The sequence below is a fragment of the Aspergillus heteromorphus genome (assembly GCF_003184545.1).
Source record: "Aspergillus heteromorphus CBS 117.55 chromosome Unknown BO70scaffold_61, whole genome shotgun sequence".
In the NCBI taxonomy this organism is placed as follows: Eukaryota; Fungi; Ascomycota; class Eurotiomycetes; order Eurotiales; family Aspergillaceae; genus Aspergillus; species Aspergillus heteromorphus.
The window spans coordinates 1-71,727 of record NW_020290466.1 but is presented as its reverse complement, the minus strand read 5'-3'; the positions used below and the strand labels follow the sequence as shown (position 1 = coordinate 71,727).

At 32.8% G+C, this 71,727-nt stretch overlaps 11 protein-coding genes across 11 annotated transcripts; 6 read left to right on the top strand and 5 right to left on the bottom strand.

Annotated features, from left to right (window-relative positions):
- Positions 1–23,165: 23,165 nt before the first annotated feature.
- Positions 23,166–25,938, top strand: BO70DRAFT_347002 (transcription factor IIF subunit TFG1). The gene is made up of 4 exons (XM_025541569.1): positions 23,166–24,686; positions 24,779–25,075; positions 25,127–25,370; positions 25,430–25,938. The coding sequence occupies exons 1-4, from the start codon at positions 23,331–23,333 to the stop codon at positions 25,669–25,671; spliced, it is 2,139 nt and encodes a 712-aa protein (XP_025394300.1). The 5' UTR covers positions 23,166–23,330; the 3' UTR covers positions 25,672–25,938.
- Positions 25,939–26,023: 85 nt separating this feature from the next.
- BO70DRAFT_433565 (tetrafunctional fatty acid synthase subunit FAS1) lies at positions 26,024–32,906 on the bottom strand. Its single transcript, XM_025548419.1, has 3 exons — positions 32,833–32,906; positions 26,762–32,745; positions 26,024–26,702 (listed from the first exon to the last, which is right to left on the bottom strand). The coding sequence occupies exons 2-3, from the start codon at positions 32,552–32,554 to the stop codon at positions 26,217–26,219; spliced, it is 6,279 nt and encodes a 2,092-aa protein (XP_025394299.1). The 5' UTR covers positions 32,555–32,745; positions 32,833–32,906; the 3' UTR covers positions 26,024–26,216.
- A 2,083-nt stretch (positions 32,907–34,989) lies between these two features.
- On the top strand, positions 34,990–40,686 carry BO70DRAFT_302891 (trifunctional fatty acid synthase subunit FAS2; the record flags this gene model as incomplete). The annotated part of the gene is made up of 3 exons (XM_025539768.1): positions 34,990–35,509; positions 35,573–40,518; positions 40,576–40,686. The coding sequence occupies 3 exons, from the start codon at positions 34,990–34,992 to the stop codon at positions 40,684–40,686; spliced, it is 5,577 nt and encodes a 1,858-aa protein (XP_025394298.1).
- A 491-nt stretch (positions 40,687–41,177) lies between these two features.
- Positions 41,178–44,918, bottom strand: BO70DRAFT_391022 (tRNA (guanine26-N2)-dimethyltransferase; the record flags this gene model as incomplete). The annotated part of the gene is made up of 3 exons (XM_025546204.1): positions 44,595–44,918; positions 43,866–44,524; positions 41,178–43,223 (listed from the first exon to the last, which is right to left on the bottom strand). Exons 1-3 carry the CDS (start codon positions 44,827–44,829, stop codon positions 41,178–41,180), a joined length of 2,940 nt encoding a protein of 979 aa, XP_025394297.1. The 5' UTR covers positions 44,830–44,918.
- Positions 44,919–45,180: 262 nt separating this feature from the next.
- BO70DRAFT_366961 (putative C2H2 finger domain protein) lies at positions 45,181–46,419 on the top strand. The gene is made up of 3 exons (XM_025544472.1): positions 45,181–45,247; positions 45,321–45,347; positions 45,420–46,419. Exons 1-3 carry the CDS (start codon positions 45,239–45,241, stop codon positions 46,032–46,034), a joined length of 651 nt encoding a protein of 216 aa, XP_025394296.1. The 5' UTR covers positions 45,181–45,238; the 3' UTR covers positions 46,035–46,419.
- A 116-nt stretch (positions 46,420–46,535) lies between these two features.
- On the bottom strand, positions 46,536–48,372 carry BO70DRAFT_421837 (pyruvate dehydrogenase (acetyl-transferring) subunit E1 beta; the record flags this gene model as incomplete). Its single annotated transcript, XM_025547541.1, has 4 exons — positions 47,658–48,372; positions 47,460–47,583; positions 47,066–47,352; positions 46,536–47,007 (listed from the first exon to the last, which is right to left on the bottom strand). The coding sequence occupies exons 1-4, from the start codon at positions 47,906–47,908 to the stop codon at positions 46,536–46,538; spliced, it is 1,134 nt and encodes a 377-aa protein (XP_025394295.1). The 5' UTR covers positions 47,909–48,372.
- A 369-nt stretch (positions 48,373–48,741) lies between these two features.
- Positions 48,742–50,690, top strand: BO70DRAFT_366958 (uncharacterized protein). Its single transcript, XM_025544471.1, has 2 exons — positions 48,742–50,509; positions 50,573–50,690. The coding sequence occupies exon 1, from the start codon at positions 49,154–49,156 to the stop codon at positions 50,417–50,419; it is 1,266 nt and encodes a 421-aa protein (XP_025394294.1). The 5' UTR covers positions 48,742–49,153; the 3' UTR covers positions 50,420–50,509; positions 50,573–50,690.
- A 126-nt stretch (positions 50,691–50,816) lies between these two features.
- BO70DRAFT_346980 (enoyl-[acyl-carrier-protein] reductase) lies at positions 50,817–52,234 on the bottom strand (the record flags this gene model as incomplete). The annotated part of the gene is made up of 2 exons (XM_025541568.1): positions 51,928–52,234; positions 50,817–51,858 (listed from the first exon to the last, which is right to left on the bottom strand). Exons 1-2 carry the CDS (start codon positions 52,155–52,157, stop codon positions 50,817–50,819), a joined length of 1,272 nt encoding a protein of 423 aa, XP_025394293.1. The 5' UTR covers positions 52,158–52,234.
- A 447-nt stretch (positions 52,235–52,681) lies between these two features.
- Positions 52,682–54,485, top strand: BO70DRAFT_433557 (glutamyl-tRNA(Gln) amidotransferase subunit HER2; the record flags this gene model as incomplete). Its single annotated transcript, XM_025548418.1, has 4 exons — positions 52,682–52,820; positions 52,898–53,222; positions 53,301–53,476; positions 53,545–54,485. 4 exons carry the CDS (start codon positions 52,682–52,684, stop codon positions 54,417–54,419), a joined length of 1,515 nt encoding a protein of 504 aa, XP_025394292.1. The 3' UTR covers positions 54,420–54,485.
- Positions 54,486–54,589: 104 nt separating this feature from the next.
- On the bottom strand, positions 54,590–56,916 carry BO70DRAFT_203600 (SPRY domain-containing protein). The gene has a single exon (XM_025538617.1). It carries the CDS (start codon positions 56,619–56,621, stop codon positions 54,759–54,761), a length of 1,863 nt encoding a protein of 620 aa, XP_025394291.1. The 5' UTR covers positions 56,622–56,916; the 3' UTR covers positions 54,590–54,758.
- A 584-nt stretch (positions 56,917–57,500) lies between these two features.
- On the top strand, positions 57,501–59,519 carry BO70DRAFT_325285 (snoRNA-binding rRNA-processing protein ENP1). The gene is made up of 3 exons (XM_025540640.1): positions 57,501–58,021; positions 58,082–58,329; positions 58,388–59,519. Exons 1-3 carry the CDS (start codon positions 57,653–57,655, stop codon positions 59,256–59,258), a joined length of 1,488 nt encoding a protein of 495 aa, XP_025394290.1. The 5' UTR covers positions 57,501–57,652; the 3' UTR covers positions 59,259–59,519.
- The last annotated feature ends 12,208 nt before the right edge of the window (positions 59,520–71,727 follow it).

Genomic DNA, 71,727 nt, shown 5'->3' with positions numbered 1-71,727 from the left:
TTATTATCGAGCTAGATATTTTTTTAAATTTTTTTAATTTTAATATAAGATCTAGAATAGTTATAATTATATAAATATAATTTTTAATTCAATAAATTTAATAATAATATTTATAAAACTTGTGATATATATTTTTTAGATTTTAAAAAATCTTTGTTTTTAAAAATATTTATTTTTATATTAGCTAATTACTAAACTGATTAAGATAATTAAGAAGATTATTATAGATATCATAAATTTTATAAATTATAAATTTATTATTCTTTAATAAATAAAAAATAAAAAGATTTAAATAGATATTCTAACTATTTTTATTCTTTTAAAATAAAATAAAAATAATTAATATTATTATAATTTTAATATTATATAAAACTCTTTACAGCTAGTTATAGTTTGATTATATATTAAATTATAAGATAAATTCAGTTTTATTAAATTTTATAATTAAAAAAAATATACTAAGACAGACTTTAATTATTAAATCAATTAAAACTTATTTTTAATATTAAAAACTTATATTTATAAATTATAAAATCTTCTAAGTTTATTAGTAAAAATTAAAATAATAAATAAAAAATATTAAATAGATATATAAAAATTATTTATAAAAATTATTTCTAAATTGTTTTTAGAAAATTCTATAAAAGATTTTTATAAATAATTTTTAAAGAATCTTATAAAAGTCTCTTATAGATAATTTTTATTATATATTTCTTTAATTATTTAAAGAATATTAGTAAAAATCTCAAATCTTTTATTATTATTTTTTTATATATATTTAACAGCTTTATTAATAGTCTTAATTTAAAGTTTTTAAAAAAGGATATTAATAAACTAAATAATATAAATAAAACAGAAAATATAATACTGACTTTTAATAATTTTTATAAGATTAGAATTTACTACAATATTATAAAAATAAATATTTTAATTAAATTAAACTTAAAGTTTTAATATAATAATATTAAATATAATATTAATATTATTAATAATTATATTTAATAATTAATAAATAAGTTTTTATCATTATCAAGTTTCTAAGATAATCTTATCTAGATTTGTATTAATATAAAATTTAGATATTAATCAAAAATTTAATAAAATCTTATAATAATCTGTATTTTTTATTATAAAATATTTAATTAAAGTTAGAAATATTTTCTAATCTAAACTAGTCTAATAATTAACTATAATTAATATATATTTACTATCTAAAAGTTTTAATAATAAATAAATATATATCTTTTTTAATAATTTTAAAAAATACTTTCTAATCTATATTTAATACAAAAAATAAATATTTAAAAGAATACTAAAATAATAAAATTACTTATTTTTTAAATTAAACATATTCAATAGTTCAGAATAGTAGATAATAAAAAACAAAAAATATAATATTTAATTAAAAAGATTTTTTATTATGAATACTAGGAGTCTAGAAATATTATAACAGATATTAATAATAATAATCTACTAAAAAGCCCAGAAATTGTATATAAAAATAAAATTTTAAGATTAGTATCTAATATTTATAGAAACATTACTAATAATTATATATTTATAATAAGTTTTTATTAAGTATCTGTTTAACAGTTTATCTAAAAATATATTAAAATATTTATTTTTTATAATTTTTATAAAGATAATAGCTTATAGAATTAGTCTTAGAATTACTAATTATTAAATATTATAAAATATATAAATATATAGTATAGAAAATATAAGAGATTTTATTAAAAAATATTATATTTTTTTAAAAATAAGTTTATATTATTATTATTTTTTTCTGATTAAATTAAAAGAATAACTTTTAATCTTAAATATAAGTCTGATTAAAAATAGATATTTGCTATTAATTATAAAAAATAAAAGGTTTTTTTTAAAAATATTAAATATAAGATAATTTTCTTATACTTTATTATATATTTAATATTAAGATTAAAAAAAAAGAAATAGTATAAGCTAAAAAGCTATTTTTTATCTAAATATTACTATAATTTATAAAGATTTATAAGATAAAGAAAAAGAATTTAATAATTTTTTTAAAGAATAGATTTAATAATTATAAATAATTTATAATAGTCTATTTATCTGTATAAATAATAGAAAAAATTAAAAAATTAAAGAAATTCTATTAGTATAATATTATTTTATCTTTTAATATATATTGATAAAAATATAATCTATTATATTTATATATATTAAAATAATATAATAATAATAAATTTTTATTAGAGAATAGAGATATTTTCTAATCTTATTTATAAGTAAGATTATCTAATATTTAATAATTATTATATAAAATAAATTTATAGAAATTATTTACAAAAGAGTTTTATGAATAATTTCTAGAGAATTTTATAAAATATTTTTATTAATAGTTTTTAAAGAATTCTAAAAAAAAAGATTCTATAAATAATTTTTATTTTATATTTTTTTAATAATAAAATTTATAAAAGTCTTTTATAAATATTTCTAGAATACTGCTTAAGTCTTTTATTATAATTTTTAAAAAATATAAATTTTTAAAAAGATTAAATAAACAGAATAGTATAGAATATTATAATTAAATAATATAAATAATTTATATTATCTAAATCTATAATAAATAATTAAAAGACTTTTTAAGTTAATAAAATAGATAGTTAATTAAAATATTATTATATAAAAGATTTTTCTAAGAGATTTATTAATTTTAAAAAATTATTTAAAAATATTAATAATTTATAAATAATATATAATTAAAACAGAGCTATAAATATATATATTTATTATTATTTTATATTATAAAAAGACTTTTTATTAAAAGCTTAATTTTTATTATTATTTAAAATAATCTCAAATTAATTAGAATAATATTAAATAAAATATACTATTTTCTTTTTTTTAATTATTTTAAAATTAAGAAAATATATCTTATATAAATTATTAATAAAAGTATAAATAATTAGAATAAATAAAGATTAATCTAAATATATCTTATTTTAATTAAGATCTAAAGTAATATAACAGATTAGTCTTAATATTAAGAATAATTAAAATAATTAATTATTTTATTTTTAACTATGCTGTGATTAGATATAAGATAATCTTATATTTAATTATTAATCTGATAATAGATATAAATCTTTTTATTAATCTATTCTATCCTGGCTGTTAGCCACTCTAAATATTCTTTATTAATTAAAAACTTTATATAAAATCTTTCACAAAAAAAAAAGAATATATTTTAAAATTTCTTTTTTAAAAGAATTTATAATTAGAAACATAAGCTTAAGATTATATAATTAAATATTTAATAAAGGATAATATTATTAATATAAATAATAATATAAAATATTATTATAAATTCTTTAGTTAGATTTTTAGCTAAGTGTTTATTATTTAATATTCTTATTATTATTAATTAAAATAAATTTAATATTCTTATTATTATTAATTAAAATAAATTTAATAATTATTTAAATTTATTTATAAAATATATACTGCTATTATAAGTTTTTAAATAATATTATAATTATTATAAATAATTGAATCAAAAGAATTTATTATTCTTATATATTAAATACTTCTTAATCTTTAAGAAATCTTCTCTTAATAATAATTAATTCTTAATTATTATGGGGTTCTTGTATAAATCCTCCAAATTCTAAAGACTTGACAATATCTATATAAATACTTTGTTTAATATATTATAATTAAATAAATAATTAAATAAAGCAAGAATTAATACTTTATAAAAAAAATAAAAAAGTATAGTTTAAATATTCTTATTTTTTTAACTAATTTCTTTTATATTAATAGTTAATTATTAGATTAGCTTAATTTAATTATTCTTTTAATATTAGAAATTAATTATTATTAAGAGATAATCTCTTAAGAATTAAAAATTATTTAATATAGAAAAATAATAAATTCTTTTAATTTAATAATTTATAATAATTAAAATATTATTTAAGAACTTATATAAGTAATATATATTTTATAAATAAATTTAAATAATTAATAAATATATTTTAATTAATAATAAAAAAATATTAAATAATAAAAACTTAGCTATAAGTCTGACTAAAGAATTTATAATAATATTTTATATTATTACTTATATTAATAATACTATTTTTTATTTAATATTTAATTATATAATTTTAAGCTTACTTTTTAGATCTTAAATTTTTTTAAAAAAAGATTTTAAAATATATTCTTTTTTTATTAAAAGCTTTATATAAAGTGTCTTATTAATAAAGAGTATTTTATAAATAAAACAAAGAGAGTAGAGTGGCTTAACCTGACTGTTATATCTTAATCTTAATCTGGCCATAATCTAGTAGTTAGATTAAGATATAAAAATTTTTTAATTATATAATTAAGATTAGATTAAGATATAATTATTATTATAATTATTTATATTTATTAGTTAGAAAGATTAGATATAGTAGATAGATTAATAATTATAGATTAATTTATAATATATATATTTTCTTTATATAAATAATATATAAAGTATAATATATATTTAATTATAATATAAATATAATAATATTTTTTAAATATAGTCTACTGCTTGATCTGCTTAATTAATTATTTTAAAAAATATATTATATTTTAAAAAAGATATTTATAAAATCTAATATAAAAGAAATAAGAAAAAATATATTATATTTTAAAAAAGATATTTATAAAATCTAATATAAAAGAAATAAGAAAAAATATAAAATATTTATTTTTTATATTTTAAGATAATAATTATAATAATATAAAAATTATAAAGATTAGATTTTATCTTTATTTAAATATATATAATAATTAAAGACTTAGATAAGATTAGTTTCTTTAATTTTAATAATAATTTATTTTCTAAAGTATTTTTAAGATTATTTATATTCTTATTCTTACTAATATAGAAGATAATAATTATTTTATTCTTTTTTTATTTTTTAAATATAAAAATAATTAAATCTAAGATAAGATTATTAAATATATTCTAATATTTTTTATTTATAATAAAATAATTAATATATATTTAAAGTAGAATTACTTTAATTATATTAAAATAAAAACAGCTTCGGCGATAATAATAAATATCTTAAGAATTATTAAAAAATATTTAATATTAATATTATTAATTATAATTAAGAGAAAATCTCTAGTTATTTAATAAAAAATAAAAAATTAATTATAATAAGATTTTTAATAAATAAAAATATCAGTATATTTTATAATATCTAAAATTATATTAATTTAATTAAAAATATTTTAAGAAGCTATATATTTTTAATATTTAGATATATTTTAAGTTTTTTATATATTTTAATTATAGATAAGAGTCTCTGATATTTAAAAATATTATAAAAGATCTTATCTAGATTTAATAATAATTTAAAAATTATTAATAATATATTAATTATTATATTCTAATTATAATAAAAAAAGAATATTTTTTAAAAATAATTTAGTATTTATAATATTAGTTAATATTATTATTTAATTATATATTTTTTTAAATTTTTTAAGCTTTAATATTAGATTCAGAATAATTATAATTATATAGATATAATCTTTTATCTAATAAATATAATAATAATATTTTTAAAGCTTTTAATATATATTATATAAATTATTAAAAATCTTTTTTTTTAGAATATCTGCTTTCTTTCTAGTCTATTAATTAAATAATTTAGATGATTAAAAAAATTATTATAAATATTATAAATCTTATAAATAATAGATCTATTATTTTTAGAGAAATAGAAAATAAAAAAAAAATATAAAAACTTAAGAAAATATTCTATTTATTTTTATTTAATTATAATAAAATAAAAATAATTAATATTATTATATTTATAATACTAAATAAAACTTTTAATTACTTAATAAAAATTAGATATTTAATAAATTATAAAATAGATTAAGTTTTAGTAGACTTTATAATAAAAAAATAATAGATTAAGTTAGATTTAAGTTATTAAATAAATAAGAATTTTTTATAATATTAAAAACTTATATTTATAAATTATATAATCTTTTAAATTTATAATTAAGAATTAGTATAATAAACTAGCTAATAAAAGATTCTTAGAAACTTTTTATAAAAAGAAATTTTATATTAGTTTTTTATAAATAGTTTTTAGAATATATTTTCTTAAAATCTTTGAAAATATTAAAAAGAATTTTAAGATTTTTATGATTTTTTTTTATATATATTTAATAATATTATTTAAGATCTTAATCTAAAGTTTTTATAAAAAAATATTAATTATAAGCTAAATTATATAAGACAGAAATATAATACTAGTTTTAAATAATTTTTAAAAAATTAAAATTAACTATAATATTATAAAGCTAAATATTTTAATTAAATTAAACTTAAAATTTAGCTAAGATTATATTAAATATTATATTATTATTATTAATATTATTAGTTATTATATCTAATAATTAATAAATAAGATTATATTTATATAAGATTAATAGAATAATTATAGCTAGATTTTTATTAATATAAAATTTAAATATTAATTAAAAGTCTAGTAAAGTCTTATAATAATTTATATCTTTTATTAAAAAATATTTAATTAAATTAAGAAATATTTTTTAATTAAAACTAATCTAGTAGTTTATTATAATTAATATTTATTTAATATTTAAGAAATTTAATAGTAGTTATATATATTCTTTTTTAAATAATTTTATAAAATATTCTTTAATTTATATTTAATTAAAAAATCTTAATTTTTAGTAGAAAGATAAAGCAGTAAGATTAATTATTTATTTAAATTAAATATATTTAATAATTTAAAATAATAAATAAAAGATAATTATAAAATATAGAACTTAATTTTAAAAATCTTATTTTTTATAAATTATAAAAATCTAAAGAAAAATAATAATTAAAAAAGATTTATTTTAAAAAAATAAATAAATATTTATAATAATTCTTTACTTAATATCTGATTAATTATTTACTTAGATATAATTAATAATAATTTTTTTTTATAATTATTATAAAAATAATAGCTTATAAAACTAGTTTCTGAGTTTTTAATTCTTAGATATTATAAAATATATAAATATATAATATAATAAATATAAAAGATTTTATTAAAAAATAATATATTTTTTAAAAGCTATTGTATATTATTAATAATTTTTTTTAATTAAAATAAAATAATAATTTTTAAGTTTATATATAGTCTTTAAAAAAGATTATTTTTTATTATTAATTCTAAAAAATAAAAAATAATTTTTAAAAAACTAAATATAAAATAATCTTCTGATTTTTTAATATATATAATCTTAAGATTTAAAAAAAAAGAAAAAATCTGACTTAAAAAACTTATCTTAATTTAGATATTATTATAATTTATAAAAATCTAAAAAATAAAAAAAAGATTTAATAATATTTTTTAAAAATAAATTAAATAATTATAATTAACTTATAATTCTAAAGCTATTTTATAAATAATAAATATAAAAAAATAAAAATAAAAAACTTTATAAAAATAATTTATTTTATTTTAAAATATAATTTTATATAAATATAATCTATTATATTTTAATATATAGCTGAGATATTTACTATATTTTATTTATTTTAATAGATTTAATAAATAAAATTTATATTTAAAGCCTAGAATTATAAAATAATTCTTTTTTTAAAGAAAATTATTTAAAATATAATAAACTAAAATAAAAATAAATATTTATAAAAAATATTTATAAAAGATTTTATAAAATTTTTTATAAGAGTTATAATATTATAATATAAATCTAGTATATTTTATTTATTTTATTTATTTATTTAATTTATTTAATTTATTTAATCTACTTTATTTTAATAATCTGATTATTTATAATCTTCTTAAGTATTTATTTATTTTTAATTTTATTAATAACTCTTTAAGCTATATCTTATTTATAAATCTAAGAATAATCTAATTTAGAAAGAATAATAAAATAAATCAAATATATTTATTTTTAATATTCTAATTAATAATTAATATATAGTTTTTTTAATATTTTATATAATATAATTAAGATATATAGCTAAAATAAAGTAATAATTATATATTTTTATATATATTTTTTATTATAAGAATAATAATTTTATAAAAAGCTGAATTTTATTAATATAACTAGAATTTCTTTATTATTTCTAATAAATAATAATAAAAAAATACTAATTTCTTTTTTAATTTTATTTTTTTAATTTAAAAAGCTTGTTTTTATATATTTTTAAATAGTAATAAAATAATCAAATTAATAATTATTTAATTTAAATATATTTTAATTATACTAAAGCTTAAAAAAATATAGTAAATAAATCTTAATATTAAAAATAATTAAAATAATTAATTATTTGATTTTTAGCTATATTATAATTAGATATAAAAAATTTCTTAATCTAATTATAATCTGGTGATTAGATATAAAAATTCTAATTAATCTAATCTAACCTAGCTGTTAGCCACTCTAAAAGAGAGTTTATTATATTTTTAATTATTTTTATAAAAAAACTAGATAACATATATTTTTCTAGATTATATTTAAATAAGAAGTAGATAAAATTATATAATAAAATAATTTATTATTATTAATAAATTAATTATTTAAAGACTTGAATATAAAAAAAGACTTTTATATAAATTATAATAATAAAATAAAAAAAATCGAAAGTAATTTTTTGAAAAATTTAATAAGATTTCTTTTATTATTGATAATATGACCTGATTAAATAATTAAAAAAAATTAAACTTAATACTACTATTTATTAAATAATTATTAAGAATATAATTAAAATAAAAAAGCTAATTTATTATATTATATAAATACTCTAAAATAAAATTCTTATTATTTAAACTATTTTTTATTTATAATTAAAAAAATAATCTAATTATCTAAGTAAAATAAACTAAGAAATTATATTAGCTAAGAATATAATTCTTTATTTAAAAAAGTTTCTAAAAAAGAAAATCTTTTTTAGAAGAATATTACTCTGTAATAGATTTTTTTTAAAAAAAGCTTTTTTTAAAAAAATAAAAAAAGCTTTATTTTAAATATAAAAATAATAAGTACTTTATATAAAATTATAAAAATAAATAAAATAGAATAATTATAATAAAGTCTATTCAAACTCTTAAATAATAAAAAATTAAAAAAAGAATAAATTCTATATAAGGTTATATATTAGAGAATATTAATAATAAAAAAATATTAACAAATTAGAAATATTTTAAGAAAATATATCTAAATAGTTTTTTTATAAGATAAATATTATTAAATTATAATATTATAATATAAATATTAATAAACAGCAGCTGTCTAAGCTATAAAATAATTAATAAAATATTTATATAATAAAAGAAATTACTAATAATAAAAATTACTTCTTAATTAATAAAGACAATTATTAAATAAATAAAATATCTAATCTAAATTATATAAATCTGTCTAAATATAAATATATATTTTAAAAAAATCTTCTTTTATATTTTATTAAATAGACTTAAATATAATCTTATTTTAGAATTATTTTAAATAAAAAGATTTAATATATAGAAAAGTTTTATAAGAACTTCTGAGTTTTATTAATTTTTATAAATAATTTATCAGAAACTTCTTAGAAATAGTATATCTCTTAAAATAATTAATATAAAAAATATAATTTTTAAATAAATATCAGACTATTAAATAATTTTTTATAAATTAAAGAATATATTCTTTTTTAGTCTAATTTTAATTCTATTTTATTTTGAATATATAATAATTATAAAAACAGATTTATCTAACTATAATATAAAAAACGTTTTTTATAATATAATAATAATATATTATAATTTTATATATATTTTTTAAAATAAAATATATTAATAGAGTATAATTATTTAATTTATAATAAAAGTTTTTTATTATTATATAAAATCTTAAATAATAAGATACTAAATTATAATTAGTATAAAATTTCTAAATAATAATTAATTATAAGAATCTGGAATATTTCTTTTTTTAAGAAAGCTAATTAAATAATATATATAATAATCTTTATTTTTAAGCTAATTTGATTTTAGATTAATTTATAAAAATAAAAATAACAATAAATAAATAAATATTTTATACATAAAATTAATTGTTTTTAAAGCTGTGTAATTTAATTATTTTTTTAATTAAATAAATTAATAAATATAGCAGTTATCTTATCTATTTTAATAACAATTATAAATAAATAAAAATAAATATTATATACTAATACAGAGGGCTGAAGAAAAGCTTGAGATAATAATAAATTATATTAAAAAATAACTAAGATACTAATTTAAGAATAGAGAAAATCTTTATTATAATTAAACTTTAAAATATCTATTATTAAATATATATAAATAAATAAAATATATATTTATTTTTAAAAAAGACAATAAGTTTTAAATTTTAAATCTTTTTATATAAATATTATTTAATATATTTATAACTTAGTACTAATAAAATATTCTGATTATAAAATAATTTATATTCTAGTTAATTAATTATATTTTTGATTTATAATATTAAAGAATATATAAAGATTTATAAGAAACTATAATATCTATAATTATATAAAGATTCAAAGAGAAAAAAAAGAAATTATTAAAATTATTAATTATATCTAATTAAGTATAGAAAGATATTACTATAAATTTTATTATTAATTTATTAAGAAATAAAAACTATTTAAATATTCTAATAATAATAGATTAATTCTTAAAAAATATAATCTTAAAATTTATAGTATAGATTAATTAAGAAATAATTATATAAGCTATTATATAATTATTTATAAAAGAAATATAAAATTTTAAAATCTATTATAGTTAATTAAAAAATATAATTTATAAATAAAATATAGAAATAAGTATATTAATTAATAAAGGTTTAATAAAATCTTTTTATAATCTATTATTCAGAGACAGATAAAGTTATAAAATAAATAAATAATATAATTAAAATATATATTTATATCTATATTTTATATAATTAAATTAATTAAAAATAATTATTATTTTTAGAGAGCTGGCTTTAAATAGTTATATATTTTTATTTATAAAGAAAATTCTTTTTTTCTAAGTCACAGATATTATCTTATATTATTTTTATTAATTAAAGATTAAGAATTCTTAGTAGAAGAATTAATATAAAGCTTAATCTAATAAAAAAGATTATTATATAAATTATTAAAAAGATCCAAGAATAAATACAAGTATTAATAATCTATATATAAAAATAAATAAAAAAGCAACTAAATTAATAAAGAGACTTAATATTTAGATATAAGAAAGAAAATAAAATCTAATTAAATATAAAAAATATTTATATAAATTAATTTAGTAAGAAACTTAACTAAAAGAATATTAAATATATAATTATAAGAATAATTAATTCTTATATTATATAATTAAATATATTTATTAATATTTATCTAATTTTTATATAAATCTTTTTTATTTTATATAATCAGATTTATTATTATTTTAAGCATTAGATAATATGTAATTATCAGAAGTAATAATTAATAATAAAAAAAGATTTATAATAAAAGAGATTCAGAATAAAAAAAATATAAAAAGAATTATAAAATATAATTTTAATATAAGATTAAATAAATTAAATATATTTATATAACTTAAGAGTCTGTTTTTACTTTCTAAGAAACTAAGACTCTTAATAACTAATTAAAGCTTAAAAATAATTATTAGATTTCTGAATAATTATTATTAATATTATCTAACTAATAAAATTCTCTTTTTTTAAAAAAAATAAAAAGAAATTATATAAAAAAAATTATAATAATTTTTTAAAAAGAATAGAAAGATCTTTTTATCTGATTAATTTAATCTTTTAATTTTTTAATAATAATATAGAAAAAATTAATATTTTATCTTATTTTTATTAATATATATATATGAGACTCTGTGCTTTTTTATTTATATTTAGAGTAATATTTATTTTAATATTTAAATAATTATATATTTTTAAAAAAGACAAAGCAGATATTATTATTATATAAGATAGATTATAATAAACTATAGAAGATAATGAAAATAATATTAATATATAATAAATATATTTTTTTTAGTTATAAGAAAAAATTATAATATATATTAATAATATTTATATAAAACTTAAAAATAAAGATTCATTTATATAATAAATAGAAAATTAATATAAATAGTAAATTTAAATAAAAAAAATCTTTATACTTTTTTCTATATTTTAATATAATAAAATTAATATAAAATCTTATTTTTATAAATTATAAATTATATAGCTATATATCTGCTTTTCTCTTAAAAAAACTTATAAATAAATAAAATAAGCTTGTTACTAAATAAATTAATTTATATAGATCTAGTTAGATTATATAAATAATAAGTAAATATTAGAAAAATAGTATTTTTAGTCTTAAGTTTCTTGAGTTTCTTCATTATAATTATAAAAATCAGAAAGAATATATTTAATATATAAAAAAAAGATAAAAAATATCTAATAAAAATAATATAGAAAAATATAGGCTTGTTATTATCTGCTTATCAGCTTAAGATTTACTCAGCCCAGCTTATTAAAAGAATTAGCTTAAGTAAATAAATAAATTTATTAAGCAATTTCTAGATTAGCTTAGCTTGACTTAGTTAATTTATTAAGTCTAAAAATAGATTCTTTAATATTTATATTATCTATTTAATTAAAAATAAGTTATTAATAAAATAAGAAATATCTGCTTTTAGCTTTAAATCTATTTTTATTAAAAAGAATCAATATAATGAAAATATATATAAAATTATAAACTCAAAAGATTTTTAAATTCTTTTTTAATTTATAAGTATATAAAAATATAATTTATAATTATATTATTTTTTTAATTTTTTTAATTTTTTTAATTTTTTAATTTTTTTAATATTTTTGATTTTTTTAATTTTTTTAATATTTTTTTAATTTTTTCAAGAACTTTTTTATATATATTTTAAAAATTAGAAAACGTAAAAGATATATATATATATATAATATATATAACTTTCTTTTATTTTAATATCTTTAATAAAATATATTTAAAAAAAATTAGAAACAATTAAAAAAATAATATGATTTTTAAATTCTATCTTTATATATTTATAAATTTAAGAAAAATTTAAAAATCTCTTAAATTTATAATTTTATTTATAATTTTATTATATATATATTTTTAATAGAGATAGATATATTATAAAAATTATTTAAAAAAATAAATTAAATATAATAGTTTTAAATAACTATATACTTAACTTATATATATAAAGTATTAATTATAATAATTAATAATATAAAAAGACAATATATACAGTATATATATTAAAAATAATAATCTTAATAAAAAAATAAGATATATATATAATTTGTAAAAAATAGAAGATTATATATATATATATATATGTATAGAATACTGAGAAGTATTTACCTATAAACTTAAAAAATATATTAATTATATACTAAAAAAGAAAAATAAAAGAAAGTTATCTAAATAGATAAAAATATATATACATATATATATATGTATATCTTCAAAATAAATATAAATATATTAAATAAAATATATATCTAGAGTGGCTTAACCTGACTGTTATATCTTAATCTTAATCTGGCCATAATCTGATAATTAGATTAAGATATAAAAATTTTTTAATTATATTATTAAGATTAGATTAAGATATAATTATTATTATAACTATTTATATTTATTAATTAGAAAGATTAAATATAGTAGATAGATTAATAATTATAAATTAATTTATAATATATATATTCTTTTTATATAGATAATATATAAAGTATAATATATATTTAATTATAATATAAATATAATAATATTCTTTAGATATAGTCTATTACTTAATCTACTTAATTAATTATCTTAAGAAATATATTATACTCTAAAAAAAACTTTTATAGAATCTAATATAAAAGAAATAAAAAAAGATATAAAATATTTATTCTTTATATTATTTAGAATAATAATTATAATAATATAGAAATTATAAAGACCAGGTCTCTATCTTTATCTGAGTATATATAATAATTAAAGACTTAGATAAGACTAGTTCTTAACTTCTTTTAATTTTAATAATAATCTATTCTCTAAGTTATTTTCAAGATTATTTATATTCTTATTCTTATTAATATAAAAATTAGTAACTATCTTATTCTTCTTTTACTTCTTAAGTATAAAGATAATTAAATCTAGATTAAGATTATTAAGTATATTCTGATACTTCTTATTTATAATAAAATAATTAATATATATTTAAAATATAACTACTTTAATTATATTAGAATAAAAACAGCTTTAATAATAATAACAGATATTTTAAGAATTATTAAAAAGATATTTAATACTAATATTATTAATTATAATTAAAAGAAAATCTCTAACTATCTAATAGAGAATAATCTATTTAAATTAAATATATTTAATAATTTAAAACAGTAGATAACAGATAATTATAAAATATAAAACTTAATTCTAAAAATCTTATTTATTATAAATTATAAAGATCTAAAAAAATAATAATTAGAAAAGATTTATCTTAAAAAATAAATAAATATCTATAATAGCTCTTTTCTTAGTATCTGACTAATTATTTACTTAGATATAATTAATAATAATTTCTTTTTATAATTCTTATAGAGATAGTAATTTATAGAACTAGTTTCTAAATTTCTAATTTAAAAAAATAAAAATAAAAAACTCTATAAAAATAGTTTATTTTATTTTAAAATATAATTTTATATAAATATAATTTATTATATTTTAATATATAATTAATATATCTGCTATATTTTATTTATTTTAATAAATTTAATAAGCAGGAATTTATATCTAAAGCCTAGAATTATAAAATAAATTTTTTTTAAATAAAACTACTTAAGATTCAATAAATTAAAATAAAAAATAGATTTTTATAAAAAAAATATATAAAAGATTTTTATAAAATCTTCTATAAGAGCTGTAGTATTATAATATAGATTTAATATATTTTATTTATTTTATCTATTTATTTTATCTATTTAATCTATTTAATCTATTTAATTTATTTAATTTATTTAATCTATTTTATCTTAATAATTTAACTATTCTTTTTAACTATTTTATATATAATCTATAATCTATTTTTAATTTTATTAATAGCTCTTTAAGCTATATTTTATTTATAAATCTAAGAATAGTCTGATCCAGAAGAAATAATAGAATAAAAATAATATATTTATTCTTAATATTCTAATTAATAATTAATATATAATTTTTCTAGTATTTTATAATATAATTAAAATATATAGCTAAAACAGAACAGTAATTATATATTTATATATATATTTTTTATTATAAGAATAAGAATTTTATAAAAAGCTGAATTTTATTTAGGCTTGTCAAAATACCGAGCCCGAGCGGGTTGGAAAGGATCAACGAGCCGGCTCGGCCGAGCCCAGAACTTATTAAAGCCAGGTTCTGTCTGCTTATAAATTCTATAACTAAAATATAGCTTATTTAATAGATTTATATTAAAATATAATTTAATAAAAATCTTTTTAATTTTAATTAAATTAGATCAAGCTATAGCTTAATAGCTTGTTAAGATTTTTATATAAATAATTTAATATAAATAAAATAGTAATTTTTTTATATTTTATTAATACTACTTTATTATAATATAAAAATATAAATATAATTATATATTTAAGATAATAAATAGATTATTTATTATATTATTATGAAAAAATTATTTAGAATTATAGATAATAAAGTTTTAGTTAAATATTATATTATATATTAAATAATTAATACTTAATTTATAATATATATATATATTTATTATAAAGATCTATTATAAGTTTATTATAAATTATAATAAATTTTTAAAATCTATTTAGAATTAGATTTAAATAAAAAAGAATCTTTATATTATATATAAATAAATCTTTGCTGAGTATAAATAATCTATTTTATTTATTTAATATTCTTTTTAATTATTTAATATTTTTTATTTTTAATGTCTCTTCTATCTCTTTATATTATATTAATTAAGTCTCTCTATTCTCTTTATTAAATTTATTAAAAATACTCTACTATATTAGATAAAAGAATCTAATTTTCTAATTTTAATTAGATTTAGTCTTTTTAATTTTAGATAAATTATATCTACTTCTCTATAAAAATATCTTAAAAAAAATTAAAATTATAATAATTATTATTAAAAAGAATATTATAGAGCTTATTATAATTTTAAATAATAATATTTAAAAAAAACTAGATTATATCTATCTAGATATAACAATTATAAATATTTAATATCTAAATTCTAATTAATCTTTTTTAATTATAATTATATTACTAAGCTGCAGAGTTTAATAATATCTGATATTAAAAAATTAAATTAAAAAATATAGATAATAATAATTTTAAAAAAAAAATTAAAAAGAACTGTTTATTTATATTATAAAATAGATTAAAAAAAGTAATATATTTTATTTTTAATTTTTTTTTAAATTAATATTATATCAGAAGCTCTAATAATACTAGTAAAAGCTAGTAGATTAAATATATATAATTATATATTAAATAATAAAAAAAAGATTTTTAATATAATTATCTTAGTATAATTAGATAATATAGATTATTTTTATCTAGATATTAAATAATATTATAAAAGAGCTTTAAAATTATTATTTTATTAATAAAATAAAAAAACAGCTAAGAAAGTAAGAGCAGATATTTTAAATTTATAATAAAAATCTTTAAAAATTAAGATAAAAAGAAAACTATTTAAAATTAGTTTTTTATTTATATTAATAATCTTAGAACTATTACTAGATAATAGATTTTTTTAATTTTAAAAATCTTATTTAAAAGATATACACTACTCTTTATATAAATTAAAATAAGATTTAAAATCTAAATATAGATAGTATTAACTTATATAAAATAATAATTATATAATATATAAAAAGTTCTGATAAGAAGAATACTCTGATTAAGATAATAATATTATAATAATAATTTAATTAAATTTTTAATATTAATATTAAATAGATTAATTATATTATAGATATTTATTATATTCTATATTATATAGAATTCTAGAATAAATTCTGAAAATATTATTAAATAATATATAAAATAAAATATTTTATTTTTATAATTATAAATAAAATAATTATTATAAAACTTAATAAAATAAATATAATAAAATATTTTTTTCTAATATTAAAAAACTAATTTTAGATAGATTTGATTTAATAAGATTAATAAATTTCTAAGTTATAATTTTAAAATATTTAATAAAATTATTAATTTAATAAGCAGTAAAAATTAAAGCTAAATTCTTATATTAAAAAAAACTAAAGATTTTATTATTTTATAATTATTATTTTTTTTAGTTATAAATAATTATAATAAAGAAAAACTTAAATTATAATTTTTTAGATTATTTATATTATAAAATTATAAAATAGATATTTTTCTATTATTAAAATTATTAATTTTTTTTAATATCATTTTTAAAATATATAAATCTAATTTTTTAAAGAATTTTTTATAGAGTAAATATCTATATATTTTAAATATATTTTTAATTATTTTTTATTAATATATTTATTATAGCAGAAATAGATAACTAAGATTAAAAAAATTAAAAAATTATTTATTTATATTCTAAAAAATATATTTTTATAATATAATTTAAAATAAAAATATCTAAAAAAAGTTTTATATATATTTAAAATATTTATTTAATTTTTAAAATTTACTGATATTCTATTCTATAGTTTAATATTAATAAAAAATAAAAAATAATTATTATTATAAAAAAAGATTTAGCTAAGTAGATTAATCTTATTATTAATTTTATTAATAAGCTTTAAACTTAAATTATAACTAATTTTTAATAAAAAAATATTAAATTAAATAAAGATATAAATAAATCAAAATCTAACTTTAAATAGATTTTATTAATTTATTAATATATTATAGCTAAAAATACTTTCTATAAAGATTATTATAATTTAAAAAAAATTTAAAATAAAATATTTATTTTAAATAATTTAAGTTGAAATTATAATATAATATTATTAAAAAAGTTTTTAATTTATTCTAATCCTGCTCTAGCTAATAATATATTATTTTAAAATAATATTAAAAATATAATATAATCTCTAAATATTTATTTAAAATTAGAAATTTATTAATTCTTAATAAAAGAAAAAATTAATTAATTAGAATTTATTTGAAAATTTAATAATTTAAATTAATTAAAATAAAAATTTAATAATTAGAGAGATTAAATCTTTAATAATAAATATTATAAAATTTTTTTTTAAAAAGTTCTTTATAATTATAGATAGTCTCTAATTATATTTAATAATTAAAAAAATTATATTTAATATTTTAAAAATTAGATTTTATTATTTTTTATCTAATATTTATAAAGTTACTTATTTTATTTATAATATAATATATATATAGTTACTTAAAGTTAGTTTTAAATTATATTAATAATATTATAAAAAGAATAAAATAAAATAATAAGCAGATTTAAGAAATATATAATTATATTTTTTAATTATAAATAAAATATTAATTTTAATAATTATAATAAAGATTTCTTAATATTTTTATTAAATGAACAAATAATAAAAAATATCTCTAAAAAATATAAATAATATCTAGATTTTTATAATAATCTCTTTTATCTTAATTTATAGAATATAAAAAAAGCTTTAAGAATTATTATTCAGCTTATAAAATAATATAAGCTATAAATTAATAAAAAACTATTATTTTATAAATATAAAATAAGAAATATATCTTTAACTTCTAGTAAGAAATTAGATCTGAATAAAATATTAGATTTTAATAAAAATAAAATAAAATTATTAATACTAAGTCTGATTAAAAAAAAATAAGATAAGAAGCAAAAATCTATTAAAAATAAAAAAGAATTAAAAAAGAACATAAAAATAATCAGAAATATAAGATTTAATTTTAATTAAAAGAAAAATCTAATATTAATAAAAAAAAATCGGGCTTCTGCTTTAATAAGAAAAAAATCTAATTTTAATTAAAAAAAATAAATAATAAAAAATAAGATTTTATTTTAAAAATATTTTTTATATAATTTAGAAAATAAGCTAGTATTATAAAATTTTTTATAATTTATTATTAAGTTTTAATAATTATTTTTTTTAATATATATAAATTTATATTATTATAATATTATTTTAATTAATTAGCAAGATCTTCTTTTTAGAATATAATTTATTATTTAATATATCTTTTAAAAATTTATTAGTTCTATTAAACTTTTTTTTTAAATTTATTAAATTAGTCTTATCCGATATAATCTGATTCTAAATTATAGATTATATTTAATAAAAAATATAATAAAATAATATTTTTTAATTAAGTATATATATAAGTTTTTTTATTATAATAATATAATATAAAAGTAATAAGAATAATAATATTTATAAATATAAAATATAAATATTTCTAAGAATTAGTTATTTAAAAATATATATATAAAAAAATTTTCAGAAGATTATTTTATTATATAATAATATATTTAAGATTTATTATATTTATTATAAGTAATATTTATTTTATTTATTTTTTTAAAATTTTTATATTTTTTTAATATAGTATTATTTACAGAGCAGATTATATATTAATAAAAGTTTTAAAAAAATAACTATTTAATTATTTTTTATTAATTAATTAAAAATATATTATAATTCTAACTTAAGTTAATTTTTAAAAAATTAATTTTTTTTTTATTTTTAGACTTAGATTTCTGCTTATATATTAAAAAACTTTATTAATTAAATTCTAAAATTTATTCTTATTATATAATTATTATTTAATATTATTAATTATTTATAATTTTAATAATTATTATAATTAACTACTAATTTAGATTAATTAATTAAGATTTTAGATTATTATATAATTTATAATTAATTAATAAATAAATCTTATACTAAACAGCTAGAGATACTTAATATTATTTTAAATAATATTAAAATCTTAATTATTCTTAATAATTAAACTAGTTTACAGTAAAAATCTTTTATAATAATTATTAATTATTTTATTAATATTAATTAATAATATAAGAAAGTTCTTTTCAAATTTAAGTCTCTGAATAAAAATTATGTAAATAATTAAATAATAAAATTAATTATTAAAATTCTTATTTTTTTTAATCTTAAAAATCAGATTTTATATTTGTAATAAATAATATTATTAATAATAATTTAATAATAAAAATTATTTAAGATTAGTTATATATCTAATTTAAAAATTATAATTTAAATAAGCAGATTCTTAATTTAGCTCTTATTAAACTAATTTAATTATAGATTTATATTTTTTATTTTATTTATATTCTATAACTTGCTTTAAAAAACTTCTTATTTTTTTTAAAATTAAAATAATAAATAATTAAATTAAAATAATATAAAAAAATAATTTATTAAAATATATAATAGATATTTTCTAAATAATTAAAAAATATATATTTTATTAAAAATTAAAATTATATTAATAAATTCTCTTTATATAGATTTATAAAATTATAAAATTTATTAATATTAATTTTTTTTATAAAATATATATTATAAAATATAAAATTAATATTTAAGATCTTAATCTTTTTTAAAATTATAAGACTTAATAAAACTTAATATATCTTATATTTTAATATATAATTATTTTTTGAATATTAATTAATTTATTATAATATAAATATAAGAGAATCTTATATAATTATTTTTTATCTATACTAAATAAAAATAATATAAATGTTTTTTTAATTTTATATTTTTTTTTATAATTTTATCTTAGCTCTTTCTAGCTTTTAAGATTTAATAATAAATAAAATATTTAGTATTTATAATATTTTTTTTAATATTTAAAAAATATTAGTAAGCTTTTTTAAAATAAAAAAGTTTTATAAAAATAATCTTTTTAAAAATATTTAAAAAAATATAAAAAAAACTTTATACTTATTATTCTAAGATTTATTATAATTAAAAATATATTTATATTATTATTATTATTTTTTTTTATAATTAAAAATTTAGATTTTTAGCTCTGCTGACTAGACTGATAAGAATAAGAATTAAAAATATAAATATTAAAAAATTTTAAAAAATTATATAAGTTTTATTTTATTTAATATCTTTTATTTTATATAATTTGTATTATTAATTTATTATTAAATTTATTAAATTAATTTATTTATATAAAAAAATATTCTTTCTTAAATTTAAAATATTTCTTGATTTATTAAATTAATAAAATTAATAAATATTTATAAAACAATATATGTATTATCTCTATAATTTATAATTTTATTTAAATATAAGATTTTAATTTAAATTAATTTTTAGATTCTGTTAAGATATTTCATATTTTTAAATAATAAAAAAATAATATTTTTTAATTTTTAATTCTTACTATTATAGCTTGGGATTTTCTTTTTATTTTAATTAATAATATTAATATTAAATAATTATTTAATTTATTATATAATATTTATTATTATTATTAAAATTATTTATTATCAGAGACTATTTATATTATTATAATTTAAATATATATTAAGAATTTTATTTTAAAATAAAATTTTTATATTATTAAAAATAATAATAATAATAATCTTAATTTAAAATTAAAGAATAATTTAAATAAATAAAATAAGATTTTAGATAAATATATTAAATATATTAATAAAAAGAAGAATTTAGAAAAAAAAATTTAAAAATATTAAATATTTAAAATAATAATATAATAAAATAGAAAATTCAGGCTACTTATTTTATTTTATAATTTTTATTATTAATAATCTTAAGAATATTATCTTACTTAATTTTAGTTTTATTATTATATTTATATTAATTTAAATAATTATAATAAAGATCTGTTTATTTAGACTTTTATTATAATTAAAAAAGATTATTTTATTTTTATATATATTTAATTTATAATTAATTATATATACTTTCTGTATAGTTTATATTTTTTATTTAAAATTAATTTTTTATAAAATATAAAGAATAAATAGATTTATTAATTTTAAAATTTTTATAATTATATATAATTTATTTATATAATATAAATATATTAAATTAAGAGATAAAATCTAAATTTATAAAATCTAGCTTATTTAATCTAAAATAAATTTATTAATTTTATTAAGCCAGATCTAAAAAATTTAAATCTATTTATTAAGTTTATTTACTTTCTCAAGCAGATTCTCTTGGTAAGCCGGGCTGAGCAAACCCTGAGCTGACAAGCAGGTAATGACAAGCCTAATTTTATTAATATAACTAGAATTTTCTTATTATTTTTAATAAATAATAATAAACAAAATACTAATTTCTTTTTTAATTATATTTTTTTAATTTAAAAAGTTTTTTTTTTATATATTTTTTAAATAATTATAAAGATAGTTAGATTAATAATTATTTAATCTAAGTATATCTTAATTATATTAAAACTTAAAAAAATATAGCAGATAGATCTTAATATTAAAAATAATTAAAATAATTAATTACTTAATTTTTATCTATATTATAATTAAATATAAAAATTTTTTTAATCTGATTATAATCTGATAATTAGATATAAAAATTCTAATTAAGCTGATCTGACCTGGCTGTTAGCCACTCTATATATATCTTATTTATTTATTTTATCTTTTATTTTAAAAAGTAGAATAATAAATAATTATATTATTAAATATTTAATATAAAATATAATAGATCTTTATTTTAAATAAATTTTTATAATATATATTTAATATAGAATTAATTAAAATTTAATATAATCTAAATTATTTATTATAATATAGATCTTTTAATTTAGAGAGAGTTTAAATTATACTAACTATATATCAAGAACAGTTCAGTATGATCTAAACCAGATAATAAGATAACTAACAGAATTTTAGATCATGTCAAGTTTTTTTCCAGACTATGATGAGCTGCAACCCGGTATTAATCAAAAGTGAGTGCACTGGAGACTTCTTACATAATCTGATCACAGTCCCCGCCCGTCTAGCCCTCCTGTAGCAACAGCGCCCTACGCGCCGGGTTTCAACTCATCACCAAAGTATCTGTTTTTCCGTCAATTAGTACTGATAGTACTGGCTTCATCAGTCAGTCTGGCTGGCTGACTATCAACTGATATCAAACCTCTCTATATCATTCTCCTCTCTAATCCTTCGAAGGAGGGGGCTTTCAGACCTTCAACTTTCTGGAAACACCGCGTCATGGCTACGCCTAACAACGACCCCAGATCACGAACACCGATAGGTTCAAATGGACCTCCGCCCCTGAGGATTCGTCGCCCCAAGGCAGCGGATCCTCTCGTGCGACCGAAGAGGAAACCGGGAATGAGACCGCTTGTTCCAACATCGGCTTTAAAAGGAGCACCGAAACCGCCTTCCAGACCTGTTGTTGCTAATCCAATGTCCGTACCACGGCCAGAGAAAAGCGCTCCTACATCAGCAAAGAGTGATTTCTCAGTTAACGGATTCAGTGGTCCGTTATTGTGTGACACCTACGTTGACTATCCAATCGTAACGACAAAGCGAGCGTTGCGGGAAGGTTTAAAGCATCACATTGCTAGATTCACGTCGAAGAAGTCGGTTGATCCTCGCGATGAATCTCAGTTTACTCGCCCTGTCAGGCTCCAGCGCCGAGATCCACGAACGCGGCCCCATGATTCCCATGCCGATAGAGGCGGCCAACCCAACTCAAAAACAGGTTCCGAGCAAAGTCCTCAGATGGATGAATTGGAGCGCGACGAACTGGAGGCTAGGAAGGCTGCCAGGGAAAAAGAGCGTGCAGAGAACATGGCCCAAATAGCACCATCTGTTGGATCGGCCCCAAAGAGACACAATGCACCCAAGCAAAAGACCCAGCAGGTTTCCAAAACAGACATGACCCCTGAGGAGATTGCTAGGACTCGGATCAAATATGAAGAAGCCCTACCATGGCACTTGGAAGATTTTGATAACAAGAATATATGGGTGGGAAACTATGAAGCTGCACTCTCCGAGACACATGCAGTATTCATTCTTGAGAATACAGGGAGAATGAGGATGATACCGGTGGAAAAGTGGTACCGGTTTAGCGCGAAAAACCAATTCAAGGCCTTGACAATAGAAGAGGCCGAAAGATTTATGGCTAAAAAGGTCAAAGATCCAAGGTGGTTCATGGAAAAGCAGCAAGAGCTAGCCGATCAAAGGGAACTGGAACAATTTGCCAAAAAGCAAAAAGTGTATGCCGGTAAACAAGGTACTCCATCAGGAGTTGAAGGGTTGGAAGGGGATGATATGGACTTTGAGGAAGATCGGTTTGCTGATGACGAGGAACATGACGACCTTTTCAATGAGGATGAGGATGCGAAAGCTGCCGAGAAACGAATCAAGCAAGATCAGTTGAAAGCAAACGTGTTTGATTTGAAGAATGAGAAGGACTACGAAGAGGAGGAATTAAAAGAGAAGAGAGAGAGAGAAGCACGCCGGGTCCTTGGGAAGAAAGTGCGCAAAGCCCTGCAGAAGAGAGAGAAGAATTATGATTATAGTAGTGGTTCAGATGTGAATCCTTACTCCGATGATGAGGTATGTTACTCTTTATTCTGTTTCCTATTTAATAATATTTCTTCGTCCGTCTATGCGCGTATGGCAGTCATCGCTGATCTGTCTATAAACAGAGCTCGGAAGACAGCGAGGTTGAGCGGCCCAAGGAGGATGAGGAGAGTAAAGCTGAAGAAGAGAAGAACAAGAAAGATCTCTTTTCCAAAGGCAACCTCACACCATCTGGTCGCCCGAAACACAGCGACCCTTCCAAGAAAGGCCCCAGCGTAGCGCCTCGAAAGCGACTAGGATCTCCTTCAGATGCAAGTGGCACAGATACTTCTCGCAAAAAGGGGAAAGCCAAGAATGCATCCTCCCAGCCCAACCTTCAATCATCCCGCCCTAATTCCCCCAGTACATCGTCTTCAATGCCGGTAGGTTAACTTTAACATACTACGTTTGATCAAACTGCTGACTCCACCTAGGTTAGCAAAAAACGCGTTCGCAATATACCGGTGGGTAGCGCGGCGTCTGTCAGCGACGTTGATGGTGGCGCAGGGTCCGCGGGGGAGATGAGTGAAAATGGAAAATCTAAGAAGTTGAAGCTTAATCCTCCTTCGGCGGTCTCCCAAAGTGTGACGCCACAAGGATCCAGGGCTGGAAGCCCAGCTCCCTTGGCTAACAAGAGCTTCTCGGGAAGTCGTGCCAGCAGTCCGGAGTCTTTCAGAGGTAAGTGTCTTGAGCCTCACTCATGTAGTAGGACATATTTACTGACTGGATACACTCAGGCCCAACGCGTATTTCAACACCGGGTCCATCTGGTAACACTCAAAGCTTCCCTACACCCGCGGAAATACATGCAGCTATTCCGCAATCCGGCATATTGAGTAGCGATTTGTTAAGAATCTTTCGCCCTCGCATCGGGGAATCCAAAGAGAATCACCGAAGATTCATAGCAATCGTAAAAGATGTTGGGGTTTATGGCAAAGAAGACCGACTGTTACGGCCTGGTTTATTAAAAGAAAGCTGATTTTGCATGGTCTCTCTGAATTACTATGCACTGACTCGTCTCAAGTACTGAATGGCAAGCTTCAAGTTACCTTACTACCCCTCAGTGGCCTCAATTTATAAAATGTTGCCCAGCCTTCAATGCTACTTACTGCACCATGGCAGAGTATGTCAGAGTTAGATATAATCTTATAAGGCTCCAACCGCGATGGCCACATGTCCTAATTTTTACCTTAAGCCTTCATGCTCCGTGGTGCTGTTTTTTGACTCGACCTCCCCTCGATTGGACTTAGTTGAAAGAAGATCAAGATTTCCTTTGAAATATAGACCGTTCCCTTGATAGTAGTAGCGAAGATTCAAAATATCTATAAAATCTCGGATCTCCATTGGTACGTGCTATGAACATTTCGTGTCATTTCTACATTTATCGAGGAAGGCCTAAGCGATTAAACAGTAGCTGAAGATAGTTTTATAACACCAGCGCTAGAACAATATAGTTCGGATTCAGGACGTGAAATAATAAAATGGAGGAAAGAGAGCAGTCCGAATTTATTTAAACAACCAGCCCTAGGCGCTAGTCACACCAGTGGTGCGTGAGCCGCTTTCACCATCTTCCTCATACTTCTCCCAGTTTGCAAGAATGTGTGCAATCCTTGGAGAGTTGGTAAGTCTGTAAACATCCTCGAAGTATTCCTTTGTGATCTCGAATGGCCTGGCTGTAACGTTCGGAATGTACTTGCCCACCAGCTTACTCGGGTCAATGGTAGTTTTGTTGATCTTCTTGAGCAGGAAGGATCGGAAGGGCTTGACACCGGAGCGAAGGAACGTGCTGTGGAAGGGCACGTCAATTCCCCTGAGAGGAATAGTGGCGAAGCCACGCTCGAGAGAGATTGGCTTAGGCTTTGATTCTGTCTGTTTAACGCACTCACGGATGATGTTCACTAGGTGTGCCTTGACATCATCCAATGACATACTTTGCATTAGAGCGGGAATGTCAATGTTTTGAGCCTTGAGATAATTGAGCAAATTAGTAAGGCAGTCGAGTGCTCGAAGCTATTCAAGAGTTAGATAAAACTGTGGTAGATCTCGTATCGATAAAAGATGGAACTCACATCACCAGCAGCTACATATTGCATGTTCGCGACATTGTAATTGACAATCTCCAGAAGCCAAGTAGTTTGCTCAGATATGTTCTCGACAACATATTGCAGGGCTTGTTCGTTGAAAGTCTTTGAGATGCGGCTTGGGTTGACGGCACACATAGAGTAGTTCGAGCGTCCCTGCTCATCTCGCTCCACGGCGACCTGCATGGTCAGGCCACGATAGAACACAACGGATACCAAGCTTTCAATTGGCATGACATCGGCAAGGGCTGCAAGAGCTGAGTACTCGCCGAGTGAATGACCGGCAAAGCTGCTATCTCTCTGAACGAGACCCTTGGAGCGCATATCTTCAAAACTTGCCTTCTCCATCAGTGTTAGAGCTGGCTGCGTGAACTGCGTTGCTGAAAGAAGTCCAGAGGGTGAGCGGTATGTATACGATGTTGTGTTTTCGTCAATCTCCTTGAATATCTTCTCAGACTTGATACTTCCATCTGCGTTGACTGATTCAAAGGTCATCGACATGTAGTTTTGCCTGATGGCTTTGCCACGTGGACCTCCAAAGTAGACGGTGAGCTCCTTGGGGTTATTCTTGACGATATCAATAATCGATAGGCCGTAATTCTCCATGAAATGACGGTCCGCTCGGTCCCAAACCTCCTGCGCAACCGGGCTACTGGCGTAGAGTTCCATTCCCATTCCCTGCTCCTGGGAGCCCTGGCCGGTAAAGACGTAAGAAGTAACAGGTTGTTCGACCTCAGCTTCGCCCAGAAGAACCTTATCTTCGGAGTCCTTGTTGCTGGCTTCAACCTTGATAATCTTACGCCCAGCAATCATGCCAACGTGCTGCAATTTAACGGCAATGATATCATTGGGCAACACCATACCAACCAGCGACACATGGAAGCCCCGAACACGGCCAATGTTGTTCTCAGCGGCCCAAGTTTCAACATAGCTGCGGACTGCGGCGCTTGTATACATGCCATGGGTGATGGTACCCGGCAGGTTGGCATAGCTCGAGAAAACTCGTGACACGTGAATAGGGTTGTAATCACCCGAAACTCGAGCATAAGTCTCGTTGGACGCAGGAGCACGTAGTACCAATGATGTTTTGCCACTGAGAGGGATAGGATTCTCGAAGTATACCGGCTGCTCGATAGACGTGCCATTCCGTTGGAGGTAGTCGATCACTGGATTTCCATGAGAGGTTCCGGCCTCGTAGTCCACAGAGGCAACCTGGATGATTTCCTTAGTCGGTAGCTCCAAGAGTACCTGTCCAATTGTTTGAACATTGCTGAACACAGACTTGTTCTTGAAACGGTTTAAGCTCTGAAGACGGAAAGTCAAAGTCTTGCCCAAAAGCTCAACATCGGATTCATCCATGCGGAACCATTCCTTTGAGCGGAGGATTGCAACATCTCGGCTAGAAGCGAGGTGAACCTGCATGGGCACTTCATCTTTGCGTTGGAAGGTATTTTCGAAATCCAGGTAGTTTCCGCGGTACAGGAACTGGCTAGTGACATGCATGATAGGTTCATCGTCTCTTTTAATGGTGCCACAGACTTCGACCATCTTCCCAGACTCTTGGTTGATGACCGAGTTTATTTGCGCGGTGGTATCCAAAACATCGCCAACCTTCAGAGGTTGGGCCCCAGGAACCATCTTGAAACCATTCGATAAATGAACCAGTTTCAGCAGGTCACCGTCGATTGTCCGAGGGAAAATGGGTTTAGTAATAGCCTTCCAACCCGCAACAATGGCAAAGTCCATGGGAGCGAAGACTTCCTTTCCAGGGCGGTCGACAAACGCTTCGCCGGTGTTACCAACAGCATGAACAAAGTCAGCAACGGCTTGAGAGGTGATCGTTGTACGTCCACCGTTGAAAGTTGCAGTGGTAGGGGTATCAAATGGGACCTCCTTGTTACCGAACCACACGCGGTAGTAAAATTCCTTGATGCGATCATTGCGGCTGTCCATAACTTCCCTAATCGGTGCGTACCCTGCGTCAGGGTGGTAAGTGAACAAGAAGGTTAAAGGAACAACGGCAGCCTCTGCCGTTCTTCCTTCATAAATCGTAAGACTGATCTGACTCTTGTCGTTCATTTTCACTTCAACCGTCTTGACAAGTTTGCCAGACTGATAGGGTTCTCGCACAATGATAGTTGTCTCGGAAGGATTTTCAGAAGTTGATATTTCCACATACATTCCAGGAACCGGCGCAACAATTCGTTTCATAGGGTTAGTCTGGAAACGATGACCCTGGACAAACACATCGGCCAAAAACATAGCGTGTCTCCAGGAGTATGCTGTGCCGGCAAGGAGACGAAGCCAGCGGTCCAGGTCAGGCAGGTCGGCTGAAGGCGATGACGACAGTCGGTAGCTGAACTTGTTGGCGTCTTTCGAGATGGTAAGGCCGTCAATATCCAACTCGCCAATGTCCTTATTGAATCGTCCTCCAAAATATTCGATGACGGGGATTTTGCTCTTGTCTCCAGTATACACGTCCCTGACCAAACTTTCAATGTGGCCTTTGTGGATGCCGTTTAGAATATCGGCGACTGGCTCATCAATGACATTCGAGAACTTTGCAGCCATTGGACCCTGCAAGATACATGTCCGGCCGACATCCTGGCCCACAACCGCTTCAAGGTCTTCGCTTTGCCAAAGAGAGTCTTTCTTGAACCAGTACTCGAAGTTTTCATCCAAGGAGGGGACAAACGGCACCGGCTTTTGTCCGCGGCGCTGGCAAAGTAACAGGAAATGTTGAACGTCTTGAGCATTGATTAACTGAGTTGCCGCCTCGGGATAGGCCGCCAAGATATTGTTGATGGCCGGGTACGGTGTGTTGAGCTCTGAATAATTTTGAAGTAGGGACGGTTGACCATCGGCAATGGTGAAACGCTCTTCAACCCGCCGAATGAAGTCTCCGGTCAGCTTCTTCAACGAGTCATCGATCCATCTAGACTCATGCTTGACATACATGAGGTCCACCATACGGTGGACCACCTCTGTGTAGGTCATATCTTCCAAATCAACCGTCTCTCCAGAGGCATTGCGGCCAAACCAAACTTTGTGGAAATCATCATTAAGCTTTTGAATGATGTAGTTCCTGAGTTTCTTGAGCTCAGGAACACGCTTGGCCTTATCAAGTTTGAATATTTTTTGATCCATTTCATGCCAGAAAAGAACACCTCTTGTTGCTAGCTTGTGAATCGGCTCGCCCATTTCAGACAATACAGTGACAACGCCACCTGCAGCACCCTTATATGTCTTTTCCCAGTCTTTGTCTTCAAGACCGGGGGCCTCTGCGATGGCCTTCTTGGCATTCTTAGATGTGTGGGCTTCCTTGGAAATCATCATTCGACTACCGAACAAGCAGCCATCAAAAGGCATCGGTGGATAGCCAAAGCCAGAGGACCATGTGCCCGAAAGGTAAGGGTATGTGTCTTCGGAACCGCCAAAGCCACTGCCGGCCACAAGAACGATATTATCACAGCGTCTGATACGGCTGTACATCTGCAAAATAGGCTGGTGGAAATCTTCGAAGGAGTGATGACCTCCACCACGTCCTCCGGTCCATTGCAAAATGATAGGAAACTTCGGGTTTGCCTTGGCAATATTGACGACTTGTTGGATGGCATCTACCGAGCCTGGTTTGAAGGCAATGTGCTTGATGCCAAGTGTTTCAATGTACTCGTTGGCTACCTCGATAGATGGAACACCGGCACCTATCGTAAGACCTTCAATGGGCACGCCGTCAGTCCTCAACCTTCCGATCAAGGGGATTTGCCAAGCCATGGCGCGAGGATTAACATAAATCAGATTGATGGTGATACCGCGGCCAGGTGGAATGGCTTTTTCAATCTTGTTGATGGCCTCTGTCATCGTCTTTGAATTGTAATAGCCACCACCGGCGAGTTCGACATGGTAGCCTGCGTTCATCGTCGCAGCAACAAAATCCCATGGCACTGTAGTGGGCGTCATTCCGGCGACCATGATGGGGGCAATGCCCAAGAGCCGGCTCATCTTGGTGTCAACGAAGGTCTGGCCAGTCGCGTTTTTCACCAGACGTGGCCCATATTCTTTGACCCAATCAATGGCATATTTGACCGAGTGTTCATCGCGATCAAAAAGCTCGGGCTTATACCCAACTTCGGCATTGGTACCGTCCATAGCCCCGGCGAGAACCACACGGACACCTGTACCATCCTTGTTGCGGTTCGTAAGCACCCCGAGACCCGAGATCCCGCCAGGTCCAAAATCAACAATGTGCGTCGCTCCCGGAAATACAGTTGCTTGTTCCCAATTGACGGCATCATGAGTAATCATGCGAACCAATGCTGGAACGACATTAGCTCCATCCAACTTGCTGAGGTCACTACCAGTCTTCGTATCGTAGACTGGAATGGCAAGAGATTGAGGCGGTATTTCGATGTCCTCCAAGTCATCCAAAATCCGGTCATAGGCTGGGTATAGGTACTGGCTGTGGAATGGCGCGGTGATAGGAAGGAAACGGTTAACAAAGCGAACTTTACGCTGGGTAAAGGGGACCCGATTCTGATCCAACCCAGTCGGAGCTTTGACTTTGCGCAGGCGTAAGTTGAGACCATAAAGGGACAGAGGCGGTCCGGTCACAACAAAATTACGAGCGCTGTTGACTAGTGATATGGAGATATGACGATCTTCAGGCAGATGTTGATTGGTCGTGTCAATGTGTTCCTGAACAGCGGCCCTCGGCAGGTCTCGGATGGACAACATGGGCGTAGGCGTGCCTTCTCCGTTTTCAATTGAATCCTGCAGGACGGACGGAGCAATGGATGTGCGAGGGTAAGCTTGCTGACTGCGAAGGCCGATCCAAAAAAGCATAGTCAATGCATTCTTGGCAGCTTTCTCGAAGCCCTCCCAAGTAGTCGCAGAAGCAATTGCCGCAGCCGTCACAACACCCTGAGAGTGGCCCGTGGTTCCACTGAACCTTTCAAGCACCTCACCGGGCGTTTTACCCAAGACCTTGCATGTGACAACGAAGTGCGCCAACTGGACCAGACCGATCAACGGCAGACTCACCGGAGCCGACACTAGGTAGTCAGTGTCTGGCTGAGAATCACGATCCTGAAGCCATTGAATGACATCCAAGCCCTTGGGATAGAGCTTGCTGGCTTCAGGTTCATGTGATAGAGCCTGCAGTAGTTCGGCAGAGGAAGTGATGAGATCATCAACGAAAGAGGGGTAGGTAGTGTAAATTTCCCGCAGTTCGTCAAAGTATTCTTCAATATTTCCTTGCCCGCCGAAGACCGAGTAAACGCTGGCCTTCTCATCCGAGGCTGCTCGAAATAATGCCGAATCATATGGCTTGATCGGGCGACCAACAGCCGCTCTGCCGGCATAATACGCTTTCACGACCATAACCTTCTTGGCAATGATGCCAGGAAGGCCGGCCGAAACAGCATGGACGTCATTGCCCCGCATAAAAGCGCGTTCGAACTCGTTTAGAGCCAACTTCAGAACCTCCAAGTATGTTCCCTGCGCATCATCTTCACCTTCTTCCACTTCATTTGCGACATGCCCAATGTATCTAGCCACCAGTTCAGGGACTGAAGAAGGCTCATCGTCCTGGGCCAGCTCGTCCGTCGGCTCCGGTAACGATGCTGTGAAGCTGTCCTTCAATTGGGAGGCATGAAAGTGAAGCGAGGTCGGCACAAGGAACGAGAATTCAAGCGACCCATGTGACAGAATCAGGGGCCTCAGTGACTGTGATGAGCGAGGAGTATTAATGCCCGTTTGAGGACCGGTTGATGTTCCGTACATTGTGTCGGTCTGTCTTTTGTCTAGTTCTATGTGATTGTCCGGAATAACACGATTGGAATAGCCCAGTTGATTGTCGAGGAGGATATCTCAGCGGGGTTCTGTGATGGGAGAAAAAAGGTGTTATACAAGATCCTCAAGAACAAGTGATAGGTGTGAAAGGCTTGGTCCGGAAATTCTTGCGGGGCAGAGGCCTGGGGAAACCTCAATCCTTGTTCACCAGGAAAACAGGAGAAGCAATGACTGGGAAAGAGAGATTGACTGAGCCGGTATGGACCTACCTATTTCTGTCACAATGGTTCTTCCAAGCAATACTCAATACACTTGATCAAGCCTGCCCGAAAGTCATCCGCTGGTCCACCGTCCAGCAAAGATGAGATGACTGTAAATAAAATCGGGGTGACAACAAGAACTGGATAAGTGTGGGATGTGTATTACAATATGAAAAAGGGTAAATAGTTATAGAGAACAAAAGGGGAAGTGTCAAACCAAGAGAAAGGAAATGCGGGCTGGTGTGAATTGAGCGGACGGGGTGAACCAGCCTTAACTGGCAAAAAAAAGGCGGTTCACCAAATCCAGGTGATATTTTATTATTACACGTGCTGGGAGACGCAGGCGTGGCCCACGCGCGCACACACAACTCTGTTGAACCGGCTCAGCGGAGGTCGAATCCCGCAGGTTTGGGCTGGTTGAATGGGAGTCGTCCGGATTTGGTATGGTGGGCAGGAGGATCTCCCCAAAGATCCAAAATGGTTGGGCTGGGCCCAGGGTGTGATATGACAATACCTGACCGTTGCAGTACCCTCGAGATAACCTGTACTAGGAGTACCTACCAGGTGCCGCTAAGCTTCTATTACTAGGTATCATATCACCAGGCCTATGATCTAGGTATCTAGGTATATAATTCTGTTAGAAGGGGCTCGGTATATCTTCCTGAATATAGAATAAGAAATTATGCAGGCTATCTACTACTATATTTACGTATAGAATATACTCCCGATGTAGTACCTATATCTATGTAAGGATCCTAATAGATACTTAGTTAACTAGAGAAGAATATCCCTAGATGCTACGTACTATACTTCCTTCTAGTATTATAGAATACTCTATGAAAATCAGATATATTGTTTATCACCTGGGTAGGTACTATCTAATAACCCTACTATGTACACTCTGTATAGCTGCGTGTGTGCCTAAAGTACCTTAGGTACCTATAATTAATTACATCACTAAGGTAAGTGGATATAAGAGGTAGGATGTTGTAGTATAACTATATAAATCTATAATAATTAGGCATCTGCTTTATAGTACTTTTTTCATTGAATTGCCTCTTCCCATATTTTATATTTATGCCCACAGTATCTACATCTCTAGCTGGATTGTACAGATATACTGAAGTAACGGGAAGATATATTAGGAATTCAATAACTAGATCCGGTTTCTCAGATATCGAGTTATTACTTATTTGTCTTGAAGTGGCGTACTGCTACTAGTAGGTGCCTAAACTACCTGTAAGTACTATGGCCTTTTTAAAAATTACACACACTGAAAAATTACCTGCCTCTGTATCTAAAGGTAAGTACTACTTTGAGCCCCAACCAGACAATGCTTCCTGTTTTCCCCGTGTCTTTAATTTTATTTACTGTTCCCAGGGATATCTTTGCTGCTACGGAGTACTGGGAGTAAGTACCACTAAAATACTTTGCACACTGTGGTACTAGTAGGTACTGCCGGAGTAACCCGTGCTCCATACTACTTCATACGCACACGACAGCCATCTCCCGCCCCAACACTCACCAAAAGCTTCTAGTCAAAATCCCATCCACCCTCCATAGTCTGTAGTTTCTTTCCCCTCTAAGTGTGCATAGTACCTTCCTATCTTCCCTTTTTGTTAATATTTATTTTATTGTGTTTTTCTTTACCTTCTAATCCCCTCCACTTTTCCTTGGGATATTTCTGGTTCTAGGGCATTGGTGAACGCTCCCCACCGCCGGTGGTCCTCCTAGACTGGGGTGAGTGCTTTCGATTCCTAATACATAATCACTTTTTTCTTCTCTTGTCCCCTTTTCTGTCCACCACCCAGTATTCTTCTTTTCCTGCTGGCTGCCTGTATGTTCAATTGGGATAAGAGGCAAAACCAATGCTACCTGCCGTCTTCCAGTAAATCATTCCATGCTAACGGGTCATCGTTTAATTAGGATTGAAACTGTTTAGCCATCCATCAACATTATATTATCAGTTTAATTAACTTATTTCCTCCGAACCTAAAACTCGCAACTGTTGTTGGTTTCCGCTTGGGTGGTTACCCTTCTCTTCCCACGACTTCTCGCGAGCTGCTATTCCAATCGAAATTTTCCTACTTCCTCAACCGTTCACAATTGGGGCGGCTATACGTGGAATTTCATACGTTCTTGCCGTAATACCCATTCTACTTCACTATGCGGCCCGAAATCGAACAGGAGCTGGCCCATACTCTGCTGGTTGAACTTCTGGCCTACCAGTTTGCTTCGCCAGTACGATGGATCGAAACTCAAGATGTCATTCTTGCAGAGAAGAGGACAGAACGGATTGTTGAGATTGGCCCCGCGGATACGCTGGGTGGCATGGCAAGACGAACCCTCGCTTCGAAGTATGAAGCATATGACGCTGCCACCTCTGTTCAACGCCAAATACTGTGCTACAACAAGGATGTGAAGGAGATCTATTACGACGTAGATCCAGTCGAAGAGGAAGCGGAGACTCCAGCAGAGCCAGCAGCCGGTGCTGCTGCCCCGAGCGCCGCCGCCGCCGCTGCTCCGGCCGCCGCTGTTCCACCTCCCCCCAGCGCTGGACCCGCGGCCGCGGTTGAGGATGCCCCAGTTACAGCTGTGGACGTTGTCAGGACGCTAGTGGCACAGAAGCTGAAGAAGAGTTTGTCGGATGTCCCTCTGAGTAAGGCGATCAAGGATTTAGTTGGAGGTATGTATAATCAACTTGCGTGGGAGCTGTGATATAGTTGTGTGTTGACCATCTGGCTCCTAGGTAAATCTACTCTGCAGAATGAGATTCTAGGTGATTTAGGAAAGGAGTTCGGCTCAACGCCAGAGAAGCCGGAAGATACACCATTGGACGAACTAGGCGCATCCATGCAGGCGACGTTTAATGGGCAACTTGGCAAACAATCGTCTTCTCTCATAGCTCGCCTGGTTTCGTCAAAAATGCCAGGCGGCTTCAATATTACCGCAGTTCGCAAGTATTTGGAGACTAGATGGGGGTTGGGATCTGGACGCCAAGATGGTGTCCTCCTTCTTGCCCTCACCATGGAACCCCCGTCTCGGATAGGCTCGGAGCCCGATGCTAAGTCTTACCTGGACGATGTCACGAATAAGTATGCTGCTAGTGCCGGCATCAGCCTTTCTGCACCTACTGCCGGCAGCGATGGTGGCGCAGGCAGTGGAGGCATGCTTATGGACCCCGCTGCTATCGATGCATTGACTAAAGATCAGCGAGCGTTGTTCAAGCAACAGCTAGAGATCATCGCCCGTTACTTGAAGATGGATCTACGCGCCGGTCAAAAAGCATACATATCGTCGCAGGAGACCCAGACTGCATTGCAGGCGCAGCTAGATCTCTGGCAGGCTGAACATGGTGATTTCTACGCGTCCGGCATCGAGCCAGCCTTCGATCCTCTGAAAGCCCGTGTCTACGACTCGTCTTGGAACTGGGCTCGTCAAGATGCTCTTAGCATGTACTACGATATCATTTTCGGCAGACTCAAGGTCGTTGACCGTGAGATTGTGAGCCAGTGTATCCGCATCATGAACCGTTCGAACCCGCTTCTTCTCGAGTTCATGCAGTATCATATTGACAACTGCCCGACTGAACGGGGTGAAACGTATCAACTGGCCAAGGAACTTGGCCAACAGCTCATTGAAAATTGCAAGGAAGTTCTAGATATTGCACCTGTCTACAAGGACGTTGCTGTCCCTACCGGGCCCCAGACGACTGTCGATTCTAGAGGAAACGTCGGGTACAAGGAGGTCCCACGGGCCAGCGCTCGCAAGTTGGAACATTATGTCAAGCAAATGGCCGAAGGAGGACCGATTTCTGAGTACAGCAACCGTGCCAAAGTGCAGAATGATCTTCGCAGCGTCTACAAGTTGATCCGCAGACAACATCGCTTATCCAAGTCGTCGCAGCTTCAGTTCAACGCCCTATACAAGGACGTTATTCGTGCTCTTAGCATGAACGAGAACCAAATTATGCCACAGGAAAACGGCCTCGGCAAGAAGTCCAGCAGGAACGGAGTCAAACGCAATGGCAGTCCCCGTGCCGGAAAGGTCGAGACTATCCCTTTCCTGCATCTCAAGAAAAAGTCCGAGCATGGCTGGGATTACAACAAGAAGCTCACAGGAGCTTACCTCGATGTGCTGGAGTCTGCTGCGCAGTCGGGCCTCTCTTTCCAGGGCAAGAACGTCTTGATGACTGGTGCGGGTGCCGGTTCTATTGGAGCGGAAGTGCTGCAAGGCCTGATTAGTGGTGGCGCTAAAGTTGTTGTTACGACGAGCCGTTTCTCTCGTGAAGTCACTGAGTATTACCAGGCGATGTATGCCCGCTACGGTGCTCGCGGCTCTCAGCTTGTCGTGGTGCCTTTCAACCAAGGTAGCAAGCAAGACGTGGAAGCACTGGTCAACTACATCTATGACACCAAGAAAGGTCTCGGCTGGGACTTGGACTTCGTTGTTCCGTTTGCGGCTATCCCAGAGAACGGCCGTGAGATTGACTCTATCGACTCGAAGTCGGAACTCGCCCATCGGATAATGTTGACAAACCTGTTACGTCTGCTTGGATGCATTAAGGCCCAGAAACAAAGCAATGGTTTCGAGACACGTCCAGCTCAAGTCATCCTTCCCTTGTCACCTAACCATGGTACATTTGGAAATGACGGTCTTTACTCTGAGTCAAAACTTGCACTGGAAACTCTATTCAACCGTTGGTACTCTGAGAACTGGAGCAACTACCTAACCATATGTGGTGCTGTCATTGGCTGGACTCGGGGTACAGGTCTCATGAGCGGGAATAACATGGTTGCTGAAGGCGTTGAGAAGCTTGGTGTTCGCACCTTTTCCCAGCAAGAAATGGCCTTCAACCTGCTTGGCCTCATGGCCCCTGCGATTGTTAACCTTTGCCAGCTCGACCCTGTTTGGGCAGATCTCAACGGCGGACTGCAGTTCATTCCCGATCTCAAAGATCTCATGACGACTCTCCGCACCGATATTATGGAAACAAGTGATGTTCGTCAAGCTGTGATCAAGGAAACTGCCATTGAAAACAAAGTCGTCAATGGCGAAGACAGTGAAGTCCTCTACAAACGGGTCATTGCAGAGCCTCGCGCCAACATCAAGTTTCAGTTTCCAGCTGTACCAAATTGGGAAGATGACGTCCAACCTCTCAATGAGAGCCTCAAAGGCATGGTCAACCTGGACAAGGTCGTTGTTGTCACCGGATTCTCAGAGGTTGGACCCTGGGGTAATTCTCGCACTCGCTGGGAGATGGAGGCATATGGCAAGTTTTCTCTCGAAGGTTGCGTGGAAATGGCCTGGATTATGGGACTTATCAAACACCATAACGGCCCATTGAAGGGCAAGGCCTACTCTGGATGGGTGGATGCAAAGTCTGGGGAGCCAGTGGATGATAAGGATGTGAAGCCGAAGTACGAAAAGTTTATTCTGGAGCATTCCGGCATCCGACTCATTGAGCCCGAGCTATTCAAAGGCTACGACCCTAAGAAGAAGCAACTGCTCCAGGAGATTGTCATCCAGGAAGATTTGGACCCGTTCGAGTCTTCGAAGGAGACTGCAGAGGAGTTCAAGCGTGAACATGGTGAGAAGGTGGAAATCTTTGAACTGCCAGAATCTGGCGAGTTCACCGTGCGTCTCAAGAAGGGCGCTACCCTACTAATCCCCAAGGCTCTTCAGTTCGACCGCCTTGTTGCTGGCCAGATCCCAACCGGCTGGGATGCCAAGAGATACGGCGTCCCAGACGATATCATCGAACAAGTTGATCCGGTGACTTTGTTTGTGCTTGTCTGCACTGCCGAATCAATGCTTTCAGCTGGTATCACGGATCCTTATGAGTTCTACAAATATGTTCACTTGTCAGAGGTTGGTAATTGCATTGGTTCTGGTATTGGAGGCACCCATGCTCTGAGAGGAATGTACAAGGATCGTTATCTTGACAAACCTCTGCAAAAGGATATCTTGCAAGAATCATTCATTAACACAATGAGTGCGTGGGTCAACATGCTACTTCTGTCTTCTACAGGCCCAATAAAGACCCCTGTTGGTGCTTGTGCCACAGCTGTCGAGTCTGTTGACATTGGGTATGAGACAATTGTTGAAGGGAAAGCCCGTGTCTGCTTTGTTGGTGGATTTGACGACTTCCAGGAAGAAGGGTCCTACGAGTTCGCCAACATGAAAGCTACCAGCAATGCAGAGGATGAATTTGCCCATGGTCGTACCCCGCAGGAAATGTCGCGACCCACAACTACAACCCGCGCCGGGTTCATGGAGTCACAGGGTTGTGGTATGCAACTTATCATGAGCGCCCAGCTTGCCCTGGATATGGGCGTGCCGATTTATGGCATCATCGCGTTGACCACCACAGCCACCGACAAAATTGGTCGCTCTGTTCCCGCTCCCGGCCAAGGAGTTCTTACTACAGCACGAGAGAACCCTGGCAAGTTTCCATCCCCTTTGCTGGACATTAAGTACCGCCGCCGGCAGCTTGATCTGCGCAAGAAGCAGATCAAGGAATGGCAAGAATCAGAGCTACTGTACCTTCAGGAAGAAGTCGAAGCCATGAAGGCTCAAGGCCCCGAGTATTCTGATGTCTCGGGATACATGCAAGAACGAGCCCAGCACATTGAACGCGAAGCTATTCGGCAGGAGAAGGATGCCCAATTCAGCCTCGGAAACAACTTCTGGAGACAGGACTCTCGCATAGCTCCTCTTCGCGGCGCCCTCGCCACTTGGGGTCTCACTGTCGATGATATTGACGTTGCCTCATTCCACGGTACATCTACTGTTGCCAACGATAAAAATGAATCAGACGTAATCTGCCAGCAGATGAAGCACTTGGGTCGCAAGAAGGGCAACGCGCTGCTGGGAATCTTCCAGAAGTATCTGACAGGACATCCCAAAGGTGCTGCTGGTGCCTGGATGTTCAACGGCTGTCTGCAAGTTCTGGAAAGCGGATTAGTTCCTGGCAACCGCAACGCCGATAACGTGGACAAGGTTATGGAGAAATTCGATTACATTGTTTATCCAAGCCGCAGCATTCAAACGGATGGTATCAAAGCGTTCTCGGTCACCTCATTCGGTTTCGGTCAAAAGGGTGCACAAGTTATCGGTATCCATCCTAAGTACCTCTTCGCTACGCTCGACCGGGCCCAATACGATGCCTACAAGGCTAAGGTTGAGGCCAGACAGAAGAAGGCATACCGCTTCTTCCACAGCGGTCTTATCAACAACAGTATCTTTGTTGCTAAAAGCAAGGCTCCCTACGAAGATGATATGCAAAGCAAGGTCTTCCTCAATCCTGACTATCGTGTGGCTGCCGACAAGAAAACATCGGAGCTCAAGTTTCCCCCCCAACCTCCAAAGTCCAACGAGAAAGGAGTTGAGAGCACAAGGATCATGATTGAGTCACTCGCGAAGGCCAGTGCTTCCGACAATTCGAAGGTGGGCGTCGACGTGGAAAACATTGAAAGTTTCAACATCGAGAACGAGACCTTTATTGAACGCAACTTCACTGCAAATGAGCAGGAGTACTGTCGCAAGGCGGCGTGTCCCCAATCATCCTTTGCAGGACGGTGGAGTGCGAAGGAGGCTGTTTTTAAATCCTTGGGTGTTAGCAGCAAGGGGGCCGGTGCTCCGCTGAAAGACATTGAGATCTCAAGTGATTCGACCGGAGCGCCTGTGGTCAATGTAAGTGATTCTTTGTGGCAAGATCGCTAAATGACATTTTACTAACGTCCTATCCAGCTCCACGGTGCCGCAGCTGAGGCCGCCAAGGAAAGTGGTGTTAAACAAGTCAGCGTCAGCATCAGCCACAGTGACACCCAGGCCGTAGCAGTCGCGGTCTCCAAGTTTTAATGCTCTGATGAGAAATAATGGCCTGGTTTCTTTCGCTTTTTCTTTCTGTCATGTGTGCCTGGGTGTAACTTATTGTCTTCCCTCCTTTCCTAAGCAACCTTAGATTGTTAATAAATCAACAATTCATTCAATTCTTTAAGCCCAGCCCCCCCCCCAATGCTATAAATCATAGGGTTCTTTTTGGCCTTTTAGTAGTTTAGTGCTGGCGGTTAGCTCATGTATTTGAAGTTGAATTCATGAAACAGGTCCCCTGAGCACCTTGATATACGGGACCATTGGTGCTTTTACGATTGACATATTTCGTGTTCTTCGTGCTATCTTCTATAGACTGGTTAACCAGATCGGCACATATACGGTAGAGTCAGATAGACACGGTGACATCATTTCAGCCGCCGCCATCCATATGAATTAAGTAACGCCCGTGGGATGCTTTATAGAGAAGAAAACAGTCAAGGACACGGTGTAGTACACGGAGAGGGGTTCTATCATTTTTATCGCCCCCCAGACGCTCGGCTCAGAGGGCCCCAGTTTTCCCGAGGATTGATCTGATACCTCACCAATCGTTTTTTAGCTGCGGCATCCCTGCCCATGGCCTCGTCAAAGATGATCTCTAGTGAGCTAAGATCAGGTCTGGCAGCCGTTCTGTCCTGTGACTGGGAGCGAATACCCTTCTGCGTTTCAGATTGACCAGCCAGTGGAGAATGAGACACAATCTTTTCTCCCGACTCTTGAAGGGCACCAGCGCGATACAGTGCAGCTTGAACCTTCGTGATCATCTCTACAACATCCTTTGCCTCAGAGGCTGCCATGATATCTGACTTGAGAAGGCTCAGGGAATGGCCTTCTCCCAAGGATCCTTGAACATTATTCCGACTCTTGGCCATGATGGCAGCGCCGGGACTCCCAGGCTTAAGAGAACCTTCTCTGACGGGCGATTTCTGCCTCACCCATTCCCTCATAATCTCCCAGACCACCTCCCAAGGAGCATCTGTACGAATTGAGTTCGGCCTCGCGTGACTGCGGGTGGACCTATAGCCCAGGTGTCGAAGAGCCCCACGCATGGCATCAATAGAGACCGTTGAGGTATGCAACACTTTGGACAGAGAGCTGAGGCTGAAATAGAAAGGGTGTTCATCCCGAGCAGCTGGATCTAGCCGGGGAATGATGGCAGAAGGATTGCCAAGTGGGATGTCTTCACCAGAAGCGTCGGTAGATTTCTGTTTCACGCTCACCTCGGTGGGTTCAAGAGATAAATCTTCCTCGAGGGCTGTGGTCAACATGCCTTCGATTCTGTCAATGGTGTGGTACACAGACCTGTCTGCCCGAGGGAGCATGTCAAGGATCCTGCGAATGAAATGTGGGTTATGAAGGGGACCGGCCCACATAGGGCCGCTTAGGTGAGTCCGAGTACCGCAATGTTCGCAATGACTGTCCGAGGCAGGGCCCTGGGCAAAGCCGAAGTGATAAAAAGGGTTACCTTTTTTATCCAGTCTTTGTTTCGTCTGAGTTATGGGTTGAGTCGACCATGCGCCACAACCAGAATCGCAGTTATAGACCACCATCATCTTTCCTGAGGCAAATTTGACTTCAGCAGGGGAGCGATGAACACGAACAAATACTCGAGCATAGAAATCGATTGATAAGGAGAGAAGTGGCTCTATGGCGAGGCCATATTTTGCAGCAGACGTCGCAAGTCCGTGTAGAATAAGACGCAGTCCTCCTTCATGGCAATGGGGTCCCTTGACTGGAACACCACCATACAAGGCGAACGATTTTTCCGGATAGCCGTGGGACGCCCAAACTCCGGCATCGGTACATGTCACACAAAGAAGACCACCATCCTTGACACCCTGGACTGCTGCGTCCATGAATGGTGCAGCGGTGCCGTAAGGGTCTAGGTCGATGACATCGAATTTTCCCGCGTGTGAGTCAGCGGTTGGGATGCTCCCTGGACTCAAAAGACTGTACATAAAAGCCCGCGCATCCCCGTTGTTGGGTCGGATCTGGCCTTCAAGTCGATTGTACTGAATGTTCAACTTCATAGACTGGATGGCTAAGGCGGACAGGTCGTTTGCGACAACATAGGAAGTAAAGGGGATCTCCAAGGCGTATCGCAGAGCACGCAGTCCGGTGGCAGACAGGGCGTCTAGGATTGTGAAGGACGGCGCAATGGCTTGCTGCGTTGGGAGCGACCGGGACTTGCTCTGCGCCACAGTTTCTGTTTCATGGGTCTGATCGTGGGTTTGTTCCTCGCGATCTCCCTCTTCGCGCTTGCGCTTCTTGCCGCTTGCCGCAGCCTTTTGCTGTTTTCTCTCAGCCCTCTGTTTCTTCAAGGCCAGTGTATGCTCCCCATATGCACGAATTGCAAGGACACTAAGGTCCCTGTTAAACTGCTGGATAGGATTATAGAAGACGGATTGGGAATGCTCGTCAGCTTTGAGATCCTTTTTCGTGGCCTTGGAGGCGGCATCTTGGGCCGGGGGGTTCAAAATATACGCTTGCCCCTCCTTGACTGCTCTATATTCGGTGCCGTTGTACTGGATCAGTTGCTCCGACATTTCGGCGGTTGGTGGTGGTGGTGGTGGTGGTGGTGGACGATGAGCAGTCGCACAATCGCTGCTGATGAGGCGCAACGAGGAGATTCGAAGTTTTGGACGGATGGAGAGAGCGCAGAAGAGAATGGAAGAGCTGGGGGTCATTGGCCTTTAGTCCTCCCCAAGCGCAGGATTGGTGGGGCTGCAGAGAAGCCTTTTGCACTTTGCACCTCGACGCCGCGTTCTTTTCTCTTTTTCCTCCGCCAAAGCACGGACCATGCATGTTCCCAATGCCGATGGGTTCCAGAGTTCGGCTTCCGGCTTCCACCACTTCAACTTTACTACCACATACATACATACATATATACATGCCACTACCACGGCTCCGTCTTTCTTTGCTTTGTGTGTATAACTATGGTGGATGCTGATCGTCATTAGCTTTGGGGTGATTAGCGGTGCGATAAACATTATGGGTGCTACTGTACAGGAGGACTAAGGCCGTTGGAGGGTCAAAGGTCAGAGCCAGGCTCCAATGACAGGTACCTGGTTGTATATCTCATTCCATCCATTGGCCTCCCAGCCAGAACCGCCTCCAGACCGCCCAATAATCCCCAGGGCTCCGGCAAGCCAAATCGACGCACCCACCGCTGCGATCCCGTTGACAGTCCACCACATCTTTCTCTGTCGCCGGACCCGTTGCTCGCTCTCCGCGTGTCCCAAATAGCCCTCCAGCGAGCCCTTCTTCCGGTCACGCTCCTTTCGCCTCGTTGTCACTCTCCAGCCCATCCAAGAGGCCCACCCGCCCGCAAAATGCCACACCCCGATGGCGACAAATGCCACATAATATAGATCCCAAAAGGCCGGGGCGCGCGCAAAGCCATGGGCCACATAACCGAGACCGACGCCGGAGCTTCCTCCATCAACTATCAGCGGGGTGATGCGGTTCACAAGAACATGGGCGCCGAGCAAGGGGACAAGGGAGTATCCTAGTCGGGCCTGCAGGCTCATCCGGGGCCAGAACGTCAGCAAATTTCTTTGCGACCTCGTCTCGGCGCCATAGAGTCGCGCCCGCCGCGAAGAGCGAATGTTGCGCAAAGTAACCCCCGACGCAACATGGACCAACACCGGAACGGTCAGGACCACATGCTCAAGTGACGGAGACTGGTAGATTGGTCTCGTCAGAAGCAGGTAGGGTTCGCTTTCCGGTACAGACCGAGTCACGAGCGGGATAAGCGAGGTGTTGGCCCAATGCAGGAGAAGGAATAGAGTGGGAGGGTAGGTCGAGTACCGTTGGAAAGCGGATACTGAGGACGAGGTGAGGGTCGCTGTTAGCTTCAGGTTAGGTAACGGTATCGTGGATAGACTTAGCCATACACCAAGAATCCCAGCTGTGCCCGCGAAGACCTAGCTTGAGCGATGAGAGCCTTCCCCCAGTCGTACCGGTCTCACCCACCGACGGGGAGCTCTGCGGTTTGGGAAAGTGCCCGCCGGTTTCGAGGTCGGGAAACTCATCCTCCACGGGGGAAGGGTCCAATTCCTGCATGGAGATCATGGAGCGTGTGTCGATGTCATCCGGCTTAAGCGTCATGCTTTCTTTGGAGGATGCCATGGCAAAAACGATGCCTGGCCAGGGTCACGACAGCCCGCTACCGTGATATATGTACCTACTCTCTCTATACGGGGACTTAAGACAAGAACGGTGGGTGGTTGGCACGAAGCTCTTTTTCCGTACCATCCATGATATTACCTATACAGTACCTCCGCTGTATCTATAGGTACTGGTACTTACCTAGGTACCTGGTACTGGGAAGTATGCCCATATCGGTATTTGAGTATTTACAGCAACGTAACAACTGAATAGTACGGATACCGGGGCGGTGACTGCCCGTGTTCAGTCGGCAGAAAGCTACAGCTTCTCCGTCCAGCATGAACTCCGACCGACTCCTCAATCCGAGCAGGCCTCAAGCATAGTAGTACTTACTTCCTCTCTCTTATCGGCACCTCTATTCTAGAGAACTATGGCGCCTGCAAGTTTCCACGCTCTCAATTCCCTTCAGCTACATGTACCACCCCTTGACTGACCAACGACGGCGTACATAGCGAGGCTTTACAAACCCCACCCCCAAAGTGCGATTGTCATTTTCCAACTCTTTGGATCAACGTCCCTATGCTAACGCTAAACGCCAACGCTTCAACTAGACCGAGTCCGCACGCTCCGCCCTAAGCTCCTTCACTTGTACCCTCTGCAACAAGTCCTATTCTCGCCACCCGGAATACGAAGCTCACATCTCTTCGTACGATCATCAGCATCGCAAACGTCTGCAAGATCTCAAGCAGCTATCACGGGACCCCAACGCTGCTGAGAAGGCCAGAAGAGCGGAGAGGAAGGCCGATGCAGAGGCCGGCCTAAGAGTGATTGATACCCCCAAAAATGTCACAGTTCCGACGACCGGGGCCGGAATTAGAAGTGGAACTAGTTCCGGGGGCGGGGGATTCAAGAAAGGCGGATTCAAAAGTTCCTTTACCACTGTCAAGGGACCCATCGCCCCTGCTGCACCCACGAAAAAGAACGTTCTAGGCGGCGACGACGAAGACAATGATGTCCTAGAAGCGGATGATGATACGGCCCAGGGCTTTCGCAACCAAATAGCCGCACCCTCAAGTGTCCAGCACGATCAAACGGAAAGCGATACCGACGAGGAGTATGCCAACAGTGCAATAGGTGGAGGGTATTACAACCCTCGAGATCCCACTGGTTGTTTTCCTGGATGTCCTGGGGGCAGGGATGCCAGATTGATCACATCTGTGGTATAACGAGAACCGCGTTGAACGTCATGACTGTCACGATTGATATAGATTTCGCATCAAATGGCCACGCTAGCTTCCATCACCGAACCAGTTGTAAGGTTTCACCGCACGGGCAATGGAGCATGTGCAAGAGATACTTCCCTCCGGCGCAAACTTCCTTCTCTCCGCATCATGTCCCGGCCGAAACTTCTCACAGAAAGAACCCTACCAAACAGTGCCTCCGCACGTACTTGTGGCCTGCTAGTCGGTTTCAACCCAACTCAGTCACTGGCTATTGTGATACAGTAGATATTACAGAGGATATGGCCATACCATACTTTGGGGTTCTAGAAATGCAGCTAGAGGTTGATTGTGTAATATAGTCGTACAAATACCAAGAAAAGGGTTAGGCACGCAAAATGTGAAAGTAGAGGAAGAAATGGCCGCGACAACAAGAGGGTACTAGACACATGATTTTATTACTTGAATTTTTCTTCAACGCCATTGGCTCATGTACAATGGCTCACCTCACAGCCGCAGCAGCTTAGCGGCCTGGCTGACGATGGTGTCCTCTTGGGGGAAGCTCATTTGCTCGAGGCCAAGGGCGTAGGGAGTAGGCACCTCGGCGCCAGTGACACGGACAGCAGGAGCAGTCAGGTAGTCAAAGCCGTATTCCATGGAAAGCGCGAGGATCTCGGAAGAGACGCCGAACATGGGGAAACCAGACTCGACGCACATGATACGGCCAGTCTTCTTGAGCGACTGGATGATGGTCTCAACATCCAGGGGCTTGACGGACCGGAGATTAATCACCTCCGCCTCAACACCGTACTTCTGCTTGAGTTGGGCAGCAGCGGTGAGAGACTGTCCCACGCAGCGGGAAAGGGAAACAATAGTCAGGTCCTTGCCGGGACGCTCAATCTTTGCCTTGCCGATGGGGAGGACAAAGTCATCCTTTTGGGCGGCCTCGCTCATGGGGAAGGCCTGGCCGTACAGGAGCCTGTTTGGTTTTGTCAGTCTTGACACGCCCACTCTTGTGGTTCTCTCGCAGTACGTACTCATTCTCCAGGACAACGACGGGGTTGGGGTCACGGATGGCAGCCTTGAGCAAGCCCTTGGCATCCTCGGAACTCCAGGGCGCAACAACCTTCAATCCAGGGATGCTGCCGTACCAGGCCGAGTAGTCCTGGGAGTGCTGAGCGGCAACACCAGCCGCGAAGCCATTGGGTCCACGGAAAGTGATATTGCAGGGCTGGATTCCTCCAGACATGTAGTGAGTCTTCGCGGCAGAGTTGATGATTTGATCAATGGCCTGCATGGCGAAGTTGAAGGTCATGAACTCGCACTAGAAAGAGCAATTGTTAGCACATGACAATCTTGCGTGATAGAGCACCGAGCACCGAGCACCGAGCACAGAGCACCGAAGATTGGTTGGTCGACATGGGAACTTACGATGGGGTGCAATCCGGCAAGAGCGGCACCGACGGCGATACCGCAAAAGCCGGCCTCGGTGATGGGGGTATCGATGACCCTCTTGGGACCAAAGCGATCCAAGAGACCTCTTGTCACCTTGTACCTAAACGTGTAGAGCTTGTTCAGAGATCCGGTTCGCCGACGATGGCCAAAGCACGGGTAATGGGGGTGCCATACGCTCCGTTGTACTGCGCAACCTCCTCTCCCAGAATGAAAGTTTTCTGGTTACTCTCCAGCTCCTCAGCGAGGGCCTCGTTCAGGGCATCACGAACTGTGACCTCCTTGGGACCGGTTTCGGTGGCATAGCCCCGGAAGCGCAGAAGGGAGGGCGCGCAGGCGGGTTGCGAGAAAGCCGGGCGAAGAGGCGCCGAGGAGAGGCGCGAAGAAAGCAGACGAGCTGCTGGGCGGAAAAGTCGGGGAGCAGCCATGGCGGGACTGTAGGGTATGAAAAGTAGCAGAGGGGGGGGGTGGGATGGAAGGCCTTCGCAAAGTGACCGGACTGTCGACAAGGGAGGTCAAAGGGGAGCGGAGAGCCGAAAGGGCCTCGTAACTTTTTTTTTCCGTCGACGACGAGGTTCTTCCTTCGGGGTTGTTGGTTTTTGGTGAGAGCTTCGAAGGGACTGTTGGGCTGGGCGACGCGCTGACTCAGCCGGCCTGGGGCGCCTTCCTGGCTTTGCTTTCCGGCTTTCGCGCTCACCGGCGCCTTCTTCCGTGCTTCCTGCCTTACTTGGGAGATAGATAGCAATCTATCTACCCCGTACGGAGTACTACTTCTTACTATCTCATGTACCGTGAGGTCCGTGATCATCTACTCCGGACTGCCGATAAGCAACCGATCTCTTGATCATCTCCTTCCCCCTTCATTCATTCATTCACTAATTCATTCATACTACTACTACTACTACTACTACTACTACTACTACTACTACTACTACTACTACTACTACTACTACTACTTTTAGTACTTGCAACTGAAACTACTCCCTCTCCTCCCGGTGCTGGTTCTGAGAACCGTCAGCATGATTCCCGGCTCTTCTTTCCTCTATCTCCTCGCCTCCCTCACCTCGGTCGTCCAAGCTGTGCAGCCATCCGCTCCCGACCCAATCGTCGCTCCATTGCGCGATCTGAAATGGGGCCAGCTCAATTTCCTTCACACCACGGACACACATGGTTGGCTGGCTGGTCATCTGCAAGAGTATGGCGCTGATTGATGTCCTCTCCGGCGCCGCGCGCGGGCCTTACTGATTCGAGTCCACCCTAGGCCCTCGTACTCCGCCGATTGGGGTGACTATGTCTCCTTCGCAGCCCGCATGCGTGAACATGCAGAATCGCAGGGCTTCGATCTACTGGTAATCGATACCGGTGACAGGGTAGAAGGAAATGGGCTCTATGACGCGTCGGAACCCAAAGGCATCCATCTCTCCGAGATCTTGCGACAGCAACACATTGACCTCATATCGGCGGGGAACCATGAACTGTACAAACAGTCGACATCGGAGGCGGAGTTTTTCACCACTGTCCCCCATTTTGCTGGTAACTACTTGGCGTCGAATATCGATATCCTGCACCCAGTCACCAATAATTTTATGCCCTTGGGTCTTCGCTACAAAAAGCTGGTCACGGAGAAACAAGGCATTCGAATTGCAGCCTTTGGGTTCCTGTTTGACTTCACAATGAATGCCAACAACACCCGTGTCCAGCGCGTGGAGGACACAATCAAGCAGGCTTGGTTCCAGGAAGCCATCAGAGACAAAGAGGTAGATCTTTTCCTGGTGATCGGACATGCACCTGTACGCTCAATCGAGTACGATGCTATCTATCGGGAGATTCGGGGCATTCGGTGGGACACACCGATTCAATTCTTCGGGGGGCATTACCACATCCGGGATTATGTCCGGTATGATTCGAAAGCATACGGTTTGGCAAGCGGCCGGTTCATGGAAACCATCGGCTTCATGTCTATCGATGGTCTCTCCACTGGCCGCCGGCAGTTAAAGCCTGCTTTGGCAGCGCCTCGGTTTAATCGAAAGTATATTGATAACAACCTCCTATCTTTCTATCATCACACCAGCCGCGATGAAGAATCATTTCCTACGGAGCACGGCCGAAATGTATCCCTACTTATCCAGCAGTCCCGGACCGATCTTCAACTGGACCAAGTATTCGGCTGTGCCCCCCGCGATCTCTGGATGTTTCGAGCAAAGTATCCCGGTGATGATAATATCTATACCTGGCTGGAGAAAGAAGTGCTCCCCGAGTCGCTAACTGATGTTTCTCGTGCTGGAACGCCGGCCCTCGTGGTTGTCAACACTGGAGCTATTCGCTTCGATATATTTAAGGGACCTTTTACACAAGACACTACTTACATTGTTTCCCCTTTCACGAGTGGTTTCCGTTATGTGAAAGATATTCCATATGACAAAGCCAAATTTCTTGTTGAAGTACTCAACAGGCAGCATGAAATTTTGGCCGATGCCCGTCACCCTGCGGGCTGGCAGCTTACCCCCCCGGAGCAGTCGGCGCCCACTCTTGATTTCACTGAGAAGGGTGATCTTGCTCTCAGCATTCGGCCAGATGCCGGCTTCCTTGCCAATCAAGCTTCCCTTATGAGTGGCGGCTATGCCGAACCCAATCTTTTCCCTGGGTATACCACCACCGATGACGGAGGCAAGGACGGCGATGACACAGTCCACTCGCCCATCACCTATTATAGCGTACCCAGTTGCATTCAGGCTCTGGCTTCTAATTCATCCGGAACCCCGGAAACCGTAGACCTTGTCTACATCGACTTCATTGAGCCCTATGTTGCTTTTGCAGCGAAATTTTCAAGGATAGCTGTTGATTTTTCGCGGGACAGCGATGTCTACATGCCAAATGCAACCCTAACAAGTCTGATATCGGACTGGGTGAAAGGTCATTGGACCTGCGGTGAGGCATGATCTGCACTTTAGACCCCCTTAAAGTTCGCTTTCAGTTTCCGATGAGCATGCACGTGTAGATCGTGCGATCAAGAACTCTATTACCTTAGAGTAGGTACAATAGCTTTACACATACAGCCCCAGCTGCAGATATGCTAACCGTAGTCTCCGGAGACCTCGAACATATGACCTGGACCTGACACGGAGCTTTGCTCTATGCAGGGAGGGAATGGCAACTCGAATCGAGTGAGTTCCAGATCTTGCTTAGCCGGGTGTACGGGGCTTACAGTAGGAGCCCTTGGCCGGTGAGAAGAATTGTAGATGATGTGGTGATTGATCACTACTTATAATCTAGCTGTTGGCCCGTCATGGAGGTGCACTGTACAAAATCCGAATTTCCCGACAGAATTGATTTCTTTCAATCCTGGCCCTTGTAACAAAGCAAGCCCTTGCCGCTGCGGTAACCGCTCAGAGTTTCTTGCACGCCTGAAATGAGCTCCGAGCCATCCATATCCCAGTTCCATTTGATTTCTTCAACAGGGATGTCCTTAAATCTGCCTGCGCGTGTCAGCTGCAATACGTCACTGATGGTGTTCTCCTTGAGCTGTGGGTTCTTGTCTCCCCATTTGCTAACCCAAAAGCCATCAAACGCGAGGTTTTTAAAGATAAGTAGTCCTGACGGCAGGGCAACCGGCTGCTTTGACATGGCCCCGTATGTGACTAAATGCGAGCCTGGTGCTAGTGTTTTGGCAAGTGCAGTGGCGCTCTTCCCACCCACACAATTCAATGCTAACCGAATGGGCTCTTTTCCTTGACGCGTGAGATCATGCACAAGGTTTCTAAATCCACCAGAAAGCAGCTCAGCTTCTGTGACCACCGCAGTTGCCCCTAGATCGAGAAGTTCCTTCTTCAGAACTTCGGTCTCTTCTGGGGTCTTCCGCTCCCGAACAATATTGAGGGTCTTGATGCCCCACTCCCGCGCAAGTTGGATAGCAGCTCGCCCGACGCCGCTGTTTGCGCCATTCTGAATCAACCACTCCTCCCCTGCGCGCATCCAGTCCCATTCACAGAAATCTTTAATCATGCGGTAAGCAGTTACCGGATTGACGCTAACTGTGCTGATTTGAAGTGGAGTCAGGCCCTCTTTGTTCTCAATTTTGATCAACTGTGACTCGTCCAGCTGGGCGTGAGTGCGCCAGGTGCCCTGTCCAGTCTGCTTCATGACAACCCAATCGCCCTTGCTGACATTTCGGGCCCCAGATCCAGTTGCAATGACTTCAAAGGCACCCTCATTTCCGGCTACAGCAGATGGCTCCTGTGTACCAAGAGCCGTTTGGAAGGGCGGCTTGCTTGGATACACGCCCTGGATCTGATTCACATCTGCGGGGTTCAGCGGCGCCGCAAGAAGACGAAGGTTAACCTGCGTGCCATGAGGGGCCGAAATTGAATGCTTGTGAAGTCTAGAAGTCCATTAGGCTAGTTGTCCGCGCGTCGGGCGAATCCAACGCGGCTGGTCAGCCAGCACTTACTGCAGAACATCCTTCGGCTCGCCGTATCGGGAGTAGACAAGCGCCTTGGATTGCGTATAGCCATAAACTGAAATCCACCTTCTGTTTCCTATCGGGACCTGGGGAGATACACCGCGCCATTGGGGCTTACTGGTGGAGGACAACCGTGATGCAGCGCCGGTCTTGGAAAGCGCCGAGGCGTGGCTGCCGGTGGCATTCACCCCCGATCGGATCGCGCGACCCGAGAACATTGTTATCGCTGAGAGCTAGGAGAATCAATGAATAAATGATGCAGGAGAGGCGGAGGTGGAAAGAAACTCAAGACGCGTTGCGTCGCTGAGGAAATCCCGGATGACGTCGTTCTCCAAACCCTCGGGCCGACGGAGGTGCATCGGCCGAATCGGGTAATCCTTCTGCCCAGGGTAGTACGAAGTATAGGTAGGTATCTATCCGGTAGTAGTATCGAGATATTTATTGGTCTAATACCTAGGTACTCTGTATCTACTGTGAAAAGAATACTGAGATATCTTGGTAGACACCTAGGTACTCCAGCTATCACATAGGCCCTGAGAGAATTCCAGCACCGATGGAATTTAAGTAAGGTACAGTAAGTACTATGTACGGTATATACAATACCCAGCCCGTATCTAGTAGGTAGGTAGGTACGGGTCGCATGCTCACCGCCCAAGGCCATCCGGAACAAGTCGATGCATGACTGAATCAACCGCTTCTGTTGTCTGCCTCTCTTGCCCCCATTGTTCCATCGCAACCCTCAATGTCCCTCTTGCGCGAGGCGGAGAGATGTATAGCTAATCAGGGCTCCCATGCCACCTTAAACGCTTTGATCACGACCCTACAGCACTTAGGCCCATGGCTGGAACGAGTGAGGGATGCAGATACTCGTCGTACACAGGGTAACCAACCCGCCGGTGGTGCTGGCTTGATTCTATCCCACTGTGGTCGGCGCTAATCAATTCGCTTCTCGGATCAGGTACATCTAAGTCGGCGGTAGATGGTCGTTTGATCGCCATCAAGGACAACATATGCACGCGCGATCTCCCAACAACATGTGCTTCCAACGCCCTGGACAAATTCACAAGTCCGTTCAATGCCACGGCAGTGCAACAATTAGAAGAGGCTGGGGCCATTGTGGCTGGGAAATCAAACCTTGATGAGTTCGGAATGGGCTCCCATTCCATCAATTCAAGGTTTGGGCCTGTCAGGAGTTTGCGCCGCAACCGTGATGGAGAAAGTCTTTCGGCCGGCGGTAGTTCTGGCGGGAGTGCTGTTGCTGTTGCGACAGCCCAATGCTATGCGTATGTGGCCCCTTTGGTGCAATCTCAAATGTTTTGACACCCAATGGACATGGTCTGACATGACTGGGATACTTTTAGGGCATTGGGGACTGATACGGGCGGCTCGGTCCGGCTTCCGGCTGCCTATACGGGCACGGTTGGCTTCAAGCCTTCCTACGGACTGATCTCTCGCTGGGGCGTGGTTGCATATGCTAACTCATTGGACACGGTTGGCATAATCGGCAAGGATGTTTCCAGTGTTCGGGAGGTCTTTGGTATGCATTTATTCTACGTGCCATCTTGACCTACCAGTTCAGGTTGCTAACCCTCGTTTTTAACCCAGGCGTCGTGAATCGGCCGGATTCGCGTGATCCGACCAGTCTTTCGTCCTTCACTCGGTCACGGATTGACTCGCATCTGAGATCGCCTGCTCTTGCAGCTCGGGCAACTTCGCCTCTGAAGATCGGCGTCCCACTAGAGTACAACATATCCGAACTGTCCCCTTCCGTGCTTCGGGCATGGTCACGCTCTTTGGCCTATATGCGGCGACAGGGCCATACTATTCACCCGGTGTCCCTGCCAACAACCACACTTGCCTTATCAGCTTATTATGTACTTGCACCCGCTGAAGCCTCCTCGAACCTGGCCAAATATGATGGTGTCAGGTACGGAACTCGCTCTGAAGGCCCCAATAGTGCTACGTTCCCTAGCGGTTATCTGTATGCGAGCACACGAGGGGTAGGGTTTGGATCTGAAGTCAAGAGGCGTATTTTGCTTGGTGCCTTCAGCCTCAGTGCCGATGCTATGGACAACTATTTCATCCAGGCACAACGAGTCCGTCGTCTTGTCCAGCATGACTTCGATGCCGTCTTCCGAGCACACCAACCCATAGCCTCTGGGCAGCCAGAAACGAACACGAATCCTGAAAAAGACGCAGTGGATGTCCTTATTTGCCCTACCGCTCCCTCTTCACCGCCACGCATCTCAAGTCTTATGGATCATAATCCAAGAGCATCACCCCTGGATGCATATATGAACGACGTTTTCACCGTGCCTGCCAGTCTGGCGGGTCTTCCAGCCATATCTGTCCCGGTCACTGTGGAGAGCACTATTGATTCCAGAGATGCCGATTTAGCTGGAATTCAGGTCATTGGCCAGTATGGTGATGACAGCCTTGTGTTAAAGGTCGCCGAACTGCTGGATGGCAGACATCTGTAAAAGTTTTGTTCTCATATTACGCGAATACCCAAGACGCTACTGTACAATTTAAAGAATCATATCGTCAAAATTTGGGTTGTTGCCTCAACTATCTGTAGCATTGGCCGACTGAAAACGACCCCTGATTTCAGACAGGGAGGCTTAAGGTCAATATAGCAACGTAGTGCAATGACTAGAACTTAGCGCGCTGTAAATAATCGTGTTGACCTTTCATTATGAGGTATGTTTATCGGTCATGCATTGCACGCCTCTGTGCAAGTGGTGGAGCAACATCACGTCCATCAGGACAAGGCGAGCAAATGTGAGGGCACCAGGAAGAAGACTCTCATGGCACACCGGTCAAGACATTTCAACATCGCCATCGCCATCGCCAGTCATAGCCTCTGGTACTGTAAGCAAATGCGCCTCTGTTATCGGTGTACCTCCTGCATCGGCACTCGTGGCCTCCTCAATCGCGGTATGGCCTGGATCCAGGTCCGCAAGCTGCGCTGCTTCGTTGCCAGGAAGGTTTCCGATGACCACACTCTGATTCTCTAAATCTGCAGGCATTGCAGCTTCATAAGCGGCTCCCACACCACCCTTCAACACTTCTGAGCCACCAACTGCCCCAGTACCAGAATCATCAAGCTCGGCATTATTGACAACATTGCCATCCACTCCACCCCAAACACACATGGCCTCGACCTCATCAACGATGTCGCAAACAACGTCCTCAACGATTTGTTCGTTGAACCGTTCCCCTATCCCCTGAACGGGCTCGCCGTTCTCGGTGTGAGAAGGCGGACCTACCCACCATGGGCCCTCGAAGCGGCATTCAACAGCACCTCCGCCGTAGCAGCTGACGGCAGGGTAGTAACCTATCATCCCGTCATCTGCATTTTCGCGTTCCCCAATGCCCAGATTGTTTGTGCCATTCGCAAGCCGGCTAGCGGGTGGTAAAAAGGCATACAGCTCTTTGAAAGGGGTGCCCATCTTTACACCGTTCTTGAATACCGTGATACTCGAGCCGGGCAAAGTACGTAAAGATGCATCCTCGCCATTGAATGGTGAAGGCGGCCCGAATGTTGGAGTCTCTTTGAGATTGAACGCATAATCGCGTAGCTGTTTGGTGGGGAACATATTTGACTGTTGCCAACAAAAGTCTGATTTGTAATGGAAGGGAATGCGATCACGGATTATGTTCATAGCTGATAAGGCATCTGAGCTCGGTGTCAAAGCATGGCCGTCGGCATTGTGATCATATGTTCCCTCGACCACCTTTTTGTGGAGCGAAAGTCGTGGAAGTGTAATGAGAAGACCGATCACATCGCCCTCCTGAATAGATTCGCCCTTAGGGAAGAAGTATTCGCAGCGCATCCGGTTGACCACCTCGCCGTTCACGTCACGAATCCCGTAACCATAACAATCAACGCCGACATTGACATCGAGGTCGGCCTCCCTTCGAGCAAAGCCAAGGCGAACATGGCCTCTTGATGTTAAGCCCGGTTTTCCGTTAGATGAAGGTCCTAATGAGTTATTCACAACGCCACTGATGATGCGTGTCTCATAGTAATAGGAGCCCTCCCGCGCGCACACGTTGGCGCGCGCGGTATGCCATGGCTCATTGGTGGTAACTGCAAGGGCATCCTCGCTAAAAAGGATCGCAGCTGGGGAGTCTTCAAAGCTAAAACGAGGATGATAAGGGTATACATCAGTCTGGCGGTACTTGATATGCGGGAATGCCGGGTCCGCGATGGCATAGCTATAACGAAACCCGTTCTTATTCGTAAGCTTGTCAGCAATCTCGTAAAAGTCCCAGCTTTGGCCAATTATATCCGAAACTTTTCGATTCACAAAATTCATCTGGCGAGGCTGGGGGGGTAACAGATCGGATGCTCGAGGTTCGGAGAGTAATAGAGGTCTTAGTATGCTGAGTTCTGAGCTAGGAATCGCCGCATTGTGAACAGTAACCGTTCTCTTTTTGGATGGCATATTCTCTTGGTCCAAGCCTTTGGCCTCGCGCTTTTTGCGACTATCACGTTTGGTGCGCTTTGACTTCGAGCCATCAGCTTGCGCTGAAAAATTACCCAACGGCACGGGAGAGGATCTTGCATTGGTATCCGGTAAAGAGCCGTTAAAAAAGGGTGCTCCTCCAGGGGGTAGGATCGGAGAATTCAAGTTAGACGAAGGCGCAGAAGACCCGGGCGGTTGGGTAGAAGCCATTGCTGGGGATACGGTCCCACCGCGAGGGATATCACTTTTTCTGGCAGATTATCTCGAAAGCGGCATCAAGTTGGAGACTTTGGGTGTGGAGTTTCTGCTGGCGGGGGCCAGGCGATATCTGATGTCTGTTGTGCAAGAATTGTCTCTACTGATAAACAATTATGAAGGCAGGCATGAGCTCAGATGCATCACAGGCGGATATTCCGAATCACAAAGTGCGTTGACACTGCGATCAAAATCGCTTGGCCCAGACCATCCGGGAATCCGAGGCCCGGCTGATGATGAGCGGCGCGCGATATATCTCTCTAGGGGAGTGGGGTTTTGTAGGCCTCAAATGGTACCTAAGGTCAAAGAGCGGCAAGGTCAGAGAACCATAGAGAGCCAACAAATAAGATACGTCCCTGAAGCTTGCCAAACAACGAATTCACCAAAGGTCTGGGATGCGACGAAACAATCTAAAGAGAGGCCATGTAGGAACGCCCTTCAACTCACTAGAGAAAGTCTGCTGTCGGTTCAACTTACTAGCCAATGTGATCGACACGTAGTGCACAACGGACCGACAATCCCTACAAGTCCCGGGTTAAGCGGATCAAAATCGAAGGATATCGTGCCTCGTAGCTTGCAAGCCCGTCGTCAATCGCATGTCTTGTTGTTTATTCCTTGATGGAGCCGGAAGCCCACAGGCAAAGGCGGTGGACTGAAGTAGTGCCGGCATATTTGCACAGACCCTGCGGTCCATCAGTCCAGGAGGGGTAAAAGCGGTGGATTCGGAAAGCCAATGGAGACGATCTTATCGAAGGCGGTGGGATTCGGCTCCGCTTTGCAGCGCGAAAAAAAAAAAGCGTTCGGCAGAAAGGTTGACAACACATGACCTCGAAATTTACACACATTTCCCTGAGGTTGTTTATACCTGCGCGGGCATTTGTTTCATTCTGGTGATCAGAGGGACCAGGTCTATCACTACGCACTCTTGACTCCATTAACTCCCTTCAGAAATTTCCACTCCTACCTCACAAGAGGCATCATACACTATGCCCAAAGCAACGTCCTCTCGCTCCGCCGCCGGCCGCCGGCACAACCCTCTGGCTGAGGACTATTTGACTGCCGGCCATCTGAGAACCCAATCCAGCAAAAAGTCCAAGCGGGCGTCCGATCAGAATGATGATCAAGAAAATAGCGAGCGTTTTATCGATGCGAAGATGTCCCGAAAAATCTTACAAATCGGACAGGAATTGGCCGATGAAGATGCTGCCGAGCAAAGAGCCACAACGGGCATGACTGCCGACAAGTTGAATTCAGCCTTCAATTATGAATCTCGCTTGGAGGACGACGAGGCTTTCTCTGACGACGAAAAGTTTCAGGACGATCAATGGGATGACGAAGAGGAAGTCGAGGAAGTGGTATGTCATGATGCTTTCTGTGAGTAAGCATGGAAGTAGATGTGCTAATGTGTTCCACAGGAGGTTGATCCAAATGATCTTGATATGTTCCACAAGTTCGTCCCCGGAGGCGACGAAGATCCGATATTCGATCCTCGCGGCCCGGATGCCGATGGACAGACTACAAACCTAGCCGATCTTATTTTGGAAAAGATCGCGGAACATGAAGCAAAGCAAGCCGGGGATAGGGGAGGCCCTTTTATCCAAGGTGGAGGCCTACCAGAAGACGCCGTTCAGATACCCGCAAAGGCTGTCGAAGTATATGAAAAGTGAGTTGATCCAGTTGCTCTATGTCCTTGTCGCGAAAAAAAAACTCATCCGAATCAGGGTTGGCATGATACTCTCTCGCTACAAATCAGGGCCTCTTCCGAAGCCATTCAAGATCCTTCCCTCCGTACCCAACTGGCCCACCCTTCTTCATATTACACGGCCCGAGTCATGGACGGCAAATGCTACATATGCCGGAACCAGGATCTTCATTTCGTCAAAGCCAGCTGTTGCACAGGAATTCATTTCGACGGTGCTGCTAGACCGTGTCCGAGAGGAGATCCACGAAACCAAAAAGCTTAATGTCCACACATACAATGCCTTGAAGAAGGCACTATACAAGCCCGCTTGTTTTTTCAAGGGTCTGCTATTCCCGCTGGTTTCTAGTGGAACCTGCACGCTGCGAGAAGCCCATATTGTCTCCTCTATTATCGCACGTGTCTCGATTCCCGTCTTGCATTCTGCCGCCGCATTGCTCCGTATGTGTGATCTGGCCGCTGAACAGTCCTTGCGGTCACTGGAAAGCACCGGTGCAGTCAATGTGTTCATCCGTGTCTTCTTGGAGAAGAAATATGCACTTCCGTATAAGGTGATTGATGCTCTCGTTTTCCACTTCCTTCGCTTCCGTGCTAGCGACAATGGCGAAGACGCTATGACCGACGAGCCGTCTCGGGAAGCGAACAAAGCTTATAAGCTTCCTGTTCTTTGGCATCAGTCATTGCTTGTCTTTGCACAACGCTACCGCAATGATATTACCGAGGATCAGCGAGAGGCCCTCTTAGACTTGCTCTTGGTGCGCGGGCACAAGGACATCGGGCCTGAAGTCAGGCGGGAATTGCTAGCAGGGAGAGGAAGAGGCGTAGTGGCACCAGACCCGGAGAACCAAGGTGCTGTCGATGCTGGGGACGATACGATGGACGTTACGTTATAGATGAAATGCCTCGGCACTGATCTGTAAACCAATTTGGGAGGTTGGTGTCTCTGCACATTGGAAATTTGCATCTTACTATGATTCGACCACGACTCGTGACAGGCATGGGCGTTACTATTGGGTTATTCATTTGTCACACCTACTGTTGCTTTCTTTCTTCTCGGGCATATATTCCCACGTGTTTACTTAGTTTTGTCGGACTGTCCTTACTTAATCGGCACGTTACATAAAAAAGATAGACCCAGCCACGTTTGAATGAGGACAAAAGCAGATTCCTTGTGATTGCTTCGAATATCTACTCCAACTTACAAGAGTATCAACTACAATGAGCCGTTGACCATGCCTTGTCTAGAACTTAGAGTGTGCGTCTGGCATTTTGCAATGCAAGTGAAAAAAGAAATTAAATTAAATTAAAATAAAGGGCCCGCCCCGGTCTTACCAGGATCCAGTTGATCGCCGTACTGCTACCGCTTAGCATGTCGTATCTACTAGACAGTACAGAATGCCTGCATGGGTATAGGTATGGTACTGTAGTACCAGGACACAAGTGGTGGTGCTCGGGCATACAGCTCCGGCGGGTTCAGAAAAAGTTGCGGAAGGATCAGGCCAGAACCAGAATAACTCTTGATAAAAGTCAGAAAATAGTAATAAAATCTTCTAATTCTTATAAAAATTCTAATTTTTATTAAATTTAATTATATAATTTTTTTAATTTTTATATAATTATATTATATATTTAAATATAATTTTCTGATTCTTGTGCAGCTATACTATTTTTTTTATTATTTTTAAAAAAATTTTATTTATAAGATTTTTCTTATATTTATATATATAACTATATATAGATATAATTTTATATAAACTTTTTTATTAAATTATCTAGATTTTTAAGTAAAGTCTTAGACAGTCTTAAATAAAAACTAAAGATTAAAATAAAAACTAGAGTGGCTTAATGTGATAGGATCTACTTGTCAGGGTAGAAAGCCTGTTGACTAGGTAAGGAATCAACCATGAAACACCGTGTATTTATTTAATAATGACAAAGATAGTCTATATCCACGAGATAGACTGATTCTTGAAGGATCAGTAGCTTCTTATAAAGAGATCGGTATCTTATAGATACCGGAGAGATATAGAACCACTATCGATAATCTTATGATTCTTATAATCACTATAACATGTTATCCCAATAATACAACTCTTATAATTACTATAATATATTATCTTGATAATCTTTATTCTGATAGCTGGATTATTCTATTATAAATAATACTCTTCTCTACTAGAACAAGCCACCTGGCTCGGGTGTTGAAAATAGTCTTATATATTCCTAATTTAAAATAGTGAAGATTTGATAGCAAAAGATAAAAAACTTACAGAATATATAGTATAAATAGAGTTATATATTATTTCTATATAGTTTTATAAGTATTTAGTTATATTTATATAAGTGAATCCTCTGTGAAGAAGTATAAATAAAAGAATCTTTTATATTATTTCTCTTTCTTCTTCTCTTCTACTTTGTGATTGTTGTTTTTTTAATAATTTATAATTATTCTCTTTATATTTTTTTATTATTTCGCGTGATTTTTATTATTTTTATTTATACTGTATTGCTGTTATCTTTTTCTTTGTTAGATATTAATCTTATTCTTAATTACTTCGCGATGGCAAAAAGAATAGTATGTTTTAAATAAAATATTCTTATTAAAGCCTGCTATAACTTCTGCATGCACTGTCTAAGATATATAAATAATAATTTTAATTCTAAGAAGAGTGCTCTGTATAATATTAATTATTTATTAGATATAAAGATATTTATTCTGTATTATTTCTATTCCGCGGGAAAGAAGACTTATAATTCTATAAATTTTATATACTCTGTATTATATATATATAATTTATTAATATCTCTCGAGTCTATAACTAGTCTGCTAGAAAACACTTATAATCTTATAAAGATTATTAAATAGACTACTCTGATTCTAAAGAAAGAATATTAAAATAATAATATTAAGCAGACTGTCCGCGAAGAGATTTATATTCTTACAAAGATATTTAACAGTATAAAAAATATCTATATTTATAAATTTTTATTAAAGAATATTAAGACCGCCAAGTATATAAGTTTTTATTATAATCAAAAAATAAGATCTTTATAATTTTATTATTAATATTCTGTTAGAAGTTTACTGCTGAGTATATTAAGTTTATTAAGACTTATTATATTTTTTTAATACAGTTAATTCTCTATTCTAATCTTCGCATCTTGCTGAAGAATTATTATATTTATAAAATAGAAATACTATTATATTTACTGTCTGATAATCTGGGATATATAGACTGGATTTTTACTCTGCGGAATTTTCTTGATTTAATAAGAGTTATAATATATATTTAATACCTGGATATTAATAATAATAAATCAACTTTGGATAATAAGAATAGTATTATTAAATTAATTATAAATCTCTGTATTTTTCTTCTGGAGTCTACTTTTTCTATAAATATTTTTAAGTTATAATAAGAGAGCCTGATTATTATTATTATTTATCTTATAAATAGATAATAAATATAACTAAATATATTTAAGTATTCTCTGCTATTTTATAGCAGGATAATTTTATATTTATTAGTATATTTAATTTATAATAATATAGTTAATAAAAAATATTAAGAGGTTAATATTTCTATAGCTTATTTCTTAAAAATATAGAGTGATTTATTAGTAATTATCTTCTATCTTTTTAATATATAATACTTCTTATAATATTTTTAGTATTATTTTATAGCTTCGGATATATTCTTTATATTTTTATTAAAAATTTATTAATTATACTCACTCGGCTATTCTTTCTATTTAATTAGATAGTAATTCTGACTGTTATAGTATTAATAATCTTTAACTTCTTTAATTTTTTATTTATCTTTGTTATCTAGCTCAGATATTAGAAGTGGTTTTTTATAATCTCTTTTAGTATTTTATAATTTTAATAAGAAGATATAAAATATATTATAAATTTATCTATATTTCTTAGATAAATATAACTAATATATCTGAGATCTGATATATTTAAAAATTTAAAAGAGTTTTATAAACTTTGGAGCCAGCTTTCTTGATTCTTTAAGTTATAAGTTCTGAGTTAATAACTTAACTAGATTTTTTTTTTTAAAATAGAATAGTTTTCTGTGTTTATTATAGTATTTTTTTATTTTTTTATAATTATTTACTATATCTTTTATAGCTGTTTTCTTGTTTTTTTAAGTTTCTTAATTTTATTCTATATTACTGGGACTTCTTGCTGCTGAGAATTAGTCTTAATTCTGATATAAAAATCCAACAAAAAGTTATAAAAAATATTATAAAATAATTAGTTTATAATTATATTATCTGTATTATTGCAGGCAAATTAAGTACTTAAAAAAATTAATAATTAGTTAGTATTATACTAGCTGGAATAGCATCAAAAATAGTATTTAAGTATTTAATTTATCTGTTTTATTTAATTATTAATTTAAGAATAAAATATAATTAAAAGCTTCAAGATTATATAGCTATTATAGACTAAATTTAATCAGAATTTACTAATAAAGATTAATTCTTAATTAAATATAATCCTATTTGAGGATCCGAAGATTAATTTAATTTATTTATAGAATAGTTCAGCAAGATCTGGGGCAGTTATTATAAATAAAATAATAAAGAAAAGACAGTATTTTAAGAATTGATTAATAATAATTAGAATAGTATCAACAGTCTTTCTATATTAGATAATAGAGAACAGCCCTGTAATAAAATTTATTGTTAATTTAGTAAAGAGATATAATAGAATTAATAATAATTCAAGACTGCTATATAATTAATATTTTAAAGCAGTGATTTCTTAGTATATTGAATAAGTTTGGATATATTTAGCTATATTATACTATAATCTATTTCAGTAAAACTTTCTGTGTAGCAGTGCTTCTGTTTGGGTTTTTTTAAAATATTCTGCTAATAGATTATTATAATATAGTTTAATAAGTATCTGATATAGTATCTCAGAAGAGGGGATATAGTATTAGTTTTTAAAATAGATATAATTAGTTATTTTAATAATTTAATATTTTTAGTCTGATTGCTTTTATTAAATAATAGTCTTTTATTATTATATCTCTGGATTATTATTCTACAAACGCAAGATTATCTTTTAAAGTTTGGAATTATATATATTTGAGTATAAAACTTCTGCGGTATATACTTGTGATATTATAGATTAGAAAATAAATCTTTTTTAAGATAAGTTTTTTTAAGCAGTCCAGTCAGCTGTCTCTATATCGGCTTGACTATTAGAATTTTTTAAGCTTAATATAATATAAATATCAAATCCAGAATAATCCTGCATATCTTAAGATTTAAACTAGGTTTTTTCTTTAATAAGATCTCTTATTATCAGAGATAATATATCTATAAATTATACTTAAATTAGAATTAATAGTTTCTCTTAAGAAGTAGATTTTACTTGAGATCTAGAAAATATTCTGAAGAATCTATCTGCTGGATTTAATTTTTCTGTTTTATATTTAATAATAAAATTATAGAGGATTAGACTTATAAGTTATTAAGCTTATCTTTTATTAACCCGGGTTTAATATATAAAAGATTACAAGTTTGAATAGTCTGATAGAATCTTGATTATTTAAGAAGCACTTTCTAAATATTATTACTATTATTTAAAAAAGTAAATAATAATAAATAACTCTTGATCTGAAGTACTATAATTTAGCTTGATATCAGAGAACTTATAGGATTAGAATATAACTAAATAAAATATATTCTTGATATTAGATTAGAATAGAATATTACTTATTCTTTTTTTTAATATATCAGTTTTTAAACAGCGGGATTTTGTAGGATTAAAATATATTAATAAAAATACTTATTAAAAGATAGTAATAAGACAGTAGAAAGCAGTCTGTTTAATTAAGATTAGATAGATTTTTTCTGGCTTCTGTCTGTTGATTATTTTACAAAGCAAAGAAATAAGAGATAAGATAATATAAGAGTAGTCTTAAATAAATTATTAGTAAAAATTATAGAATCTAAGAAAGATCTGGATATTATAATAACTTTTAAAAATTAGTTATAAAATAATATTATTTATCTGTCAAGAATCTATAAATACTCTGTCAGAGTCGATAATATATTCTAGAAATTTGATTTGAGATTAATAAAATAAATATTTTAATAGTTTTATATAGAGCTGAGCTTCTCAAAGTCTTTCTAAAACTTAATAAATATACTTTGTATAAGATTTCTTATCTAATAAAAAGATAAGAATATTATTCAGATATATTATATAAAAGTTATTAAAAAGTTCTTGAAGTGTAATATATATATAATTTTAAAAAATTGCTAAAGTATTAGTTAATCTAAATAATATAACTATATATTTGAAGTGGCTATATTAGATATAAAATACTATCTTCTATTTATTATCTTTCTTAATATAGATTTGATAATATATATTCTTGATATTAATTTTTAAAAAATAGATATTTCTTGAAATTCTATTAAGAATTTTTAAAATAAGAGATAAAAAATAATAATTCTTAATAGAAATCTTATTAAAATCTCTGTAGTCTATATAAAGATATAAACTATTATCTTTCTTAGATATAAAGAGAATAGAGACTTCAGCAGGGCTCTTTAAAGATTAAATTTAATTTAGTTTTAGATTCTTTTTAATATATTCTTATAGAATCTTGAGTTCGGCTTTAGATAAGAAATATATTAGACTGTAAGAGAATATTTTATTAGATTTAATATTAATAATATAATCCGCAGGGCCATAAGAAGATAGCTATTAGAAAAAATCTATAAAGAATATATCTTAAAATTACTTGAGTTCAACAAAAATTATCTTAGGATTTAGTAATAAATTATAAGATTCTTTTTCTGATAGTCAGATATCTTTAAAGAGCTTAATAATAATATATACTCTTGCTGAGTTTTAAGTTACTTTAGTAAATTAAGTAATAAAAAGCAGTAAAATAGATAATATACTAAATTATTACTAATAATTCTATACTGATAAGATAATATATAAATTATAAAATATAGTTATTAAAAATAGTACAGGACTGTCTTCTAGTCAAAAATTCTGATTAATTTTTATATAATATTATTTAAAAATACAGATGTCTTCTTGCAAATTAATAGTGGTAATAGAGACTTTTTATATATTATAAATAGAAATAGTGATTTAATTAATAGCTTTAATCTTTGGCGCAGTAATCAGGATATATTAGAGATTATAGACTTTAATAAACTAATAATTAATAATATTTACTTCGGCGCAGTTATTTAGATCCGTAAAGATTTCGAGACTGTTTTGGATATAAATAGAAATATAAAAATAATATATAGTTTCTACTATAGATAAAGAAGTTGAAATTATAAAGTTTATTCTAACTTCTCTACTTTTCTCTCTGAATCTAATAAGAATTAATAAATTCTAGCAGATTAAACTCTTTTATTTTTAATAGAATATTAATTTATAAGATATTAGGTATTTTTATATATAAAATATTATAATTAATTACTATTTTTTTTAATAGAGTTTTCTCTGTGATTTGGGATATTTTTCTTAATAATTTTACTAGTAATTTCTTGAAAGTGCTTGTGTGATTTATAATTACTAAATTGGTTATTATTTTGCTTGTGTTTTTTTTTATTTTCTTATAATTTATAATAATAAGTAATAATAGCCACTATTTTGTTCTGCTTTTCTGATAGATAGAAAATATACTCTTAAATATAATAATTTAAATTTAATAATAATTTAGTAAAATAGAATAAGACTCTTTTTTTTTCTACTTAATAAGAAAAATATTACTCTAAGATATTAAGATAAATATAGAATTCTTGCGGATTCTGATTATATTACTGATAAGCCTGTTTAAGTTAAGTTATAATATCTGATTAAAGAGTAGTAGTGTTCTGAATTAGTATAAAAGTCTAATCTTTAAATTAAGATTATAATTTCTTGAGAAATTATCTCTCTTTCGGACTCTTATTATCTATAAAATAATATTATCTCTGTTTATATACTGGATTTATATAATTAATAGCAGCAAGAATCTTGTGTTTCTCTGATAAATATTTTTTAGATATATCTCTAAATATATATTCTAAATTAATAATTTATTCTTAATATTTTTGAAGATTAAAATTCAGAATAAAGCGAGGAATATTTTTAAACTTAATCTCTCTTTTATTCTTTTTTAATTCAGGGGAGGATTGATAGTATCTTAAGAAGATTTTGCTTGGAAAATTATTTTTTTAAAGATAAGCTATTCTTCGCTGTAAGTTAATAGCTTGTTTTAATTAATAAATATAATCTTCTAGCTATTAAATCTCTTTAATAATAAGAATAATATTCAGCGAGGATTCTGGATTAATTTAATTACTAAATATTTTTATTTCTTTACTATCTTTAATAGGTGGCATCTTTCTTAGATAGTTAAAAAGAAAAGAATCAGAATATAATAGAATTTACTTGTTAAAATAAAAAATCTGTTAACTAGATAAGAAATTAATTATAAAATACTGTGTATTTATTTAATAATAATAAAGATAGTCTATATTTATAAGATAGACTGATTCTTAAAGAATCAGTAGCTTCTTATAGAGGGATTAATATCTTATAGATATTAGAGAGATATAGAATTATTATTAATAATCTTACAACTCTTATAATCACTATAATATATTATTCTAATAACATGACTCTCACAATTACTATAATACATCATCCCGATGATCTTTATCCCGATAGCTGGGTTATTCTATCACACTTAACCTGACTGTTATACCTTAACCTTAATCTGGCCATAACCTGATGATCAGATTAAGATATAAAAAATTTTTAACTATATAATTAAAATTAGATTAAGATATAACTATTATTATAATTATTTATATCTGCTGATTAAAAAAATTAAATATAATAGATAAATTAATAATTACAGATTAATTTATAATATATATATTTTTTTATATAAATAATATATAAAATATAATATATATTTAATTATAGTATAGATATAATAATATTCTTTAAATATAATTTACTGCTTAATCTGCTTAATTAATTATATTAAAAGATATATTATACTCTAAAAAAGATTTTTATAAAATTTAATATAAAAAAAATAAGAAAAGATATAAAATATTTATTTTTTATATTATCTAAGATAATAATTATAATAATATAAAAATTATAAAGACCAGATCTTTATCTTTATTTAAATATATATAATAATTAAAAACTCAGATAAGACTAATTCTTTTAATTTTAATAATAATTTATTCTTTAAATTATTTTTAAGATTATTTATATTTTTATTCTTATTAATATAAAAAATAATAATTATCTTATTCTTCTCTTACTTCTTAGATATAAAGATAATTAAATCTGAATTAAGATTATTAAGTATATTTTAATACTTCTTATTTATAATAAAATAATTAATATATATTTAAAGTATAACTGCTTTAATTATATTAGAATTAAAACAGCTTTAATAATAATAGTAAATATTTTAAGAACTATTAAAAAAATATTTAATATTAATATTATTAATTATAATTAAGAGAAAATCTCTAGTTATTTAATAAAGAATAAAAAACTAATTATAGTAAGACTTTTAATAAATAAAAATATTAATATATTTTATAATATCTAGAATTATATTAATTTAATTAAAGATATCTTAAGAAGCTATATATTTTTAATATCTAGATATATCTTAAATTTTTTATATATCTTAACTACAGATAAGAATCTTTAATATTTAGAGATATTATAAAAAATCTTATCCAGATCTAATAATAATCTAGAGATTATTAATAATATATTAATTATTAAATTTTAACTAGAATAAAAAAAGAATATTTTTTTAAAAATAATTTAATATTTATAATATTAGTTAATATTTTTATTTAGTTATATATCTTTCTTAAACTTCTTAAGCTTTAATATTAAATTTAGAATAATTATAATTATATAAATATAGTCTTCTGCCTAATAAATATAATAATAATATTTTTAAAGCTTTTAATATATATTATATAAATTCTTAAGAATTTTTTTTTTTAAAATACTTACTTTCTTTTTAATTTATTAATTAAGTAATCTAGATAATCAAAAAGATTATTATAAATATTATAAATCTTATAAATAATAGACTTACTGTTCTCAGAGAGATAAAAAATAAAAAAAAAAAATATAAAAATTTAAGAAAATATTCTATCTATTTCTATTTTATTAAAATAAAATAAAGATAATTAATATTATTATACTTATAATACTGAATAAAACTTTTAATTATTTAATAAAATTTAAATATTTAATAAATTATAAAATAGATTAAGTTCTAGTAAGTTTTATAATTAAAAAAAAAATAATAAACTAAGCTAGATTTAAATTATTAAATAAATAAGAACTTCTTATAATATTAAGAGCTTATATTTATAAATTATATAATCTTCTAAATTTATAATTAAAAATTAATATAATAAACTAGCTGATAAAAGATTTTTAAAAACTTTTTATAAAAAAAGATTCTATATTAGTTTTTTATAGATAATTTCTAGAATATATCTTTTTAAAAATTTTTAAAATATTAAAAAAGATTTTAAGACTTTTATTATTATTTTTTTATATATATTTAATAATATTATTTAAAATCTTAATCCAAAGTTTTTATAGAAAAATATTAATTATACACTAAATTATATAAGTAAGATAGAAAATATAATACTAGCTTTAAATAATTTTTAAAAGATTAGAATTAATTAAAATATTATAAAACTAAATATTTTAATTAAGTTAAGTTTAAAATTCAGCTAAGATTATATTAAATATTATATTATTATTATTAATATTATTAGTTATTATATTTAATAACTAATAAATAAGATTATATTTATATAAGACTAATAGAATAATTATAGCTAGATTTTTATTAATATAAAATTTAGATATTAGTCAGAAATCTAATAAAATCTTATAATAATTTATATCTTCTATTAAGAAATATTTAATTAAATTAAGAAATATTTTCTGATTAGAACTAATCTAGTAGTTTATTATAATTAATATTTATTTAATATTTAAAAATTTTAATAGCAGCTATATATATATTTTTTTAAATAATTTTATAAAATATTTTTTAATTTATATTTAATTAGAAGAACTTAATTTTCAGTAGAGTGGCTAACGGCCAGGTCAGGTCAGGTTAATTGGAATTTTTATACCTAACCGCCAGGTTATGGTCAGGTTAAGGAAATTTTTATACCTGACCGCGGTATAGCTAAAAACCGGGCGGTTAACCGTCTTAACCGTTCTTGGCGCCAAGACCTACCCGCTATACCTTTTTAAGCTCTAGCACGGTTAAGGTATACCCAGGTTAAACGGTTATTAACCTGGCCATCTTCACCGTCGCCTAAAAGTATATAAAAAGAAGCTTTTTAGATTAAAAAAATATAACTGAGAAAGAAATTAGTATCTTCTTTATCACTATTCATCGGAAATAATAAGGAAATCCTAGTTGTGTTGATAAAATTCAGCTTTTTATAAAATTATTGTTCTTACAGCGAGAAACATGTGTAAAGATATATAATTACCGCTCCGTTTTAGCCGTACACCTTAATCATATCATAGAACACTAGAAAAACCATATATTAACTACTAATTAGAATACTGGGAATAAATATACTGCTTCTATTCTACTATTTCCCCTGGGTCAGGCTATCCTCAGGTTCATAGACAAGATGTAGCTCGAAGAGCTACCAACAGGATCAGGAACTGGCAGGCAGTTAAGGAGGTTGCGGACAGTCGGGTTGTTGGGGTAGAGCGGGTCAAACAGGTCAAACAGGTCAAACAGGTCAAACAGGTCGAACGGGTAGAACAGGTAAACAGGGTACACTAGGTCTGCACTGTGATACTACAGCTCTTATAGAAGATCCTGTAAAAGCCTTTTGCAGACCTCTCCTATGAATATCTACTTTCTACCCTAGTCTATTATGCCTTAAGCAGCTCTGTTTAAGAGAAGGGACTATTCTATAACTCTGGGCTCCAGATATGAATTCCTGGTTGCTAGGCCTACTGAAATGAATAAGATACGGCGGGCGCCTCAGCTGCATGTTAAAATATGATAGATCACATTTACGCGAAGTCGTGTCTTGAAGCAAAACAAACTGCCTTTGCAGAGTTTTCTGCTTCTATCTTTCTATATCTATTATTTGCAGAACAGCTTCAGAATCATGAGTCAATTGCAGTCATCTGGTTTATTTTCAGAGAATACTATCGAGCCTTCTTCTTCCGTTTCTCAGACCTTTACAAACCATGATAATGCCCAAACTGAGATAAGCTTCTCAAGTCAGATCTTTCCTCCTCCCCCAAATCTCGAGATTACACGCGTCGCGAAGAATCGGAAGATTGTCCCATATCCAGCTCTCGTCGAGACGTGCGAAGAACTTAAGGCATATCTAGATATTGAAGGTATGTAGCTTCTTAAGACATCTTCGATCGAACTAATACGATTCCAGGTACTACAGGGCATACTGATATTCTTGCTTACTGGAAGTCCCGCCGTGATCAGTTTCCTATTCTCTACCAGATAGCTAGAGATTTCCTCTCGGTCGCAACCAATGGTGTCAGTGTTGAACGTCTTTTCAACAGTTCTCGAGATATCTGCCACTATCGCCGGAGCCGTCTCGATCCTGATATAATTGAAGCAGTTATGCTTCAAATGTGTATCGATTGTTTTACTATAAGTGAGGAGTATCAGGATATGCTTGATGATCTCAATCCAGATTCGATCATCTTTACACCCAAGGAGCAAGAGGAGGATGAGGTGATTACTACCTTCTATATTAGTGAGAATGAGGATATAGATGATCTTGAAGATGACCCAGAGGATGGGTTATTATCAGAATTAGGAGAACTAGCCTTACCTGAGTCTTCGACTATCACACGTACTCAGGTAGAGATAGAGACCCGGCCTTTACAATTCCTACGCCATCATGATCACCGTCCCGGACAGTATAAAGAATAAATATTCTGTATCTTTTCTTATTTCTTCTATACTAGGTTCTGTAAAAGCCTTTTCCAGAGTGTAGTATACCTCTTAAGGCGACCGGTTGAGCAGGTCGAGCAGTAGGCTATATCTAAAGAATATTACTATGTCTATACTGTAATTAAATATATATTACACTTTGTATATTATCTATGTAAGAAGGATGTATATATTACGAATTAACCTGCGGTTATTAACCTACCTGCTATACCTGACCTTCCTGACCGGCAGGTATAAACGGTTATAGTGACGGTTGTACCTTAACCTGACCTTAACCGTACGGTTAAAAATTTTTTATACCTTAACCTGACCGCCAGGTTATGGCCAGGTTAAGGTTAAGGTA

Bases quoted from the DNA above. Each gene is read 5' to 3' on its own strand.
- BO70DRAFT_347002 (XM_025541569.1), top strand. From the start codon at position 23,331: ATGGCTACGCCTAACAACGACCCCAGATCACGAACACCGATAGGTTCA. The intron at 24,687-24,778 runs GTATGTTACTCT...GTCTATAAACAG, and splicing joins ATCCTTACTCCGATGATGAG to AGCTCGGAAGACAGCGAGGT. The intron at 25,076-25,126 runs GTAGGTTAACTT...GACTCCACCTAG, and splicing joins GTACATCGTCTTCAATGCCG to GTTAGCAAAAAACGCGTTCG.
- BO70DRAFT_433565 (XM_025548419.1), bottom strand. From the start codon at position 32,554: ATGTACGGAACATCAACCGGTCCTCAAACGGGCATTAATACTCCTCGC. The intron at 26,703-26,761 runs GTGAGTTCCATC...ACTCTTGAATAG, and splicing joins AATATGTAGCTGCTGGTGAT to CTTCGAGCACTCGACTGCCT.
- BO70DRAFT_366961 (XM_025544472.1), top strand. The intron at 45,348-45,419 runs GTGCGATTGTCA...CGCTTCAACTAG, and splicing joins TTACAAACCCCACCCCCAAA to ACCGAGTCCGCACGCTCCGC.
- BO70DRAFT_366958 (XM_025544471.1), top strand. From the start codon at position 49,154: ATGAATGCCAACAACACCCGTGTCCAGCGCGTGGAGGACACAATCAAG.
- BO70DRAFT_203600 (XM_025538617.1), bottom strand. From the start codon at position 56,621: ATGGCTTCTACCCAACCGCCCGGGTCTTCTGCGCCTTCGTCTAACTTG.
- BO70DRAFT_325285 (XM_025540640.1), top strand. From the start codon at position 57,653: ATGCCCAAAGCAACGTCCTCTCGCTCCGCCGCCGGCCGCCGGCACAAC. The intron at 58,022-58,081 runs GTATGTCATGAT...TGTGTTCCACAG, and splicing joins AAGAGGAAGTCGAGGAAGTG to GAGGTTGATCCAAATGATCT. The intron at 58,330-58,387 runs GTGAGTTGATCC...CATCCGAATCAG, and splicing joins GCTGTCGAAGTATATGAAAA to GGTTGGCATGATACTCTCTC.